General features: G+C 31.7%; 6 protein-coding genes and 4 long non-coding RNA genes across 12 annotated transcripts in view; 4 read left to right on the forward strand and 6 right to left on the reverse strand.

Moving 5' to 3' along the window:
- Positions 1–1,356: 1,356 nt before the first annotated feature.
- Positions 1,357–4,750, reverse strand: LOC146913163 (uncharacterized). 2 transcript variants are annotated; one of them, XR_015013321.1, is made up of 6 exons: positions 4,196–4,750; positions 3,508–3,567; positions 3,153–3,222; positions 2,630–2,760; positions 1,805–1,998; positions 1,357–1,715 (listed from the first exon to the last, which is right to left on the reverse strand). It is a non-coding gene; the product is annotated as an uncharacterized LOC146913163 (long non-coding RNA). The 2 variants fall into 2 exon arrangements; XR_015013320.1 differs by lacking the exon at positions 3,153–3,222.
- A 4,895-nt stretch (positions 4,751–9,645) lies between these two features.
- Positions 9,646–10,313, forward strand: LOC146913164 (uncharacterized). The gene is made up of 2 exons (XM_085720880.1): positions 9,646–9,795; positions 9,948–10,313. The coding sequence occupies exons 1-2, from the start codon at positions 9,646–9,648 to the stop codon at positions 10,311–10,313; spliced, it is 516 nt and encodes a 171-aa protein (XP_085577006.1).
- A 15,267-nt stretch (positions 10,314–25,580) lies between these two features.
- On the reverse strand, positions 25,581–26,998 carry LOC146913165 (uncharacterized). The gene is made up of 3 exons (XR_015016393.1): positions 26,345–26,998; positions 26,058–26,218; positions 25,581–25,795 (listed from the first exon to the last, which is right to left on the reverse strand). It is a non-coding gene; the product is annotated as an uncharacterized LOC146913165 (long non-coding RNA).
- Positions 26,999–30,900: 3,902 nt separating this feature from the next.
- Positions 30,901–32,252, reverse strand: LOC146913166 (putative F-box/FBD/LRR-repeat protein At1g78760). Its single transcript, XM_085720881.1, has 3 exons — positions 31,953–32,252; positions 31,308–31,922; positions 30,901–31,185 (listed from the first exon to the last, which is right to left on the reverse strand). The coding sequence occupies exons 1-3, from the start codon at positions 32,250–32,252 to the stop codon at positions 31,018–31,020; spliced, it is 1,083 nt and encodes a 360-aa protein (XP_085577007.1). The 3' UTR covers positions 30,901–31,017.
- A 1,030-nt stretch (positions 32,253–33,282) lies between these two features.
- LOC146913167 (uncharacterized) lies at positions 33,283–34,756 on the forward strand. Its single transcript, XM_085720882.1, has 3 exons — positions 33,283–34,001; positions 34,078–34,131; positions 34,705–34,756. The coding sequence occupies exons 1-3, from the start codon at positions 33,283–33,285 to the stop codon at positions 34,754–34,756; spliced, it is 825 nt and encodes a 274-aa protein (XP_085577008.1).
- A 3,457-nt stretch (positions 34,757–38,213) lies between these two features.
- On the reverse strand, positions 38,214–44,260 carry LOC146913168 (uncharacterized). Of its 2 annotated transcripts, none has more exons than XM_085716400.1 (14): positions 44,206–44,260; positions 43,871–44,043; positions 43,607–43,653; positions 42,285–42,484; positions 41,861–42,204; positions 41,458–41,743; positions 41,308–41,375; positions 40,556–40,807; positions 40,023–40,098; positions 39,809–39,885; positions 39,662–39,711; positions 39,486–39,570; positions 39,114–39,212; positions 38,214–38,733 (listed from the first exon to the last, which is right to left on the reverse strand). In XM_085716400.1, the coding sequence occupies exons 3-14, from the start codon at positions 43,630–43,632 to the stop codon at positions 38,482–38,484; spliced, it is 1,815 nt and encodes a 604-aa protein (XP_085572526.1). In that variant the 5' UTR covers positions 43,633–43,653; positions 43,871–44,043; positions 44,206–44,260; the 3' UTR covers positions 38,214–38,481. The 2 variants fall into 2 exon arrangements, with proteins under 2 accessions (XP_085572526.1, XP_085572525.1); XM_085716399.1 differs by having other exon boundaries at positions 42,285–42,552.
- Positions 44,261–48,340: 4,080 nt separating this feature from the next.
- LOC146913169 (uncharacterized) lies at positions 48,341–50,065 on the forward strand. The gene is made up of 2 exons (XR_015013324.1): positions 48,341–48,850; positions 49,635–50,065. It is a non-coding gene; the product is annotated as an uncharacterized LOC146913169 (long non-coding RNA).
- Positions 50,066–56,526: 6,461 nt separating this feature from the next.
- On the forward strand, positions 56,527–58,129 carry LOC146913170 (uncharacterized). Its single transcript, XM_085716402.1, has one exon. It carries the CDS (start codon positions 56,835–56,837, stop codon positions 57,615–57,617), a length of 783 nt encoding a protein of 260 aa, XP_085572528.1. The 5' UTR covers positions 56,527–56,834; the 3' UTR covers positions 57,618–58,129.
- Positions 58,130–66,394: 8,265 nt separating this feature from the next.
- On the reverse strand, positions 66,395–70,463 carry LOC146913171 (ubiquitin domain-containing protein DSK2b-like). Its single transcript, XM_085720883.1, has 2 exons — positions 70,426–70,463; positions 66,395–67,031 (listed from the first exon to the last, which is right to left on the reverse strand). Exons 1-2 carry the CDS (start codon positions 70,461–70,463, stop codon positions 66,395–66,397), a joined length of 675 nt encoding a protein of 224 aa, XP_085577009.1.
- Positions 70,464–71,695: 1,232 nt separating this feature from the next.
- Positions 71,696–72,089, reverse strand: part of LOC146913172 (uncharacterized) — a 3,375-nt gene continuing 2,981 nt past the window's right edge. The window contains exon 2 of the long non-coding RNA XR_015013326.1: positions 71,696–71,989. This is a non-coding gene — a long non-coding RNA (uncharacterized LOC146913172). The remainder of the gene's footprint in view (positions 71,990–72,089) is intronic.

Raw genomic sequence — 72,089 nt, forward strand, 5'->3', positions numbered from 1 at the left:
ATCCGGTTTATGTAGTTGGTTTATTCAAGTAGTTTGTTTCATGTAGTTTGTTTCATATATATGAATTAAAGTAGTAGCCTTGATTTTAAATTTGTATATGTTTGGTCTTTGTTGTTGTGTATTGCTTCTATTGAGTAAGTGGATGGAAATGGCTTTTTGTTTTTTTATTTTTGGAATTTGAAGTGACTTTATTCTGGTGAGGTGTTAAAGGAACTTGATTAAAGATGAGCAGAGGATATTTTCTATATCTTTTTGTACCTATGAGGTGATTTTATCAGCATTCTTCTATGTCAGAATTGAGTGCAATGGTCCTGATTTAGATTTAGGTCTAAGAATTTGTGTGAATGAGTTGATATCATATTAATTTCAATATCAAATTAATTCCTAATTTTTATACACTAAGAAAGAGTATTAATGGTTTGGTAAACAAGGTCCATGCGATGAATGCTACAAGTATAATTCCTGAGTTATTCGTCGAGAACTTGATCCTTGGAATACAACTATTTTGCAGACCGTCTATGAACTTACAAATTCTATATCCTGGGTTTACTAATGTGTTGTTTTCAACACGAAATTTACTAAAGTTGGAATGCTTTGAATGATTGTTTTGTAGTTTAAAAGAGCATAAAAACATAATGACAAAGTATGTGTTTGTAATTGAGCACCCTGATGTAATTTCCTTTGCTGAGATTGTTGTTACCATCCCAATTGTACTCTTATTTGCCCTTTTCTTTGGTCTTCATTTTGAGTATTTATTATACTTATGAATCCTAGCTTTTATTTTTCTTCAATGTTCATGAAAACACGGTAAATATAGGTGAATGGGGTAAATAAGACAAATGTATTGAACTATAAAATTACTAGAAGATATGAGGTGTCTTGAACTATATATAGCTTTTACTTTTTTTTTTTTTTTTGAAGAGATATAGATTTTACTTACACTACAAGAAAATATGTGATCTGCTACGCCCATTCTCACAGCTAATTCGCAGCTAATTCCTAGCAAACGAGTTTAGCTAGAGATATACTAAGGAATACCTATGGTTTTGGCCGTAGCATGGATTGAGAGACAAATTTGCTAGGGAAATATTTCTTAGTAAATCCGTAGAAAAAAGAATTAAAATCCTAGCAAAGATTTAGTTAATCTATAGCAAATAAGTATAGAAAACGTATATTCCATAGCAACATAACTATGACATATCTTAGCAATTTCGCAACAAATCCATAGCAACATGACTAAGACTTTTCATAGCAAAATTGCAACAAATCCATAGCAAAATGACTAAAACTTATCGCAACAAAACTACAACAAATCTATAGCTATATTTTAACTAATATGTAACTAAATCCTAGCAATTTGGAAGAACTCGATCAATTTTTTTATTTCTGCTGTTTTTTTTTACTATAATAAAATTTATAACTACATTAATTAAAATAATTTATTACTAAATAATCATGTATATACATAGCTAAACATAACAAGCCAAATTTGCAGAAAATGCAAAGCTAAAATATCACCCTGATTTTTAATAAATTAAAAAAAATAAAAAATCCAACATTCCAAGTAATAGATGATCCTCTTGCATCTATGAACGAATTAGGCTTCGTTGAATCCATATGTGAATTAAGCTCCTCTAGGATGCTGTGTTGGTAGTGTCCGACTTCTACTCATGGACCGATTCCAACTCTGATGGTCATTTAACAATCTCAACCTCCTGAAGCAACAAAAATAAAAAAATGAAATTTAGAAAGCACTATTAATTACCAACAAATAATCAGAGTTAGTGTAGCCATGGATTATTACCTATGGTGAGTTTCAGTTATACCCATCATATTCATGTCATAGTAAGATAAGTAAGATAAGTAAGATAATGACTGAAAGCACGAGCAAAAGTGAAAGCTTCTTCTAAAGACATCTTTGACAACTCTGAAGCTAACTGCTTCTCAATTAACTCAGACATGTTCCACTATACCTGCTTGCCTCATATTACATGCACTCTGCCAAAAACAAAAATAGAAACATCATTCACTATCACGCAATTTTCACCTCTGTAGCTTTTCTGCCAATACTTTGTTAGGCTACCATTTCAGAATTTTCACCGATCAAAAGAGTCTACGTAGCCTTACGTCTCAAACAATCCAGACACCAACACAACAAAAGTGGCTTACCAAGCTTTTAGGCTTTTATTTTGAAATTCTCTACACTCCAGGGAAAGACAATAATGTTGCACAGGCCCTTTTAGGCTTTGATTTTTAAACAGGCCCTTTTAGGCTTTGATTTTACTCAATAAATTCATGAAAGCAGTTAAGCTGCAAACTAGTAACATAAGTATGCAACTCAGTTATTTGACTTATGTCAGTGTTTAAATAACAAAGTAGGAAAATTGACAACAGAAATGAATATTAGCAACACTATAGCATAACAGAGAGAGTCATTGAACTGTATACTGATGACACTATAAAGTTCAAAGTCAAGAACAGAATTACCTTCTGAACCACATAATTACATTTACCGAAAACATCAGTCATTAGAGTAATGCATTAATTGTTGTACTTTAAAATCTTATGTATAATCTGTGTTTAGGTGACATTACTTTAATTTCACAGCTAATGACTAGTAATTACATACCTTTCTCGACGTTACTTTAGGTGACTAGGAATCAGCTTTGAATTCGGACAGGGTAACGTGACACATGTCACTGCTTTGAATTATAACCATAGCCTCCTTGATAAATTGCAAACATAAACCACAATCTTAAACTGCAAATAATACTCAAACAGGGTTAGTGTCCTATGACTTTATATCACTTGATTCAAAAAAGAAGATGAATGCATTTTTGTAAAATCGAAACACCAGATAAGATTATAAGCACAGGAATATCATCAGAACCATGTTAAAGACTACCATCTCCAGAATAATAAAGAAAAGCCACAGAGCACACTTCAAAAGGAAGATGAATGCATTATTGTCAAATCAAAACACCAAATAAGATAATGAGCACATGAATATCATCAAAACAATGTTAAATACTACAATCTCTAAAATAATAAATAGTAACAGAGCGCCCAAACAGATATATAGATTGATTTCTTCAAAAGTAAACAAACACTATGACGATGCAAGAAGCGTAACAAAATTGCGAGTTACATACCCCCACTGGATTTCCAGTTGGCTTTGCATCAACAGGTTTGGAATAAAGCCACTGAGGGGATAACGGTATGCTGACATCAACAAACAGTTACAATATACGCAAAAATGAGGAAAATCCAACTAAATTTAAGTTTCAACTTCATTTCTATAAAGCGTGTTGTTAATTGCAGATAGCAGAAAACATTGATTAGTTCAAATTCTGCTACGCAGTGCTATAGCGCCGCTGAATCTGCTATTTCACAGTAATTTGTACCAAATAGCGTGTCACAGATCAATAACTGATTGTTCAAATTCTACTATGCAATAGCCGCTATTTTTTAATAATAACATTGTTTCTATACACATAAACAAACTACCTTTCGAATCATTGAGTAGTGCCGCAATGCCTTTCTCCCTATGTCCTCCATATGCTTCATCTAACACAACCAAAAAGCAAGCAATTAGCTGTTTCGCGATTAAATGCTTAACGAAATCATCATTATCCTCCACTAATCACAAAAATCTACAGTTATAGTTTATCTAATTTGCGACTAGATCCTAGCAATTTGGAAGTTTTCGTCCAATTTTTTTATTTTTGCAGTTTTTTTTAACTATATTAATTTAACTAATTTATTACTAAATAATCATGTATGAGGTTCTACAAGATATTCTTAATATTAGAACAACAATTGAGCTTATACAATAAATTCTTCATAATAAGACCATAATTCAATTTGTGATGAAACCCAATTGCTCTAGCAATGTTATATTTGCCTTAGACAATAAAGCCCTCTTCATACTCCCTGTAACTCACTATCAATTATTAAGAGAGAAACTACAGTTGAAGGTATCAAAAAGGTAGCAATACATAGATCACAAATGATCCAATCTCTCTAGCAAAAATTTGTCTCAACACATAAAGAAAGATGTGGTCATAACTTAGTGGTTGGTGAAGATTTACAGTATCTTATTGTTAATGTTGTACGATATCTATATTCTACCAGTTCTAAGAGTACAGAAACTTGTGAAGAAAAGATGGTTATATTCCTATCCTAGGCTTCATACCTCAGAGATGTCTACTTCATTGCTAGCACCCCATATACAGTGTTTGATACATCCAACAGATGTTGCTCCATCTTTTCCTTCCATTCGAATATATCCACAAACCTCTCCTGCATGAAAAATAGTAAATCAATACACAAAGGCAGAAGACAGAAAAAATTGGAATAACATGTATACAAAATCAGGATCACCTAAAACATTATCAATGAGTTGTTAACGTTAAATTCATACCCAATTACTTCGCACTGCAGAAACATCATGCACAATGTTCAATTCATTCCCATAAAGTTCATTCATACATATAAATATTTCTACCAAGTATATCCCCTATTTCTAACTTCCCCTGTGGGACAAAATCTACACATTGACATTAACGGTCTTCATATTCCCTCAAAAATGACAATTTATGCATATTTAGAAATATATATTACATTGGGATAATAACCAGTTTCTTTTCCAAAAGATCTTTCAAAAGATTATGATTAAAAGCATTTATGCTTTCAAAGTATAAGGATCTTACTTGTAACAACATTCATTTAGGATCCGCCTCAATATATTACACAAAATTATGTCATATAATGGATTGGTTTATGGGTAGGATCATGTCCCAAAATTGGCCTACGCTAATGTTAGGACCCGATTCGGGTCACATACAACCCAACCTAAGCCGTCACTTTGTACACTCGTAATTCAAACATACTGCTACACTAAAAAAACCTTCACACACCTCAACTTAAAATCAAATCTAGAAATAAGTAATTAGGCAATGTGAAGAATGAGTTTGCATAAGCATATTATATTAACACAAAAATCTAAAATTAAACACAAGAAATTGCAAAATCAAACACAGAACAAGAACATTAATGCATGTATAATATACGTGGCACAACTCTAAGGGTAGACCAAGAATTTTACTTAATCGTTTGGCAAGTTAAAGAAGAAGTTGTCAAAATATCTTTTGTCTCTATGACTTTTGTTTCAAAAGCTTAAACATTAGGTGTCAAATAACTAAACTTAATGTATAAATAATTAAATTTAAACAAACAGTAATAGAAAAACTTTCTGATGTCATGGTATTGATATAAGGGAAAACACCTTGTGTAGATAAGGATTAAAATAAAATACTTTTAATGTATGATGACTAACGTACAATGAAGAGATGAAAACACATCATATGTCTAGGCTTTGGGTTTATGCATTGGCAATAGTAGAATGTTTAAGAAATAAGTAGAATGTTTTAGAAATAATAAAGTTAGTAGGCAATCTTTTCTTTGAGATTAAGTAATACAAAATATCATAGAAAAATCATGATTAAATCCTTCAAGGTTAAGTAACATGAATAGTAATTTAAAGGTGTTATGAATATGCCAACTTACAGTTAAAAGCCATGGCCTTACTCTGATTTAATCTCAAATTCTCAACAGGATGAAACTACATTCATGATGTTTCTTACATTTTCATTGAAATGGGCTTGAGCTCTATAACATGGTTATGTTATGTTTTGTATATGTGATCTTTAATTTGGTCCTTAACATTTGCTTTGACTCTTGAATGTTAGAAGACCTTTGTGTTATTTGTGAGGTGTGTATGAACTGTCCAAAAAATGACAAGATGTATTTAACTTTTAATGAACTGTCCGAAAAGTGAAGGGAACGAGTAGAATAGAGTGAGTGAGATGAAATAAAGACAATTTCAACTTCAATTGACACCTAATTGCTATTGCATTTGTAATACTAACTGACATCTTTGGAGGCCATGGTCCCCCTAGAGTCTATAGCTTTTTTAGTGTCTTTTAACACTTATTGAAATGTGAAACAATGCATCTACTAAGTCCTTTTGGCCCTTCGGAATATGTATTCTTTATGGAATTTGTTTACTATGTCATGTCCCTTATGGAGATTTTTTGGGCTTGTTAATGAATTGCTGAATTCATTTTGTATACCATGTAATCTTACTTCAGATTCGTTGGAATGCTTAAGGCCACCCAGTTGGGGAAGAAAGCCAAAGGTTTTGTCAATTACATTGGAGTCGTCGTTCGTCGGAAGGTTCCAATTAGTATGGAAAATTGGAGAAAAAAAGCCAAGGTTTTGTAAGTTACTTTAGGTTTGTCAACGTTCAATTATACGTACTGTGCACATACTTTGCATTTTTATGCAAGTGTACCTTAGATGTCATTTGTAATTAAGTTTTTTATCAACACATTATTGTTGTTTATGTCTATTAATGGATTACTAGTGTTTCTGATCTGTATATATATTTTTTTTTTTTGTCAAGTCAGTATCATATTATGAAGCTTTTGGTTGTAGATTTAATTTTTAAAATAAAAAAATTGGGACTTTTATTAGCGCTTTTCTCAAAGCGCTATTAAAGGGGATAGTTACGATAGCGCTTTCCGAAATACGCTAAGAAGCATCTGTTTAAAAATAGCACAAAAAATAGGCTATATTAGCATTTTTCTAAAAGCGCTGTTGAAACGCTGCTATTTAATAGCGGTTAGAAAGCGCTATTATAGGGGTTCTAACCTATAATAGCGGGAGCTTTCTTAGAGCTTTCTGACCTATCGTTCTATTGCAGTTGGTCCAGCTGGAATTAGCCTACTCCTGCTAGCTGATGCTAGTAGGATTTCTTTTTCTAGATAGGTTTTATGTTCTCCTTTTTTAATTTCTTTTCTCGTACCAAAAAAATATTATCAATATTATATTGGAAGGGGGTTGAGATTTTGGGTTGAATTTTTTATAATTTCAATTAGACCCTTAAACAAATTTTCACATATTAATGTTATATTGTTGGTGGTATTAAAAAAGATAAGAATTTATATTATATTTGTTAAATTATTGTTGTTATTCAAAAGGTTAAACATATGATTGAGTTTTGAAATTTATTGAGTTTTACCTGCTAAATTTAAGGAAAAAAGGGATATAAACATAGTGGACAAGTAATTTATATTTTTAGTTCAAATTCAAATGATAACAGTGACATTCGGCCTAAAAAATAGATAAAAGTGCGTTTAAAATAGTAAAACAGTCCAAATCAACTATTTTTTTTACGCACATTACTTTTCACATTTAAGAATTTTGAGAAGGAAAAAAGGCTTAGTAAGAAACAAAGAGAAACATTACAAAGAACCACCATTCACCCTCCTTCTTCCCCTCTTCTCTCCACTGAATTATATAACAAACAAGAAACTTGTGCTGCTCTCCAAGAAACTGTTGTTTTCGGAATTATAAAAAGTACCTTAAATAGAAAAATTCACCATTGAAGAGATTATCAGGTTGAGTCACGACCAAGTCGCTCTTTTAAGACATTCCGCGGCACTACCGAATTTGTACAACGCATACCGGATTTGTACAAGGCAGGCTATCAACCGCGTCGCCACCAGGATAAAATAGCCAGTTCACCTATTCGATCACGTATTGCACCGTAATCGAAAAATAACACCCTCGATATGGTATAAAATCACTCTTATACGATGGTATGAAGACCACTCAAAACCAAATGGACATGAGGAGTAGAAGAAAGACTCGTTAACACAAATATCCCAAACCCAGCCGGATGATGCTTTGGTGTCATTAATAAACTTCTTACAACAAGAGGATGAGAAACTATTTTCCTTAATTTTGTTGACTAATACCAACCCAATAAATGTACCCTTTTGTTCAAAGCATCCTCTTAGTCTAACAAATATAAAACATAAATGCAATCTACATCAGACCTATTATTTTTTTCTTTCAAATTGATGGAAGTATTACCTCTATCTCACTAAATGTTAAAAATCACATTTGTATTCAATCATATGAAATACAAGAGTAATTTTAGACAATCAATTTTGACAGAGTTGAATTGGGTTAACAGGTGTACATTCAAAAACAGTTTGGTGCAGGTTACTTCCGTTGGGCTCGGGTGTCTAAAAGCTACTTGTTGTTCGAAATTGATTGATGTATACAAACATGGAAGGAAGAAGATGCAATACAGTGTCATTGATGCAATAGCTAGTGATATTTGTGGTGTCTTTAGAAGGAAAAAAAATTGTTTAAATGTTGTCTTTGTAACTACTACAATTTTATGAAATATTGACGAGGAAATGGTTCCTTAGGAGATACCAGTTGGTTTTCAGATGTAGAAGGTTGAAGGAGGTGGTTGTAGGTGGAAGGGGATGATGTGGTTAATGGTGATGGTTATTGTTTTTTAGAGATGGTTGATGAAATAGAGGATAGTTAGTGAAAGTGGAAGTTTAACATGGTTTTGATGAGAATATATATCCCTCTCCCCTCTTTATTGTTCTTACTGCATTAGATATCTATGTGTTGTTTGTTTGATCATGCATAAGAAACTAAAAATTGATTGCAAATAATTGCATGATTGAACTATTTGTGAAAGCAAACTTCACATGACCTTGACTTGAACCACTAAAAAATAGATATGTTGTTATTTTACTTTACTCTTTTTTTTTTTTATACTTTTGGATTGTTTGGATTTTAATTATTTTATATTTTTTTTTTGAATTTTGTTGTAATTAAAAATAAACATATTAGAAAAAAGAACAAACATGATGAAGAACAATTTTTAGTATTATTTTTAATAAAAACACTAAGCATGTGATGATAAATTTTTTATGGTTATATTCTTTTTTTTTTTTTAAGTTGGACAAATTACAAGATGCAATTAGGGAAAACGTTCAAAAGTGCTTATAGAGACATTAACACACTAACATTCACACAGTCATTAATTTTCATTATATGGTATCCGTGAAAACATTTGTTTCAAGATGATTTATTTTGTCACATACAAATATAAATTTGTCTATAGTAAGTCATTAAATATTTCCCCATCAACAGAGTGAATATTTACATGTACACATACATGAAAGAAATATGCTCTCAAAGGCAATTCAAACCATTATAGGTTTCCTAGTTTGGTAGATCACTCAAGCAGAAATGTAAATTTTTAGGAATATTCTGTGAATTATAAATTTATTGATAGATAGATAGATAGTTAATCCCTTATTCCTAAAAGTTGTAACGTTGCAACAATTAAACCTACATATTTTCCCTCTAAACACGCCTCATTTAATGCTAATCATCTAACCCTAAAAATCTTCCCTCCTTGCAACCTTGCATTTCAAAATTTGGAATATTCTGCCTTGCTTCCAATACTATTGTTGTAACGTAATAACTGCTTTGTTATTTTTCAAGGCAATTTTTGTTGACCGTTTCATTAATATCCTTTTTCGAAGGTTATATTTACGGTGCATTGGATAGTTAACTAGCAGAAGTAATGTATTTTTATGGGGAGATTAAAATGTACCAATTAAATAACCATTAGCATCTATCAGTTTCCCATGCACTTAAAGCCATATAAAAGATAGTTGTTTCCTAAGGTTGCCAACATTTTCTATAAACCTTTCTGATCTCACCTATTCTCCTTTGTTGTGTGTCCTTCGACTGTCTTTGAGAATGGCTTCCGTTTTTACGCCAATATCTGCAGTTTCAGGTGGAAAGAAGGATCTTAAGCTGAAGGTCCGGATTGCACACATTTGGTGCATTCCTGACAAGGATCACCCCAACGAGATCAGTTGCATGAATCTTTTGTTGGTTGATGAGAAGGTATGTTTCCAATATAAGATATGTAGGTTTATATTATACATAATGGTTTGCACTATTTGTTCCTTATTATGACGTAAGTAATAATAATTACTGTTTTCCTGTATTTCGTTTTGGGGTTGGTTGCTTATACATATGTTTTGTGATTTTTGCAGAAGAATAAAATCCATGCAACTGTGAGAAAGGGTTTGGTGAACGCTGTGAAGTCCAAGGTGGAGGAGGGAGGCGCGTATGAGATTGAAAACCTGTTGGTTGGGTTCAATGAGGGTCCTTTCAAGCTAACTAGCCATAAGTACAAGATTGGCATGATGCACAATACTAGATGGACGAAAATTGCCAACAGCAGCTCCATCCCGTTTAACAGCTTTGATTTTGTACCATTTTCATCGGTCTTGGGGTCATCTGTTGAAGACAAGACAGTTGGTACTTCATTTTGTTCGTCTCTGATTGGGATTCATGAAAGTGAAGGAAAGATATGGAATAATGGAGTAATCCTGCCAGGCTGCCATATGATTGTGTAATTTATTGAGGCCTATGCATTTGTATAAGCAACAATTAACCAAGACTGTTCAAAAGCATATTACAATTTGTAATTTAGAATGGCTGCCAGATTGCACAGATACTTTGTTGCATAGGATTCCATTTCTAATCAAACAGATGATATGTAACATTCATTCATTTGCAAACACTGCACAAACATATTCCATAAAGTTTTTAAGGGTTGTGCATATATGTAACTGTTTTTATTTATATTGTTTTGTCCGTAATTGAAACTCACGACACAACGAGGTTCAAAACTCAAACTTGGATGAAAGTTAGGTTTTGCAGAATTAATAAAATAGGATCAAAATTTGTTTTGGTTACAAAAATAAGGTCAAAATTGCGGATTCAATAAAATAAGGGATCAAAACTAGAAAAAAAAAATTTGTGTTTAGCTAAATAAATTTGTCTTATTTTTGGCAGTCTAATTTTATTTATATATTATTAGTACCAATAATACATTATCTCGACAAAACTAGATTAAAAACATATTTGACATATAGTTCACCCATGCGGAGCACGGGTTCAAAAGTGCTTATAGAGACAATAACACACTAACATTCACACAGTCATTTTCATTATATGGTATCCGTGAAAACATTTGTTTCAAGATGATTTATTTTGTCACATACAAATATAAATTTGTCTATAGTAAGTCATTAAATATTTCCCCATCAACAGAGTGAATATTTACATGTACACATACATGAAAGAAATATGCTCTCAAAGGCAATTCAAACCATTATAGGTTTCCTAGTTTGGTAGATCACTCAAGCAGAAATGTAAATTTTTAGGAATATTCTGTGAATTATAAATTTATTGATAGATAGATAGATAGTTAATAGATAGATAAATTAGGTATAAACTGAAAAGGTAGGGTTTAGAATGATTTCAAGTGGAAACACATAATATATTTTGATGTAAACAAAAAATAGATCTAAAAATATTTCAGGATGATGATATGCATGAGTCTGAGTTTGAACTCGAAGATTCATCTAAGAATGCAATATTATTAAAACTCTTGGTAGTCATATGCAGTCAATGTATATATCAGGTTCATAGAAAAATGTAATCATATTCGGCTAAGCATTAATATAATACCCAATTTAAAGATAAAAAATTACTGCACCAATAAACTATTACAAGTATCTCTTACTAGTTACTCTATTAACTCATAAAAGCATTATCATTGCAGTTATGCTTAAATCGCACAATTGGTAAAAAGATAGGGGGCAAAAGTGCAATTAAACACAAGAATGTCCATCTAACCAGAAAGGGGGCAAAAAGATGGGGTGCAAAATCGCTAAAAAGAAAAGAGGGGGTGCAAAATCGCATAATTAGCCAAAGATATGGGGAAAAATGCAATTAAGCCTAAAATTTAAATAAAAAATTTAGTTGATAAGATCAAGGTAATGTATGAAGTTTGTTGAGATATTTATGCCAAATTAAATATTTGTTTTAGAAAATTAAAAAATAATAAAAACATTGAGAATAAATGTGAAAATGACACGTGGTATATGTCTAAATCAACAGTGATATGTCGTGATTACACAGAATCTACAACATATGACATTTTCAATCATACTCTGAAATAGAAAAGCTAAAAATAATTACATAAGATGCACAAGCAATTTTATACCTTTTCAAACTTTTTTCCATTAAAAAAATTATATTAAGTACACGTCAACCTAACCAGTTCAAAACAAGTTTGGTTTGCTTTGATTATGTCAATAAAAGTGTGGATTCCGTGTTGAACCCAACCCAAAATATGCTCAACTGGTTGAGTGATGGGTTAGGCCAAAATCGACCCAACCCACTTGTATATACCTCTAGTTTTAATGCTTTTTAAGCATAACTGCTATGATAATGCTTTTACGAGTGAGATGGGGAAGGTCCCCACAGTAAAAGCACCATGTTGTTCCGTTAACAACCTCGTTTTGTCAAAACTCATACAATCACTCTAGTATACAGGTTGCCCCTGTCCGACTGTCACAAGTGATATTTACCGTGCGATATGAAATATACTATTTGGTTCATCATATTACTTATCAGATCTCTATACGTACTTGTGGCTCCACTACAACTTTAACACTCTCCTCGTAAAAACCCATTTGCAATCTATCATTATTAGAATTCTATTTTAGACTCAAATACCTCATTACCTCATTGTTGGGAAGAACACGTCCTCGTATGCAAATTATACTTCTATTTTTGTTTTTTTTTTTTACTTTGTCAGCTTTATTTTCTATTATTTGGTTGATCATTTTAGGATAGGATATTATTGTATAGTGACTGTGATTATGATGTGAGCACAAATCAATTAGTTTGATTATGTGTTGATGCGTATTTTTAGGTGTGGCATACTTTTATATTGTAGTTTATTCCTAGTGCTGGGGTCTTATGGGTGACAAAATGGATAAACTGAATGGTTTTGGATGATAATTTATGCATCAAAGCAATCAATTAGTCCATTATTTATTTATTTTTTAAGAAAATTCAATCCAATCCAATCCATCTAACAAACATATAAACAATCAAATCCATCCATTATCATATTTCCAAAGAAGGGATATCCATCGATAATTTGTTTTCTTACATAATATTTTACGAAACTCTTTTTGGACATATTATGATATATTATTTTAAATAATATTTAAAATAATCATGGTAATTTACTTTTTAAATAAAATAATAATTTTGAATTATTTCTCTAACGAAAGTAATTATTGATGTTCTATTTTTCACTTTTTGTCGGAAAAATGACTTAGTGACCTTAGATTTTTTTTCATAGAAAGATGGGCCCAATAGGGGCGATCGACGGAGCTCCAACGACAGTGGTGGCTACCTTTTGATTTTATATTTTAAATTAGAAAAAAATTAATAATTATTATAATTTTTTTGTTAATTAACTTTTTCTTGTATTTTATAAAGTTGTGTTTATAATTCTCTTTTTTAACAAAAATAATTCTTTTTTTTTCTTCATTAAAATAAATTCTGCCATTTTATAATAAATATTTTTTAACATAATTTTTTAATCATAGAAAAATTTGAAAAAGAAGAGAAAAAATACATTATTATATTTTTTTATCATTAAAAACAATATATCTATTTTAATTTCAGAAAAAGTTATTCTTTTTAAAAAAATTAAAGTGATTCATTGATTTCGTCTAAAAGAAGAAAAAAATCCATTTGATAGTAAAAAATGGTTGGATGGATTGAGTAATTGTGACTGTAATTTTATAAAATATTGATAAGGAAATGGATTATAATGGTTAGTTTTAATCGGTAGTAGGTTGAAGTAGGTGGTTACCGGTCGAGAGAGTAAAGTACATTGTCATTTATTTTAGAAAATGGAGAGGATCTTATCTCATTGGTGGAAGGGAATGATGTGGTTAATGAAAAGAGGATAATTAGTGAAAGTGGAAGCTTAACATAGTTTTGAAGAGAGTATACCTCTCCCCTCTTTATTGGTCTTGCTGCATTTGATGTGTGTTGTCTGTTTGCTCATGCATAAAAAATTAAAAACCGATTGGAATATTTGTATGATTAAACTATTTTTAAAACAAACTCTATTTATATTTTTTTTTTTTAGAGATGAGTGATAATAAGAGGATGGTTGTTGAAAGTGTGGAAACTTATTGACATGGTTTTAAAATGAGGAATCGTTCTCTCCATTTCCCATGTTTATTGCTCCTTGCATTGGATGCCTATGTTTTGTTTGCTAGCGATCATGCAGAAGAAGCTAAAAACAAATGGCTGTGAATGCATGATTGAACTACATGTTTTGTGAAAGATTTGCGAACAGGTATGTTATGCACATGCATAAAATAGAGATGTTCTCAAATGCAATGTTACTATCTCAACAAACTCAATTTTATATGTTTCCTAATCTAGTAGATCACACAAGCGGAAAGGTAAGGTGTTTAGAATGATGCCAAAAGTAAATAAGGACTTTTTTTAGGGGAAAAGTAAATAAGGACTTGGTTATTAAAATAAATAATCGAGTATCTCTTTTTTTAGCAACATTTTATACAACACAACTGGTATATGATGTATTCCTCTTAATCATTTTGTTGTGATCCAATCTCTGCCCGGTGATAGTTATATTTATATCGAAGGATTAGTCTCTGTGGTTGTTTAACACAATATGCTTTTATTTATTGTATCTCAATCTACCTAACTAGAATTAATGATAGTGTTTTAATAAAAGAAACTCAATTTATTATTGAAATCGACACAACTAATTATTTTTTTAACAACCATACACAATACAAATGTAAAACTTAAAATGAGACAACGGCTGTGCTATATGGTGCGAACATATTTCGCACAAAACACGCGAAAGTAGTTTAACGTGCAAAACCATACTTCTTTTGGTAGAAGGTGCTAAACCACACTTCCTTAAAAAATGACCTTAGGCAAATTGAAGTGCACCTATATATTTGCTTTTAAGTTGAAGTGTATCTATTATTTGTTTCAGAGTCGTGCTAACCGGTGGTGCTCTGGAGCATTCGTTAAGGATACCAAGAAAGGAAATTATTACTAAATTTTTTTTTTTTGACTTTTTATAGATTGATTACATAATTTTCAATGCAATAATTACTTTATAATTATTTTTAGTATCATTAACCAGTTTCTGTCAAAAAAAAAAAGTATCATTAACCAGTTCCCCAAGACATCGGTTAACATTTCTCGTTGCTTTATTAATCAATAAATCAATTATCACTTTATTAAAATAAAAAAATATTTATAAATTTTATACCGTGCCGGTGTATATTTATTTTACACATGAATCAAATTTTTTGTGCATGTATAGAATTATTTTATACATGCATCAAGTGATAACATGTAAAACTAATTTTATGCATACAAATTAGTTACTCCTCCGTCCCAAAATGTAAGGAAATATTGGTCAACAAAAGTTAATATCTAGTTCAATTGAACCAGATAAATTAACTTTGAACCAGATACATTAACTTTTATTGACCAATTTTTGTTTACGTTTTGAGACGGAGGGAGTATTATGTTAGTTAATGTTTTGTGGTTTTGCTAAAAAAAATGTTAATTTTTTTTAAGGAAAAAAAAGTTAATGTTTTGTGGGATAGAATGTTCTTTTGACCTGGGCTTTGGCCCTCTTTTGTACCAAAAAAAAAAGAATGTTCTTTTGACCGATTATATTTCAACATTGGAATTTAATAATGTATTGATAGCCAAATTATCTTATGGGATCAAGGTGATAGAACCGAATATTTTGAACCTGCCAAGTCATTCGCTCAATTCCGACGAATTTTTCTCTCGCACCAAATCGCATTTTCCATGAGACAAAGGAAGTACATCGGATCAAGGAAGAGAATGTTAATGAAAGATCAAGGAAACACCAACTAAAATATCAATCTCAAAGTACCACATAATGGTTGAAACATGAACAAAGATATCAACATATATCCAAGCACACGATTAAGTTTTTTTTTTCTTTTTTTCTTTCTAGATTGCTGTTTGAAGAAATTGTGAATAATCATTCAATAAAAATTAGTCATATGAGTAAAATTGTCACTGAAGTAAAAATTACCTTGTGAAATTGCGAACTACATATGACTAATTTTTATTGGTACAACAATAACAACAATCAAACTTTACACTATTAATATAGATTGGTTACATGGATCAATTTACGCAACAATTTAAATCGAAAGGGATCAATAAAATTTGAATAAAATTTGTCACAATTCTTCAATGGAGAAGAGACTTCACCATAATTAATTAGTTAAAAATTGAAAGTTTAAGTTGTCTTTGTGGTTAATAGTCCTATGATCAGCTATAATTAAGGTTAGGGTTTTCATTTCTTCAACACAAAAAATACTCTTTGAAACATGAAAGTGATAAAACTAATAAACTATGATTTTCTCATATATATATATATATATATATATATATATATATATATATATATATATATATATATATATATATATATATATATTATTGTGCAAATCTGAAACTGAATCTGAATCGAACAGGTTTTCAATATGGAATAGTCAAATCGGTTGTTCAAACTTGTGAGTTTATTCTATATATGGATGTAAAAAACCAGTTTCAATATTTATTTATTTTACATGAGAGAAAGTGAAAAACCAAAAAAGTAAAGCCAAAGAAAAAAGAATCTACTTCCTAACAAGGTATACTCCTACAATTAACAATGCAGTAGAGTAGACAGACAAGGTAGGAGCTCATGCATCATCACAAGAGGTCAAATATAATTTAGCTTCTAACTTAATTGCTCTGGTTTGAACGTAATATGCGTTGAGTCGAATTGAACTACCGTACCAGCTTAAGCAAATCGTTTTTCTAAATGAAAGACAATTTCTAAATGTAATTGTGTATGATTAAAGTTTCCCATCAAATGAAGTTTCTATAACTCATACATATTTGTCATAAATAGTATCCTTAAAACAAACATAGAAATAACGAAAATGAAACACTAACCATGATTTAATGATTCACAGCGACATTATTGCTAAATATATATTTGTAATATATTATTGTTTTAGACTGGGCCTCATTCGACGTCGCCAGTCCAACTCAAGGTGGCCTAATAACATATAATCCTTGCCGGTCAAGATAGGACAAGGGACCTTCTGTGCACTTTACCACACATGATCCCCCGATCAATCTGGATCATCCACACGATCTCCAACGTATTGCGCTGGGTTGCACGTAGTCAGTTACGACTATGTCCACTATATAAATGCGGCTCAACACCACACCTTAGATACAATCATAAATTTTCACCCCTTTTTGCACACCTTTCTTCCTCATTTCTCTCGTTTGATCGAGTGTTAGAGTGATATCTGTTTTGCAGGTTCGTTTCCCCTCATCGGAACCGTAGCGAGAAACTACTTCCACCGCATTAAAAAACAGAATGAAATAAAATAGAATAGAGAAAAATAAATAAAACTAAAATATTCATTAATTAGTACACAATCATTTTACAGATATGGTAAGTTTTGCCATATAAACATAAACTAAAATAAAAGCTTGTTTAACTTCTATTTTCAATTTTTAATTTATTTTGAGTGGTATTTTTGTTGTTGTTGTTGTTGTTGTTATTGTATGATGGTTCTCAATTATTTTAAACAATATTTTGTAAGATCATGTTTTCTTTCTCTTCATTTACACACGTATGTAAAAAAATCGGTAGATCTAATAATCCATCTAGTTCTTTGAGGCATTTGAATCCTTAGTGTTTTTATTTTATTTTTATCTATATTTTTTAGTTTTTATTTTTTTAAATAAATGCATGCGCCCAATTGTATTTTGCAATGTTTTCTTGAATGAATAACGGAAGACCCGAGAAGGCAAAGCAACTTACTATTCCCCGACTCATTTTGGCGAAACTCCAACTGATTGTACCCTTGGCTGACAGTCACTGCTTTGTCTGTATTGGAATATATTGTTGGCTATCATTTTACGTATCAAACTCGATATGCAACGTAACGGTCGAGGTCGTGGAGTTGAACAAGTTGCTCAACAAGATATTTTAACTTCCGATAGTAGTGTTAGAGGCGGTTGTGGCCGTGGTAACAATCCATCGGTCGGTTTCTGGTGGTTCAACGGTAGGATGTAGTCACGGTGTTTCGATCATATACGTTGTTTGCAATGTTTGTTCCAAACATGATTCTAACTATCGTTCTTGGTAAATTACATTCTCCTATATAGGAATACCAATCACAATTGTTATACGATAAAAGAACGAGTTTAATTTATATTGCGTAAAAAAAAAAAGTTTTACTAATTAGTGCTTCAATTGTAAGTTAGTAAATGTAGTTTGATTGTTCTCTTCGTGAAATGCAGTGAGATAATTAATTAGTATTTGTAAAGATTATTATTCATAATAAGAATTGGCTTGATCGCACTAACTATAAAGCTCAGTTTAATATTCGGGAAAACATATATAAAATGAAGACATATATATGTGTGTGTAAAAGTTATGAGTATTGTCCTCGTGAGCTTAGCTCAGTTGGTAAAGACAATGCATTAATTAATATATGCAAGGTCCGGAGTTCAAACCCCGGCCACCTATATTAAGAAAATACAGTATAAATATGTTGTAGAATTGCAAAAATACAATATAAATATGTTTGTAGAATTGCAAAAAAATAAAAAAAGTTGGAATTTTTTGTACTACTAATATGCTTTGATCATCTTCCAAACTAATTTCTTTCTTTCTGAAAGAAGGTTTTCCAAACTAGTTGGTCTTCACGTTATTAATATGATAGAGAAAAAACAAACCAATTTTCAGAAAAAGTTAATTAATTAGATATAGTTTACTCCCTCTTTTGTTCAAAAAAAAAGTTTACTCCCTCCGTTCCAAATTATAAAAAAAAAAAAAATTCATACTTATTAAGAAAACCAAAACATAATACTTGTAGTGCAGTTTTTTTTTCTGAAAATAAGTTTCATAGGAAAATGTAAAAAGAATTTTTATATGGAAATGAGAGAAAATTAAATGTAATTTGCATTTAATTTCATGAGAAGAAGTAGAAGATTTTTGTTGGAAAAGATAATTTTTTGGTCTCATTATAAACAACTTTTTACTTTTTAAGTTTATTGAATAAAAGATGTATATGTTCTACATTATTGACCACATACATAATTTATTCAATGAAACTAAAAACTAAAAAGTTGTTTAGAATTGAGACAGAGGGGTAGTAGGATTAAAGTTTTTTTATTTTGTTTATAATTTGAGACTAAAAAAATGAGTTTTTTTTCTTATAATTTGGGATCGAAGGATTACATTGAAGAAAGTGGTGCACTTATTGCAGCTTCACATGTGCAATGTTGCATGAGTTAGAAAAGTTCTTTTATAAAACATTGATAAGGAAATTGCTGTTAATGGTTGGTTAGTTGCTACCAACTTAGTTTTCATTGCTAGTAGGTTGAAGGAGGTGTGGTTAATGGTGTGATGAAAAAAGGATGGTTCGTGAAAGTGGAAGCTTAGCATGATTTTGAAGAGAGTATATATCCCTCTCCCCTCATTAGATATCTATGTGTTATTTGATCATGTATAAGAAACTAAGAACCGATTGCAATAATTGCATGATTGAACTACTATTTGTGAAAACAAACTCTACGTGACCTTGACTGAACCACTTAAAAAAATAGATGTGTTGTTATTTTGTTTGACTTTTTTCGTATTTTTTGGATTTTAATTATTTGGGATCAATTATTTTTGTATTTTGTTGTAAGTATAGATAACCAATGCGAAAAAAGAACAATCACAATGAAGATCAATTTTTAATTTTTAATTTTTTTATTTAAATTTTTTAATGGCTTATTATTTGATACTTTTTTTCTGAATTAGTCCGACAAAAATACAACTGGAAAAAGCGTCAAGGTTCAAAGCATTCACAAATGTCCTTTACGTTATATGGTATCCATGAAAATGTTTGGTTCAAGATGATTCCTTTATTTAATCACATACAAATATAAACTTGAATAGACCAGCTTATTAAACGTTTCCCCATCACCATTGTAAATAGATATTATATACATGCACATGCATGAAATAAACATTCTCTTATAGACAATTAAACAATCCCAACAACTCAATTCAAATCATTTTATGTTCCATAGTCTGGTAGATCACACAAGCAGAAATGTAGTCTACTAGTTGCAATGAATTTACCTCAAACAAAGTTCCTTAAATATTTAAATACATAAACCCGAGTAAAGTCTAATAAAATAAAACAAAATAAAATAGGGATGATAATTTAGCAAGTCGTAGGAAAATAAATAAATCTTAAGCATTCTATCTGGCTAGGGAAAGATTTCTCTTGGTAGTGTCCTCTGCCCTTTTTTTCATTCAAGTACACCAATAAAAGTATAGACTTGTATTACCCCACAAATTCAGAAAATGAGCCTTACATGAACTCAAACAAGTACACATCAATTAACCAGAGAATCATTGAAGATACCGATAAGAAGCATGTAATTAGTGAGACTATACCAGAATTCTTCAACCTTTTTTTTGGTATCCCACATCCTTTAATACATATTGCCCATCATTGATTTGGTTATTGTTGTCGTTTTCATTGTTGAAGTACTCTTGCTTTGAATGGAGGAGCATCAGGTTGTGTTTAGATATCTAGCAGTGAATGGGATAAATGTTTCTCTCCTCGAAGAATCGTTGATGACTATTTTCAACTCGCTGTCATACACTTCTCTCGATCAATCACTGAAATCTATTCTCATCAACGACTGGTCATTAGATTCAAACGTTCCTCTCCCAATCCAACTTTAATCGTAAAACAACCGGAGATTTGGGAAGAATCCAATTCGTCTTCTGAATCTACTTTTTCACCTGAGTCCGTCGATGACTCCTTCTTCTTTCGCTTTAGTTACATGCTTTAGTTACATGTTCAATGTTTCCATTTCTTTTTGTTGTTGTTGCAGCTCTATACGTCTCTCTTGACACTTGTGGTCCACCACAATTATGACACCTGTAAAACCCATTTGCAATGTATAATTGTTATGGTTCTATTTTAGACTCCAATAGCTGATTGTTACTATTGTATATTGACTATGATTTGTATATACCAATTGTTTTAATTAACATGTTTTTGCAAGTATTTTTAAAAGTGGCAGAATTTTATATCTTGGTGTCTGCTTAGCTAGTGCTTGAGTCTTAGGGTGGCAATGGTTAGTATTGACATTTTCATTGTTGAAGTAATCTTCGAATGAAGGATATTCATGTTGTGTCTGTGTTTGGATAAACTAGTGAATCAAATAATATAGAATAAACAAATAGAACTAAAAAATGTATTTATTACTAACAAACGTTTTACATGTGTATAAACCAAAACTAAGAGTAATGCTTTATACAAACGGAAAATGTTTCCATAGAAACAAAAACCAATTTCACACGTTCAAACTTTTGATGACCATCATGAATTGCTGCTATGGTAATGCTCTCTCGACTCTCGAGTGGCCCGAGGAAGGTGTATGGGAAAACAACGCACACATGCCTTTCCCTAACCACTTGGTTTTGGCGGAACTACTCTTTCGAGTGATCTCCACCTGGTCGTTTGTATCTAGTGATGTCTTCTCTACCACTAAGTATATAGTGGATTATCATTCGTTGTATTAGATTTGGTAAGCCACGTGAAACTGCTGCTCCCACCACAATTGTAACACACTCATCTCGTAAAATCAATTTGTAATCTCAATTTGAAATGTTTTTTCAAACGGAATCGAGATTCTGGTCATCGTTCACATGAATGGTGAAAACATCCATTCTCTCATGCAGAAATACAAATAAAAATTAGCAGTTCAATGGTAAGATAGTAACTACAGTTTGATTATTCTCTTGGTAACAAGCAGCTTTACCACACTAGAACGCTGCAGACCTCCAATATTTCCTACTTGAACGGTCCATTTTAGTTTTCACAAAATCCCAAGTCTCAGCCACATTGTAAGTAACATCCCTTACACATTGTTTTCTGCTATTGCTCACTCAAAATCTGTCTTGAGTCTCGACTAACATGATAATGTTAGAATTCAAGTTTTCAACTAGTAAGTTATTGGGGTTAGTTGTATCTGCTTTTAAACTACTCCCTTCGTCCGATAAAAAGTGAGTTTTTTGCAAAAAAAAATTAGTCTCAACATTTCTCTTTCTTTCACTTATACATTTTTTTCTTAATATGTGTGAAACTAACTAACAAAATACTCACTTATTACGGGACTGAGGGATAAAGAATAATAAAATGTGATCCTCGTCACATTGATGAATCATACCCTATCCGTTGATTGCCAAGAAATCAACGTTGTGGATTACTCCATGACATTAATTCAGATAGTGCATGACCAATATCTACTATATATGGACTTAAAAAAACAAATAACGAGCAAAATTAAAATATTTCTAAATTTCTTTTCTACTTTTTTTGGTAGATAGACGAAATAACCATTATAAATTCACACATAAGAGAAGGTGTCAGGGTTTGAACCCCAGTCATAACGTCCGACCTAACAATTTTGACATTTATGTAAGTTGAGTTAGAAATCGGAGATATTTGTTTTTTTAAATTTTATATTAATAGTCTAATAAATATTCCTAATAAAAAGTATAGTAAATAAATATTTTAATTATTTAAAAGGTGATGGTGGCTGTCACGGAAGTCAACACCTAAGCTCCAACCACTTCTATGGTGGAGCACGACATCGCTCCGATAGAAATGGTAATTTTCTGATGACCTCGTGAGAAAGTTTTTGTGGACCCCACATAGGCGATTGTTGGAGCTTGGGCGATGGTGGCGATCGATGACTAACCAACGGAGTTTTTCTGTTTTATTTATAGGGGTGTTTTTAATTCACTTTTTTTAACAAAAATAATTCTGTTTTTTTTTTCTCTTATTAAAATAAATTTTACTATTTTATAATAAATTTGTTTTTAACATTTTTTTATCATCGGAAAAATTGGAAAAAGAGTAGAAAAATTAGATTATTCTATTTTTTATATTTAAAAATATTAATAATATATCTATTTTAATTAAAAAAAATTAGAGTGATTCATTGGATTTCGTCTTAAAGAAAAAAAATCATTAGATGTTAAAAAATGGTTGAGTAAAGTATGTGCTTGAAATAAGAAGATCGTTCTGAGTAAAGTTAAATTTGCCAACAGTAGCTAGTGATATTATTGTGGTGTTTTTAGAAGGAAAAAAAAAAGGTTTAAATGTTGTTTGTGTGGCTACAATTTTATGAAGTATTGACAAGGAAATGGTTCCAGTTGGTTTTCATATGTAGTAGGTTGAAGGAGGTAGTTGTAGGTGGAAGGGGCTGATGTGGTTAATAGCGATGGTTATTGTTTTTTAGAGATGGTTGATGAAATAAAGGATAGTTAGTGAAGAGAGTATATATCATTCTCCTCTCTTTATTGCATTAGATATCTATGTGTTGTTTGTTTGATCATGCATAAGAAGCTAAAAACCGATTGCAAATAATTGCATGATTGAACTATGTATGAAAGCAAACTTTACGTGATCTTGAGAGAAAAAATAACAAACACGATGAAGAACAATTTTTATTATTATTTTTAATAAAAACACTAAGCATGAGATGATAATTTTTTTATTGTTATATTCTTATTTTTTTTATTAAGTTGGACAAATTAAAAGATGCAATTAGAGAAAGCCTTTAAAGGTGCTTATAGAGACGTTAGCACACTCACATTCACACTGCAATTTTCATTATATGGTATCCGTGAAAACATTTGGTTTAAGATGATTTATTTTGCCACATACAAATATAAATTTGTTTATACTAAAGCGGTTAAATGTTTTTCCACATCCCCATTGTGAATAGATATTACATGTACATACATGAAAGAAATATGCTCTCAAAGGCAATGAAACTATCCCAACAAACTCAATTTCAAACCATTATATGTTTCCTAGTCTGGTAGATCACACAAACAGAAATGTAGTTTTTAGTGGTTCATACTATAGAAGACTTAATTTTTAGGAATATTTTGTGAATTATAAATTTATTGATAGATATATAGTTATTAGTTAAATTAGGTATAAACTGAAAAGGTAGGGTTTGAATGATTTCAAGTGGAAACACATAATATATTTTGATGTAAACAATAATAAATCTAAAAAATTTAGGATGTTGATATGTATGGGTTTGAGTTTGAACTTCAAGATTCATCCCTTCTTCGTATTGTATCGTTAGTGTGTATCTAGATTTTTTAATCATATGTACTAATCTTCGGTTTTGAGGAATGTCTTATCCATGACCTTTTAATTAATTTGGATTATATTCTTGTTAATTTTAGTATGTGAATGAGTACAGTTAATTTTACCGCAGAAAACCATTTTTCATTATAAATTTCTCGTTTGAAATATTTCTCTACTTAAAATTAATTATCATTTTAGAATATCAATATAGTATCAATAACTTTTTTGATTAATACATCTTTATTTACTGTATCTCAATTCATCCAACTAGAAGATTTCACATGCGTAAGTTTAAACAATTGAAAATGTTGGGGGAAAATTTATTAGCCAGGTTATAAGTCAATACCACCAGACTAACCTAAAGGGGTTTAACAAAGGTATCATTAATCACACTTGTTTCTATGTTTCTCCTAAATGAAACCTTCCGTTTCTTTTGACAAATGACTAGTCTCATGAATTGTGATAACATTGATGACTACTACTTCATCAATCTATAAACTTGATCAAGGAGCACAATGATAGATTTTTTTTTATCAATGTGAATTAAAGCCTCTATGAATTGTCATTGAAGCAAATAAAAAAAATTTGAGTAAATAAGTCAATACCATCATTGATTGATGGTATTTTCGGTTCAAAAGTTTGAGTAAATAAAAAAAATGATACAATCACGCCACATGCCAAATCACTTAACACTAAAGCAACTATAATTAACCTATACATAAAATAAAAAAAAAAAGGACAAAAGCAAATGATAAAAAATGATGATTAATTTTTTCAATAAAATTTGCATCAAAATTGAAGAAGTGTAGAAGTGAAACTTACCCTTGATAGAAGACAAATCAATGACTGCATGTGATTTCTACCAACAGAATCTCCAACAAAAGCCATAGATTTTCCTCTAACAATTTCAAGAAATTGAAAAGGATTGAAAATTGGTAGTTCACACTCAATTGGCTAATAAAAACATGTTTTGTTTCTATCGTCATCATCATCTTAGTATAATAAAAACAATTGAAAATGTTGGGGGACCATGGCATCCTTGCAGTTGCTCTGCCACTACATGGATGTAGTCATGGGCAAATATTTGGCACAGAACACCGAAACTAAATCTAAACCAAACTGGTTTTCAACTTGGAAAAATAAAACCATTTCTTTAAACCGGCGAACCACTTCTATACACCAAACCCGTCTCAATTTAATTGCTATTGTTTAACAGAAATGTTACAATATGCATTGATTCGAACCAAATTGTTATTCTATGAAAGAGAATTTCTGAATGTAGCATTGTGTATGAATATTGAATTTTCCTATCATAAGAAGTTTCTAAAACTTACATATATTTGACATATTCATAGTATCCATAAAACAATAGAAATAAAGAAGGCCAAATACTATGCTAGAATCTGAGAAGAAAGGTCACAAATCAAACCCTACTAGTTGCATTGAATTTACTCAAACAAATTTTCTTAAATATTTAAATATTTAAATAATATGTAAATCTCCTAACTATCATATGTAAAACAAAATAGGAATCCTCTCAACAAAAAAAAAAAGGAATGATAATTTAACAAGTCATACGAAAATAAATAAATCTTATAAAGCATTCTATCAAGCTAGGGAAATATTTCTCTTGGTAAAATTGTTATTATAATGCATCCATGCTCAATCCTCTTGTAAAAACAAGAGCACCACAAAATTCTCAGGATAGTATCCTCCACTCTGATTATCTGCAAATCCCAACATCTCTAACATCATTGAAAGTATGGACAAGTAAACAAATCAAGAAAATCAGAACAGATACTAATAGGAAGCAAGTAATTAGTGAGACTATTCTGAGGTTAATATAGAATTTGTTTCTCTACCCAAGTGACTTGTAATTTTCCACTGATAATAAGTTACAATAAGAGATACCGAAGGAAACAAAAACAAAGAAGGAAAAAACCAAACTAGAAAAAAATCATGTTTAACAAGTTTAACGTATACTTTTACCTTAATCGACGTATGAGGCCAACCTTTGCTGACGGTGAGTTTTGAAGCAAAAATTCCAATATTCCATCATGTATTGATGGCCTGTCCGTTTTTACTTTCAATGACTTCAAGTTGCACAAAAGGAACTCAGCCTTTAATTTATCGCGAACAAGGTAGAGAATCTAAGCAGTGTGAAACGACTATGAATCAGGATCAATTTAATGCAAGTGATATAAAAAGAAAGCATATACTAAGAAAATAACTGTTGAAATAAAAATTGAAACCAATCAAATAAAATTCTAAAGTACCTCAAGAGTATGTGAACAAATTGTCAATGATTCAATATTAGCAAGCTTAACCACCCAATTGTATAGAATTAATGAAGTTTGAGCAGATTTCTTCAAACTCCTATCATCAATATCAATACTTACATGTTTGACAGAAGAGAGATTGTTCTTGCTCCCACATAGTTGCTTAACCTTAGGAATACCCTTGTAAACAAAGGTGCAAAGATTTGGAGTATATAACTCGAAGTTGCAATATTCTATTATTAAATTGGCAAGTGTGACATTTGATATGCAAAGGTTTTGTTTACCAAGAACCTTACAATACCGTATGGTCAAACTATTCAACCTGTTAAATAATGAAAAAGGCTCGACACAGCCATCATCGCCCACACGAAAGGCTAAGTACTGTAAAGACAAGTTGGTTAAAGCTGGAAAATTCAGACAATTCGGAAATAATGTTTCTTGAGAATGAGAAAAAGAAAGGTTAAGAGATGTTAAAGTGTGACATGAAAAGAAGCTTGGCGGAAAGTGGTTGATATCACATTGGATGTCGATATGTAATCGCTTGACATTATGTGAAACAACGTATTCGAAAATCCTTTCGACATTACGTGAAACAACGTATTTGAAAGTCCTTATTTGGCTCTTTTTGTGCATGCCACACTCCCAATCACCCAAACATTGAAATTTGAAATCATGCAATATTGTTGATTCATCGCGTCGAGACAAAAATTGACCCACGAATTTGATGAAACATTTGAGATTCTTAAATTGTGATGAACTTACTATAAGGTTTGAAAGGCGCTTCCAGAGATTCTTCCATCTAGTGGATAAAATGCAAGTTTGAACCGCGTGCTTGGTTTTTAACAAGGAGAGTATGTGAAGTAAAACACAATCTGGTAAATCACTCAATCTGTCAATAGTTTCACCATCGTCATATTTTTCTCTTTTTACTTTCTTTTCTGTCTCAGAAGCAATTGTGCGGTAAAGTTTCATGTGCTTTTCAGTGGAGGGATTGTCGATTCTGATAGAAGACATTCTGCGGCAAGTTATGAAAATTAAAGCAAAGGAGAAAGAACTAGAGAGAATAAAACTAGAGAGAATCTCTACAATGATTTATATCGAAAATAAAAATATTAAAATAATTCTCCATCTTTATTTGTGATGCTATTGCTAATAGAAGTAGGGTTTTCCGGTTATAGAAAAGCAAATGAATTAGGGTCCTAGAAGTAGGGTTTTTCAGTTATAAAAAAAAGTAAAAGAAATTGGGTCCTAAACTAGGGTTTTTCAGTTATATAAAAAGGTAATTCTCTCCTATTCTATATCATCTTCTATACTATATATAAAGAAAATAAGTTTGTCCCCGTAAGTTTAGCTCAGTTAGTAAAGACAATTAATAATTAATATATGCAAGGTCCAGGTTCGAACCCTGGACACCACCAAAAAAAAAAAAAAGAAAATAAGTTTAAAATACATGAATTTAGACTGACTTTTTCATTACCTATTTTGTCCTTTATTTAAACTATTTTATCTACATTTTTTTTTTTGAACAAGTCAAAATGAGATATATATTAACAATAAAATAGTTTTGCTCCCTAACACAAGGAGTGCGTAAAGAAGCAAAACAGAGTTACATCAAACAGTCCTGAAGAGTATGGTAATAAATGAAAAATAAAACATCAGCCAATCCCCAAACATGCAAGGGGATTCTGCCACCACATATGATAACCAAAAGGAAAGCACACATTTTTAGCTTTCAACCACCGAAGAGAATACATCTTCACTTTAACCAATAGTTGCACGGTCGTATTGGCTTTGTTAGCAAAAAGTCTATGGTTCCTTTCAGTCCAAAGTACCCAAATACAACAAAGCCAAAGTAAATGTAAGAATGACCGACGCGGAGCATAAGCACCTGAAGAGTGAACAAATTTGTAATAATGATCTGTAACCTGCTGGGGATCCACCGAATACACACCAATCCAAGACTTAATAAGTTTCCATAGGTCGCCAAAAATAGTACAATGAATTATTAAATGATCTATAGTTTCATATTGGCCACATCATGTAACACATAATTGATTGTCAGTAGTAATAACACCTCGTCGCACCAAGTTATCCTTTGTCGGTCATCTATTGCGGAAGAGACGCCACATGCAAAGGAACACTTTTACGCCAGGGTGCATCTGAAGCGACGTCGTGAATGTGTATCTCGTGCCTCATAAGCATTTGATACACCGAATAACACCAATATCTGGTCGCCAAATCCAAACATCTGCCTCAAATTCCTGCAATGTAATGTTAGAAAGCAAGTTCCTAATCTCCTCCACTAGATCCTCCTCCCAAGCTAACAAACGACGCCTCCACCTTCAAGCCCCCCCAACTATATTAGAGGGATAAAAAATAATAAGAATCTCAAATTACAAGGTTAAAATATTTGCTTTTTACTTTACAGAGTCATATTTCAGACTTCGCATATATTAAAGAGTCAATTTCAATAATTAACCATGTTTTTTCATACAAGCCAATTTGGAATTGAACCCTAAACTAAACGATTGTATTACCCATGTATCTACCCCACACATGTACCACACTATGTTGGTAATAAATTCTAATTTTTATTTGACTTTTTTATTGATAAATTTACCCTTAACGATTCATATCTTTTTAAAATTCAAATCCACACTGTAATTAAAGGGAAATTCAAAATTAACTATAATTTTATTTTATTTTTGAGATACAACTGAGTTGAAGCTCAATTTGTCAAAAAAAAAAAGAAGAGTTGAAGCTCAAGAAAAGAAAAACTACAACGCTACAATGCAGGGAAAGATACACCCCAAATATATCGGCAAACACCTACACAAACTCAGTAGGTGGTTGGTGATACCAAAAAGAATCACGATTAGGAAAACAACCAATATTGGCCAACACATTTGCACATCTATTTGATTTATGATAGATATGATAAATCTTGGCATCTCAGTCCAAACTTATGAGTGGTCGATTTTTTTTAATAATACTCCATTTAAAAAAAAAAAAACCATTACCATTAGTTTCAAACTGGGCAGAAGCCCATATCGTCGGCCAAATACGTGCCGCCTCACCGCAAAAGAGTGCTCGTCATTTTATCGTGGACACGAGATCAATATCTAAGCACTTATCGCACCTTGCCTCTGGTTTTACGAAGTCAGCTACAGCCGAACTCCACTATATAAGTCTGCCTTCGCGCCACACCCAAGGTATGATCAAATTTTACCACTTTTCGCACACCTTTCTTTCCTCATCCTCTCACTGACTTGAGTATCGGAGTGCTAACCTATTTTTCAGGTTTCTTTCCCCTCACCAGAGAATCTCTTCTCCATACCGGAGAACAACTTCTACCGCATTGAAAATCATCTTACACAATTCTTTTACCGATTACTCACAACTCTAGTGCACTTCATATCATTGCCACTAGAAGGCAAAAAACCAAATTAGTAGAAAAAAATATGTTTAACAAGTTGAAAATACTTTTTGAATTACATCATTGAAACTTCAGTAAACATTATAACTCTTGCTAAATATGGTATATTAGTACTATATTATTATTTTTGAGAAAGGCAAAGGATTCAAATGCATGAAACAAGAGATCAGTTAAAATAAGAGAGAGTTCAAATTTTGTATGCAAACCACCGTTAGAATCTGAGAAGAATGATTACAAATCTGTCTATTTTTTTTCTTTCGAAAGATACAAATCTGTCCACTAGTTGCATTGAATTTACCACAAACAAATATCATTAAATATTTAAATAGGAATGATAATTTAGCAACTCGTAAGAAAATAAATAAATCATAATTAAGCATTTTATCTAGCTAAAAAAAAAAAATTTCTCTTGGCAAAAGGGTTGTTATTATAGTGCATCCATGCTTAGTTTGATCTCTGGGCAGTGTCCTATGCCCCTCTCTTTCTGCATGTACCAGCATCTATAACTTTTGTTGTCGTGTGAACATGGTTCTGGTTTAAACTGAAAAAATAACACCATTAAAAGTATGGACTAGTATACATCAAATCATGAAAATGTTGCTCATCAACCAGAGAATCATTGAAGATACTAAAAATTAGTGAGACTATTCCATAATTCTTCAACTTAAAATTTTATCAAATAAATTTGAGGAAAATATGCAATTGCACGTAAAATAATACTACTTACATTCCTGCCAAAAATTAAACTGCAACCTATTTTAGGGTACGACGTCATAGGAGAATTTATCATCATACATTACTTGGTCAATATTCAAGATATCAACCTTCATTGACTTAAAAATACAAAAACTCAGGTTTTAGGGGATGACATTGGAGAATTTATCGTAGTACATTGATATTACTCGGTCATTAGTCAAGATATCAACCTTTCATTAAAATAAAAGAAATCCGATTGTTGTACTTTCAATGACTTAAAAAAATAAAAGAAATCCAATTTCAGGGGACGACATAGGAGAATTTATCGTAATACATTGATATTACTCAGTCATTAGTCAAGATATCAACCTTCATTTACTTAAAAATAAAGGAAATCCGATTGTTGTTCTAGAGCATCCACTTAATTTGAGGTTCAATCCAATCAAGTTATAATAAGAGATACCAAGGGAAAAAAGAACAAAGAAGGTAAACACCAAATTAGTAGCAAAAAAATATGTTAACAAGTTGAACGTACTTTTTACTTTAATCGACGTATGAGGTCAACCTTTGCTGACGGTGAGTTTTGAAGCAAAAAGTCCAATATTCCATCATTTATTGATGACCTGTCCGTTTTTACTTTCAATGACTTCAAGTTACACAAGGAAAGAAACTCAACCTTCAATTTATCGCGAACATAGTAAAGAATCTATGCAATGAAATGACTATGAATCAGGATCAATTTAAAGCAAGTCATATAAAAAGAAAGCATATCCTAAGAAAACAACTGGTGAAATATAAATTGAAACCAATAAAAATGTCCTAAAGTACCTCAAGAGTATGTGAACAAATTGTCAATGATTCAATATTAGCAAGCTCAACCAACCAGTTGTGTAGAATTAATGAAGTTTGAGCAGATTTCATCAAACTACTATCATCAATATCAATATTTACATGCTTGACAGAAGAGAGATTGTTCTTGCTTCCACATAGTTGCTTAACGGTAGGAATACCCTTGTAAACAAAGGTGCAAAGACTTGGAGTATATAACTCGAAGTTGCAATATTCAATTATTAAATTGGCAAGTGTGACACTTGATATGCAGATGTTTTGTTTACCAAGAACCTTACAATACCGTATGGTCAAACTATTCAACCTGTTAAATAATGAAAAAGGCTCGACACGGCAATCATCGCCCACACGAAAGGCTAAGTACTGTAAAGACAAGTTGGTTAAAGCTGGAAAATTCAGAGAATTTGGAAATATTGTTTCTTGAGAATGAGAAAAAGAAAGGATAAGAGATGTTAAAGTGCGACATGAAAAGAAGCTTGGCGGAAAGTGGTTGATATCACATTGGACGTCGATATGTAATCGCTTGACATTATGTGAAACAACGTATTCGAAAATCCTTTTGACATTAGGTGAAACATCGTATTCGTAAATCCTCTTTGTGTACATGTCACACTCCCAAGCAACCAAACATTGAAATTTGAAATCATGCAAAACGGTTGATTCATCGCGTAGAGACAAAAATTGACCCACAAATTTGACGAAACATTTGAAATTCTTAAATTGCGAAGAACTTACTATAAGGTTTGAAAGGCGCTTCCAAAGATTCTTCCATCTAGTGGATAAAATGCAAGTTTGAACGGCGTGCTTGGTTTTGAACAAGGAGAGTATGTGAAGTAAAACACAATCGGGTAAATCACTCAATCTGTCTATAGTTTCACCATCATCATGTTTTTCTCTCTTTACTTTCTTCAGTGGTGAAGCCATTCTTATAGAAGCCATTCTGTGGCAAGTTATGAAAATTAAAGCAAAGGAGAAAGAAATACAATGATTTATAGGGTTTAGTAAAAACTTTGATCGTGTGAATAAAACTAGAGAGAATCTCTACCATAATTTAAAACTATAGAGAATCTCTACCATAATTTATATCGAAAATAAAAATATTAAAAATAGTTCTCTATCTTTATTTGTGATGCTAGTAGAAGTAGGGTTTTTCCTTTATTAAAAAAGAAAGAAAAAAAAGTAATAGGGTCTTAGTAGTAGATGTAGGATTTTGAGTTATAAATAAAAAGAAATAGGGTATACATAATTTTGGGCTGAATTTTTTTTCTTTCAATTTGATCACTTTTTTAAATTATCAATTAAAAAATTGGCTAAATCTCATTAAAATAGGAACAATGGACAACACTAGAAGGAACAATCCACAACAATATGAGCAATATTAGATATTACATTAAAACCATATCTAAAAAATATTGAGCTTTATTTTTAATGTTTATTCTTCCAGTTTTAGCCTTCATCTCATTATTATTTTCCATTTTATCATTCATTGTCAATAAAAACAGAAATAAATTATAAAAAGAAAGTAAATAGAAATAGAAAGACATGCACTCGTCTTTAACTAGTATAATATAAGGACAAAATCATTATTTTATGTTCTTTTCACATAATTCAGAACTAAATTATTCATGATTTTCTCAAATCCATAACTTTCTCAAATTATTTATAATAAAAATAAGTATATTTTAAGTTTTTTTTAGGGAAAGTCTATTTTTAGTTAAGAATCATACGAAAAACAACTATAAAATGCAAATAAGTTATATTTACTGGTGCAAGATTCAAAATTAAATTAAAAGTTCAATTTATACTTTATCCTAAAAAAAAGTTATAGTATATATTTAGTTTTTTTATATAATTTATTTTAATTTTTCTTCTTCTCTACCTAATCAAATGTTGTATTAATATTCCATTGTGTGTTCTTTGTGGAGAACATAATGAGACAATCTCACACCTCTTTATGGAGTGTTATTGGTCAAAGCAGATATGGTTTGCTTCCTATTTAGGTGTGGTATTTAATTCGCATGATTCCAGGTATGTTCCTTTTCATAAGTGGTTAGAGGAAAATATTATTGATGTCGATGAGGATATTATAGTCCATGTTCTGGCATTGTGTTATGAGATATGGTGTGCTAGAAATAAGAAATGTTTTGAGGGGGCTGATGTTGATGTGGCTGCCACTATTCAAAAGGCACAAAGATCTATTGTGAATTTTAAGAGTGCTAGTATGGTGTTGGTGGAGACACTAAGTGGAGGTCCAACTTTGCCAATATCTGATGTTCATTGGACACCTCCTTTTAGTGGTTTCTATAAGCTTAATGTTGACGCAGCAGGTCCGATAGAGGGTGATAAGTGGGGTATTGGTGTTGTGGTGAGAGATAACGAAGGTGTTGTCGTAAGTGCTAGTTCTTGGCAAGTATTTTCATTACCAGATTCAGAGGTTGCAGAAGCCTTAGCTATGCGGAAGGGTTTGGAATTTGCAAAAAACATGTCTTTTCTGAATCTTATAGCAGAATCAGATGCTTCTAATGTGGTTTCAGAGTTGAATGCTCACCAACAATCTCCCAACTATGTTGGCTCTATTATTCGAGATTGCATTAGTTTTAAGGGTAGTTTTCGTAGTTTAAATTTTTTGCATATTAGGCGTGAAGCCAACCAAGCTGCTCATTGTTTAGCTAAATATGCTCTTAAGAATCTAGATTCTATATGGGTCGAAGAAACTTCGCCTTGTATTTCTGTTGTCTTGGCATTTGATTTATTGCCAGACTTTCGTTAATGAAATTGTCTTTAACGTCAAAAAAAAAATGTTGTATTAATATTAATTTTAATTTTGAATCAAATTTCCAGAATATAAATTTGAATCAAATTAAATATGATCTAATTCCAATTTAAATTTTAGTTCAAATCTAAAATAATTCTTAAACCAATATTAACAAATCAAATCTAAATAAATATAAAATTCTAATGTGTTATGTTTATGGATAAATTTACCATTAATAATTCTTTTTTTTTTTTTGACAAAATAATTCATATATTTTTCAAATTTAAATCCATACCGTAATTAAAGGGAACAACAAAATTAAATATATAATTTTATTTTATTTTTGAGGTACAACACGGTAGAAGCCCAAGAAAGAAAAACTACAATGTTACAAGGCAAGGAAAGATACACCTCTATATATGCTTACGAGGAGTACCATTATCCTTAGCACTCAGAGCAGCACATCATACTTCTTGTGCGCCTCACCACAGAGAGCTTTCCTCATCTCATCGTGGTCGTTGGATCAATATCCTGAATGATCACAATTTACCACTTTTCGCACACCTTACCTTCCTCGTCCTCTCGCTTACTTGAGTATGATAATGCTAACCTATTTTGCAGGTTTCTTTCCTCTCACGGTGCTGGAGAATCTCTTCCTATTATCGGAGAATAGCTTCTACCGCTTCGGAAACCATCTGGTATGAGCATTTTCACTATTTTAGTCTACTCCATATCATTGGCACTAAAAGAATGGTAATCGTTTCACCGATTCCTTTAAATTGCCTTGAATTCACCACTGTTAGCATTTTCTTTTACACTTTATGATGGTCGGAACCCTCTCAAAATGCTCTAAGAACGCCTCCGCGGACACTTCCAGCACCGCCAAAAGACTCTGTTCCGTAGTAAAAATCCTACAGGATCGTGTTTGTAACACCCATACTAGATTTATCTAGAATATCTAGCACGTGCGTTAAACTTAGTACTAGATACATTAAAATTACAACATAATTTCCTTTTTGAATGAATACATTTATAATACAAGTTCGTACATCCAATAAAATATGAAATTTAATACATATATGCCTCTGGCGCAACACTGAGAAATATTTGAGACTGGTACAAATCGTGTACATAAGGTAAATCATCCGGCTTCCTTCTGTTGGTCTCCAACACGAACTCTTCCACTTGCGTCAACCTGCTTGTCTGAAGAAAAAAAATAAAAGGGATTGGGGTGAGACAGGATATCTTAGTGAGTTCCACTTATCCTAAGTTGTAGGCAATCTCGGGGATCCTGTGATTGCCATCTCTCTCTACATAGCCCTAGATTAGGGTTTTCTATCTGCTTTGCATAACATAGCAACCAGGGGAAACTAGAATCGCTATCTGTATCTATTAGGATTTCCTGCTATATCATATTTGTATCTTATAATCATATATATATATATATATATATATATATATATATATATATATATATATATATATATATCTTACTATGTTAGAAGTTAGCGTGTAACACACAATAATTATCTTGGTTCATTTTACGGTATGCATCCGAGTGGAGTAACCCCAGAGTACATACCACTGTTGATCGATGAAAACTCCTATCTGAGTCTAATCACCGAACTCCTCTTGTCGTCGTGCGGGTCATCCTTGCGGAAAGTGTCCCATCCTACTGGCGTGAACCTCCTGTGTCCCACTGACGTGGACAACAAGAGACACGACTTAACATTTTAAATAAATCTGAACTTATATGTGACCCTTCAATGTCCCACTGATGTCAACATTGAAAGACACATTGGTATATAATATAATATTTTAATTAATTATCTTGTATGATATGTAAGCCTTCAGTGTCCCGCATATTTACTTAATTATCCTTAACTTATGTGTGAACCCTTCATGTCCCACTACATTTATTGAATTCTAATGACCCAAGACATGATCTGAATCGACCTTCTCTGATACCAAGTTTAACACGCATGCTAAATATTCTAGACAATTTAGTATGGGTGTTACAGTGTTAATCATGTTCTGTCTCCTATGCTTGAAGGCAACACGAACACTGTTCTTTCTCTGGTTCAGGGAGAGCGGTGCGTCACCATTCTTTCTCCATGGCACCAAGGCAATACTCTTCCCCTTCCCCATAGTCAACAAATCCATTTGTCGTCAACTATTTGACCTCCTCTATTTTCACCGCCTTTTGCTCCATAGAACATGCAAAATCATAATCAACAGGCGGTGGAGTCGCTCGACGCTCCTAAGTCGAATGATATGCTCAAGAATATCTTCAACCTACAATAGCAGCAAAATGTACAAGTTGCACGAGTAGAGGTGAATCAAGACAACATCTCTACCAAAATCGCGACTCAGATCGATGTTTCTCAACAAAGTTAGCAAACTGCCATTGTGCTGAACGGGGTAGCTGATGTTGCATTTAGACAGGAAGTACATCTGGATCCATTCTAGAAAGTTCATTCTCACCGCCACAGCGGAGGCTCTCACGACTCCGGTGGTTATAGCTGCACCCATACTTCCCCTCCTTGTAGTCGTCTAAGGTCTTCCTCTTCACTTCATCACCATAATAAGCACTAGGACACTTTCCTCGAGAAAATCTGTTCCCGCCACTAAATGGGACCATTTAGAAGGAAAATTGATGATTGGGACATTCCTAGATCCCTAGAGATGCCCCCAAAGCTAGTGTATTATGACATAACCTGGAACCCTAAGGAGCATGTCAAACATGTGGACAATTCCCTCGACTACCACCAAGTCAGGGGAGTCGTGAAGTGTAAGTTTTCCCTCCTCACATTGAAAGAGGCAACAATGACCTAGTTCAAAGGGGCTAGAGGACAATTCCATTGATTAACGTATGACCTTATGTGAGGATTTCACGTCACGCTTCATTGCCAAGAGGCGTCAGCCAAAAATCATGGCCTCCATCAACTCTATAGTTCAAGCGAAGAATGAGATCCTTTACGAATATATTGAAAGATTCCCTATAACATTTCCAAATCACAATTTAGCTTTCTTTCATTCAATACTATAATTCAACCTTTTTTTCATGTTAGCATGAGGGGTGCTAGCAACACTATATTGTTAACACACCTCAACACTCACTCTTTCGTTGGATGAAATAATGTGAATCTCACACTTTGAAAATAGATCCCACATGAAGTGGTAGGGTCCACATTGATTTCATCCAATAAAAAAAAATAGATGTTAGACATGTACAATTTTTTTCTCTATAAAGGCTCCCAAAATACCATTCACTAATTTACAAACTAGAAACTTCTTTATTTTTAACCTCTACAAAAAAAAAAAAAAAAAAGACTGTCCTATTTCTTATTTTATGATTCATGACGACATGGAAAAATCACAAGTTTGCAATAATTGCTATGGTTCAATATATTATAATATGTTTGGTAAACTTTATCGCTGGTTTCTTCATTGGTTTGGTGGTCTTTAAGTCATAATTTGACCTCCCGAACCATGGATCGAAACTGGCAAAGGAGAAGAGGAAAAAAAGAAGAAAAAGAGGTATTCTAAAATACCTTTTTATATTTTATATTTTGGGTTCTCCTTTTTAAATCAATGATGAAACCATAACTTTATTTATATATACCTTTTTATATTTTATTTTGGGTTCTCCTTTTTAAATCAATGATGAAACCATAACTTTATTTATATATATTTTTTATTCTCTAATGAAAAAAATCTTAGATTCTTTTTAATTTCTACAAAAAATTATTCTTATACCTATTTAACATTTTCAAAATCATTCTGACAACTCAAAATGTTAATTATGGCGTTCCATATATGAATGTGTATGATCTTAACCAAACTGTACATGCAATATCATAGTACCATTTATAAAAATTATAAATTTCTAGGCCAATGTAAAAAAAAGATATACACAAAGCTAACTTCAGTCATCCTTGGAGGAGAAATCTTGAAGTTTAGAGATCACATGCACATTAAATTTGGCATCCCTTATTGTAAAAGGACGTTCAACTCTCCAATGCTAGCTGGATGAATACTTCTTCAGATGAATTAACTAATCCATGTCTTAGAAGTTCATAAAAAAAAAATGTGAACTAGCTAATATTACCTACAACACAACTAACATGTCTATGTCAACTTGGCATGGATTGACTATGAGATTCTGCAAAAAAAATATCAATAACCCTAAGACTGACAATGAATCGGTCCAACTCAAAATTAGTTCAAGCCTCAATTCAACAATTGATTTTTTTGAACTTGATTCTTGAGCTAAATGATCTAAAGTTAAGATGAAAATTGAGCTTGTTAAATTATTGAGTTGAACTCGAGCTATGTATGGTTCAACTCGTTTGGTTCATGAACTAGCTCAAAGTAAACCATCAAAGGGTTGATGGATTAACAAACTTTTTGAATTACATCATTTGAAACCGAAACTTCAGTTATCTCCGATGATTTAGAAAACATCATTCGGTACATAGGCGCCCCATGCTCTAAAACATGTTTTTCCCAATCTGACCTAACTCCAAATGGGTTTTCATCAAGCCAATCACTTTGGCCATTCTCCAAAACAAGCTTACATTTGCAATATCTCAAAAATTGTTCTTTCATTCTTATTGCTACCTCTTCCACATCAGATTGCAAAAAGACCTGATCAATGTTGAGAATCTAATCAAGCTCAATATAATTAAACTCAAGAATATTCAAAGAATACAAGTTGGAGTAACTCATCTTTCGACGCAACAAAGTAGCACTAAACAAGTAGTGACACAATGAATATAAATACCGAAAACCAGTGTTGTCAATTGAAATCGTAGAAAATAATTGTATTTTCAAATTGCTCTACATTATAGTTCTATAACGACACTATAGCCACTATTTGACAATACTTTGTACTAAATACCGTATCACAGAACAATAACAGTTTATTCAATTCCGCTACGCTATAGAGTTATAGTGCTGCAATAGCTGCAATTTGACAACACTGCTGACAACAACTAAAAGTGAAGAACTTCTTCAGAGTCTATTACCTTTCCACCAGATGCGAGAAGATCCACCACTGCTTCAATTAAGGATCTCTGCAGCATTCTCCATCTATGTTCAGGTTTATTGAAATCAGGGTTTGGACACTGCAAAAAAATAAAGGCAAAATGAAGATTAGGCTTTAGTAAATGACGGAGAAAGGAAAATATATACATGAAAAGATGTTTATTATAGTAAACTCAATCTGGATTGTTTATTCAATAAAATTCAATTTCTCTTAAATAGATTTGATCCATCTTTACCACGGGAGTAAGATGCTGAAATGGTGGCAGTGACATCAACGGAGATGTATGCATGGCAGTACTAATGGCAGAGAAGAGAACGATAAAAGTCAGAATGTAATGAATATTAAGTTTGACCTGTATTGATACAAGAACCAACTCTCCCGGGTAAGAAGAAACGATTGAACGAAATGTTGATGTTGCATTAGTAGCAATGAAGTGCCTAAAATAGATAAAGGAAGAAAGAAAAGCTTAGAAAGCTCAACAAAATAATGAATAAAAACTAAAAATGTAGCATGTATCTGTAACATTACCCATTCTTTATGCCAAACCGTTGAGTCGAATCCAGACAGCGCAAAACAAGCTAAAAAAGATTTTAATGGTTAAAATAAAAGAAAAAATAGATAATGAAAAAGAGTAGCAAAAAAGGCTAGGAACAAGGTAGGTAACAAGTATAGAACCTTTTCATTCATCTCCAAACCAAGAAAGTTCAAATCTTTCCTCCTTTTTGCCATTTCGAGAAGAAAAAGTCCATTGCCTGTCATGAAAAGCTCAAATGTTAAGAGGAACAAGTAACATAAGGACTGTTTTGAAAGAAAATGTATTCTATAGTGTTTCAGAATTACGAGATGTGCACATAATAAACATTATTATATATATAGAAAACAGAAGTACCACTTCCAATGTCAACGACAAGAGATTGAGTTGCGTCATAGTAAACGTTATTCCAGTTGATTTCAAAAGGGTATGCCTGCAAAATATGACTACCATAAGATTGAAGCAGTTTCAATTGCATAGATCAAGATTGAATACATCAGCACAATTAACTAAAATACTAACATCAACAATTTACCAAAAAAGTTAGCCATCTGCGAAAATTCTACTGGCTTAAATCATACAGTTCAAGCACAAGAAGCATGTAAGATAGTTTATGCAAAATTCAAGATTTCCGGTATTGTCAATCGCAGATATTAAAAAATAGCTGTCTGTTAAAATTTCGCTGCGCTGCATTGTATATCGTTGCTATATCTGCTATTTGACAAAGTTTCGTACTAAAAAGTGTATCGCAGAAAGTAGGGATTTGCCCGAATTCTGCTACGCTAAAGAGTTGTAACGTCACTATGGCCGCTATTTGACAACATTGATGTTTTCATAACAGATTGAATCATTATCCAGAAATATGGAGTAGAATAGTAATATAAACATACTCTATCAAGAGCCAAAACACCAGGGAGCTTTCTTCCTTTGAGAAATTCCCATACTACTGAAGCATTCTCAACCATATTTATAGAAGACGATGAACTTGTTTCTTGTCTCACAAGCTTGCATGCTGTAGTCCCAACAACAGTTGTTTCACAGTTTCCTTGGCTTAATTTAACAAGAATTTTTGTCAATTTAGATGCTCCATTTGTGTGCTCACTCCGAACAGCAAATTTCACTGGACCAATCCAAATTATTTTCTGTATTTGATTCAAAGAATAAAGTTAGATGGTTCATTTTCATTTGACTTTGTGAAATGGAAGGATAAACCATTATCTTAAAATGAAAATATTACTACGAATCAATTACAAATATCAGTGTTCAAATTCTGGTACACTAGTACTATAGCGGCTATAGCCACTATTTGACAACACGTTGACTTTGTACTGAACGACACGTTACAGAACAATAATCTGTTCAAATTTCGACGACATTGGCTACATGCACAAATTCAAAGTAAAATCTCGATACGACTTTGACAACCATTTAGATGGTTGAAGCAGTTCAAATGTGTGGCTAATGAAGTTTAAAATCTCGGTTAATTGTATTCAAATGATAGTTAATGAGTTGCAACACATCGTTATATTCATTAACCATTCACCGAACCTAATTAACCACATATTTGAACTCTTGCCGCCAAAATTTATAATCAAATTTGTGCATCAAAATAGCACAACTTATAAATAAATTACTACTGTACCTTACAAATTTTAAGCATTGAACCAATTTCATCCAATGTTACAGGTCCCAGGTCAACAGGCATCCAACCTAGATCAAAGTTAAAAATCGATCAAATTTTATTATCGGCTCAAGTTGATTGAAGCATTTATGAATTTGAAGAAAATCTCACCATCCAAAAGTCCATGAGAAGGAAAAACATGCAATTGTTTTGGATCAATTTTATTCCTGCACCAAAAATCTTTTGGATACAATATTGTAACATTGTTATTGCGAGCAAGTCTCACTATATCTTGAGCTTCACTAAATGCCTTACGGTCCACCAAATCAATAGGAACTTGTACTCCTAATGCATGCATTATTTGAAATGACATCATTCCAACAAAAACAAAACCCTGACATCTGGAGGCTAAAAACCGAAAGGAAGCTGCTTTCTCTGCGAGATTACCGCCTCCAATCTGAATTGTATGAGAAATAAACGGTGAATAACTCTATCGATATGAGAACTTGAGGCTATCTTGAAGAGATATTTTGTCATAGTCAAAACTAATGCTATAACAGCAGAAGAGGCATACAAGTGCTACATATGGTTTCTTATTGGCTTCTGCTAAATTCTTCACGAGATGAAGCTTCTCTTCGAAATGAAAACCAGCTAGACAAGCATAGCAGAAACGAGTAACGCCGACAGTTGATGCTAGAACTTTATGAGAGTTTGAGAAGGAGTCGTTGACAAAGATATCAACTCCTGAAGATAATTCTCTAGCATACTTCAAACAGTTAGCAACTTCGTCTTTGATATTATAAAGATTCTCAAGAAGATAGATATTCTCTTTCTCGAAGCCTTTAATCTCTGATAGCTTGTCATACAAAAAGCCTTGAAGTGGAATAACTTGTATTTGAAGGATTTCTGATAAGAATCCTATAGGATAGAGATAATCACTTGTTTAATATGGAAGCTCAAACAACTTGTTAATTTCAAGAAAGCCCTTACGAATGTACCTGCAACTGCAACCGATTTTGTGCAAAGTTCTGAAGGGTTTGTCCAATCACTGACCAGGATGACCTTTGCTCCGGCTTCATGTAAATATTTAATTGTTAACAGTGCATTGAAATCTGATTGATTCTTCTGGTTACACTCTTGCTTGAGCAATATGTTAGAATCAAATCGAACCATGACGACTTTTCCAAATAGCTCCTCCCTAGGAAATTCTCTAAGAGTTTGTATATGAGGAATACCATTCAACTTTCCTCCATTATCAATGTAAATCTAACAGTAAAACCATAATACTTAGAGCCAGAACAAAAATATACAGCAAATAAGACATCATTTCATTAAGAATACATCGATTATGTTCAGCCGATAACGACGATCATTGCGATAACATATATTCTTACTGATTATACTATACAAAAATATTATTTGAGCATCAATTTAGGACACCTAAATTCGACGACTTTTTAAATGGTTAACGCAATCCCCACATGGTTAATAATGTTTCAGCACAAGGTTTGTTGACCTATGCTTTTTCCGCACATCATGCCTAAGTCCAAAGGCCTTGCAGACAAGGGTGTGTGTTAGGTATACATCTAGCATCTTAATATTTCAGGAAACTTTTAGTCTTTGTATCAAAGCGGATATGACCGAAAATATCGGTTTGTTCATATTCCGCCACGTTATAGTGCTATAACTGCTAGTTGACATTAATTTGTACTAAATCTTGTGTCGCAGAATAATAGTGGTTTGTTAAATACTGTTATGCGATAGCGCGGCTATTTGACAACACTGAGGCCAGGAGTTACATCCTTATCACCCTAACCCTTCAAAATTTAATTAAATCTCAACACAAGGTATGATGACCTTGTTTACGAAAAGAAAGTGTATGCATCCAAGTGAGAGTAACAACAATATTTCTTCCTATCCTTAAAGGTAAAATATCATAAACAAGGAACCTAAGTTGCTAAGAAATGTGACAGAGCTGTCAGATTTCTTTCATAACAATTGTATACTATAAGGCACTAAAGAGAAATCCATGATGACAGATAGAGTATGTGCCTAATATCCTTACATGATGCATTTTCGTTCTTTCTTCGCTCTCTCTTCCTCTCATTTTCATTCTAATAAACATTTTTGTTCAGATAGAGTACATGTTTTCGTTTATCAGAGCAAAGAAATCAACCCTTCACACGCATCTTTGTTATGTTGGATTTCAGAAAATAGAAAACCAAGTATTATCGCATTTATTATAAAGCACTTAATCATACAATGATAAAATATCATAACATAAGATTGTGGCACAAAAAAGGCCTATAAACTATATTACCTTATGGTTGAATGAGTTGACAACATGACCTGCTAACTCTCCATTTCCTGTAAAAAATAACATCAATTAAAACACAAAAATAGAGAACAGATAAAGAATAAAAAAAGGTAAAAAAATCATTATAGTCCCTGAATGAATGTGTAAGACACTTGGCAATGTGTTAGCAATTTCAATACATTCAAGAACAATAATGACTGCGCAATACACATTCAGGGACCAAAATGACTATTAAACCAAAAAGCAACATAAGTAAAGTAAAATAACCTTGCATAGCCAATAGAGCACCATTATATTTCTGAAATTTGACAACTTTTGGAACATAAGAACATGTTTTATGTTTAAGCAACTTGGGGCTGTCATAGCAACATGAAATGTTTAAGAAGACTTGTTCATGGAGAATCTTCATAAGGTGAGCCATCCAATTCACTAGATTGAAACTGCCAATGAAAATTGAGCTAAGAAGAATTTAGATAAAGAATCAGCAATATTTGTCAAATAGGTTATTAGGACTGTTCAAAAAACAAAACAAAAAAACGCACCGAATTTGAACTATAACTAACATTGAAGTATGTGGGAACATGAAGAAACAAGAGATGTACCTTAAAATTTGGAACGCATTTGTGTCTTGTTCACTGCAACACAGAACAAGGTGAAGTAGAAAGATTATGAATTTATGATAAAACCACGTGTATTGTGTAGGTTGTGTTTGTTTAAAGAGAAGCTGGAAAGAGTGAAGTGGAGAAGAGAGAAAGAGAGGAATATGGAGACTTGCAATTACTTCTTTATCCTTGTATTTATTTATCTCAACAAAAACTTACAATCACTTTGGAAGAGCATTTGGATGATACGGTAAAGATCTTTTCCAATTTAATTAGAGATTTTTTGGTTTGAATCTTGCTTTGAAAATGCGGTGGTGACATCGATTACGGTCATACTTGACTCGAGGATACTCAATTTACACAACAACAAAAAAAATGTACAGCCAAGTCTTTTTTAATTTCTTCCCCGTTTGAACACATATACCGACCTCACTAATTTTCGTTATGGGATTTGTGGAACACACAAGATAAACTTTTCTATCCAATTGTTGTTTTTTTACCTATGTAGGAGTCAAACAGGGGCGTTCTGTGGCCCGGCGACCCCGAGCACTCGCCCGGGCTCCGACCAATTTTTTTTGCAATTTCTTATCTAAATCCCTATGAATTTATTATATAAACCCATAAATTGGGCATTTCTTTAGATTTTTTGATTATTTGCTTGCAATTTCTTATGTAAACCCCTATAAATGTGTTGCAAATTTTTTTTGCCCGAGCTTTACAATAATCCTGGCTCCGCCACTGGAGTCAGAGTTTGAGTTCATGACCACTTGTTTAAAATGTTCAAATATCTTATCACTTGAACTAAGATGAACATTTTAATCCCTAAAACAATTCATTTTTACATTTTTATTATCATTCAAAAACAATATTTCGAATTATAAAAAATAATTTAAAATAAAACATAATGAATTTAATATTCTAAAAATTGAAAAAGGAAACAATGTCATTAATTTGAAATGACCAAAACATAGTACATTTTCTTAAATACTTTTCTTATGGTTCTTAACTAAAAATATTTTTTCGTTATAATAAACTTTGAAAAAAAAAATATGAATTTGAGTAAATAATAACTTATTTAGTTAATAACCATACGAAACCTAAAAAAAATGAACTTAAGTTTCTTCTTTTTATAGTACTAGGGTATTTATAATATATTTTTTTAAGAATTTGAGTGTGGCTGACAAAATGTGGTGGTGAAGATAGCCTGTTCCAGAAAAAAGATGTTCAAACTAAATATAATGGTCCAACGAACGTCTAAGCCCATTTTGGGAATAGCACACGTCACACAAAACTTTAAATATCACATCTTTGTGTCATTTTCATCTTAAGTTAATCAAATTCATCACATTTCAAACGCATTCAACTACACAAGATGCTATTACACATTTGTTCAAATCTTTATTAGTTTATTTGTGTTTTTCAATGGAATTGGTATTGTTCAGATTTTAGAATCTGAAATGTGTTTTTCACCATATGGAAGCTCATGTCAACCATATTAAGAGAAATAAGATGTCCATGATGATTGCCTCAATTAGGCATGAGCGCTAGAGACACAGCCTGAGCATGTCCTTGTGTCACAACCTGAGCTTGTGCATGAGGCAGAAAAAAAAATGTTCCAATTGACTTGTCTGAGTTAAAATTTTGAGTTATCGTTTTTTATGGATCAAAGTGGTATTGGTGATCATTTTTACAATTGACTCTAAATGTATTTAAACTTTATATATTAAAATCATAAAACCAAATTCTTACCATTGAGCTATCACCTCAAGTGTTAACTTTTCAATTTATCATATTGATGGGATCCATGAATTCTTATGCTCATTTCATTTACTTTTTTAGCAGCCTATGCTCATTTCATATTACTAGCGTCTTGGTAAATTCATGTAATTCTTTCCTCTTTTTTTTCTCGGTTCAAATATAATTAAAAAAGTTAAATTAATTCATTTTTATATTTTTTTGTACATAAAACAATTTATCAACTTTTTTTGTGAAAGAGAAAATTAAAAATACATAAAAATGATATACTAAAAGCAAAATTCATCTAAGGTTCAAGTTGACATCGATGTTGTCATAGATTCAAATTCTTTACGTCATAATAGACCAAAGTTGATATGGATGACATCAAAGTTACAAGAGTTTAGGCAAGTTCGATCCTAGAAGGATCATTAGAGTTAAGGAAAGTCTTAGTTTAAAGAACTCTAACAAAAATATTTATATATCATCAAGATTTTTTTTTTCTTTTACGTTGACAAGGTCTTCACATTATGAATGATGAGATTCATACTCAAGTCTTTATGGGATCTGAATCTAAATGGATTTTTATACATTTGTCATTGAAAAAGAATAACATAACCTGATCCTAGAAGATGACCAAACTTTTCACTTGAATACATTGTGACTTGAGTTATAGTCTAGAATTTCATAATTAGTTTTTTTTTTGAAATAATTTCATAATTAGTATTTAGTACGTTATACGTATATAAATTTCATTTAAAATAAAATTGGGTGGTTCTCTCTAAATTTACATGAGGTGCGTCTGTGGGAATGAGCCGGGGTGAGCCGGGGTGAGCCGAGCTTTGCTTAAATAGGCTAGGCCTAGTTGAAAAAAGTAAGGCCTAAGCCTTGGCCTTTGACCTGTCAAAGGCTTTATTTTAAGTCTGGTCTGGCCTTTTTAAAAGTCTGTCCTGACTTATTAGCCTATTTAAAAGCCTAGTTTGTGTTACAAATTTCAAACAGAGTCTGTTCATCAATTATTTTTTTTTCCTTTCAATTTGTGCAACGTACTTAATGTAGAGATAAAACATTAATTAGATACAGATTAAACTAATGAAACACAATTGTAAAATTTATAGATGGATAGAAACTCAAGAATAATCATGTCTTATAACAGCAAAGATTTCAATTTCAAACTTAATCTAATAACTATATTGACCTTAGGCATATTAATAGTAAGCCTTAATAGTTCACACAAATATATATAAATATATCAATAGCAATGTCATACAAAATAATAATTGTGGTATGAGAATTTGAAGGATCAGTAATTCTTTTTGATATATATATATATATGGAAAAAGGGCCGACCTGGTAGGCTTGATATGCTTTTTTATAAGCCTAAGCATGGCCTAATTAAATTAATAGGCTTTTTAAAAAGCTCAAGCTTAACCCATTTATTAAGCAAGTTAGGCCGAGCCGAGCTTTTAGTAGGCCGAGCCATAGGCCCCTGATGAGCGGTCTGACCTATTCCCACCCCTATGCGTCTCCCTTAATTTAAATTTATTTTTAAAAGAATAATCTTATAGTCTTCTCTACACTTGAAACCAAAAATATTAATCTATATGTTCCAAAATATCCAACCTATGAATCTAGATCTAAGGGAAAAATATTCATCAATACTTTGCCACAATAAACCATACTAAGCTGTCGAGACTATGACCATATAAACTATGTTAAATGCCACCTTTTTATTATCCTTTTGAGCCTATCCTCAAAATACCTTTAAATCAAGTACATAACTCGTTCATGCATTGATGTTCCCCAATTAGCTAGAATTTCCATCATGCCTTACGTGTAAGGTACTCCCTCCGTCCCAATTTAATTGACCTACTTTGGTTTTTCACACAGATTAAGAAAAGTGTATAAATAAAGGGGAAAGTGGAATATATTGTATTGAGAATGATAAAAGTGGAGTATTATTTAGTGTTATATTGTATTGGGAATGATGAAAGTTGTATTGAAAATTGAAATGGGTCAGTTATTTTGGGACACTTTTTTTTAGAAAATGGGTCAGTTATTCCGGGACGGAGGGAGTACTAAATATATTGGGTAAATACAGACTTTGGTCCCTTAACTTATTTTTGCGTTTCATTTTGGTCCCTTAACTTTAAACTGTCTCAATTTGGTCCCATAAATCTTCTGCCGTTTACCATTTTGGTCCTTTCCGTTTGTTTTTAACTTTAAATGTCTTAGGTGAATCAACTTTATTGGTGATCCACCATAAACCTTATTAAATCTTTCATTTTTAACTGTTTGATCTTTGTTTTAAATGGAGACCGTTGGATCATGGAAGGGTCTATTGTAGCTTATAATAAACCACAAACACTTAATTTTTTCCTCCATCTTCTTCCCTATGTTCTTCATCCCCAAATAAAACTCATCTCTATTCATCTTCCATTCCAACAACAGCATCAGCGATTTCTTCATGTCAGAAAAACAAACAACATAAATTAAACCCTCCTTCAACATCATCTTTTTCCATTGATTACACCATCAGCACAATATCACTAGCCTCTTCCATTTTCATGGCTTCTTTTCTCAAAAACCTTCTCAGACGACATTGTTTCAATTCCCCCAAATTAAATTTCGCCTTCAGACTCATTTCATCCTTACCCCAAAATATCCAACGTAAAAATTCTCAAATCCAATAAACCAAAAAAACCTCTCAACACTCTCTTCTCTAAACTAATGTCAGGTAAACCCATAAACCAACAACAACTCTAATTAAACCCCGCTTTTGTCTTGGTGGGTGATCCGGCTGAGTGGCTTTTTTTGTGCTGCTGCTGGTTCTGTTTTGGTGTTGTTAGTGGGTTGGTTTTAGGTGTGGTGTGCTTCTGCTGCTGTGGGTCAGTTTGGTGTGTGGTGGCAGGTGGATATGGATTCAATAACTTTGGGGCGGGAAAGTCATGTGACTTTCGCCCAATTCCGTCCGTCCGATCAATGTCTTGTCTCCGATCATGCCACGTGTCCCATATTTATTTGTAAAAGTTAATTGTTCAAAAAAAAATAAAAAGAAAGATGAATTTGAGTGGTTGCCGTCGTCCACTGCCTTATGAATCTCTTTCCATAGCCGCCGCGCCGGTGAGTCCACAGCCTCTGTCACGTCCATGTTTCTGATTCAAACCATCTAAACAAAATCGTACATCCTTCGTCGACTGATACCCACTCAACACAAACATCTGGATCATGAGTTGCAAAACCTCCATGACCAATTGCTTCATCTCCTCTGCACTAACCACATGCTTCCCTTTGTTAACAGAAAAGGTTGAAGGTAACACACAGATCGACGACAGGTGGAGGGTCAACGGCGGCGCTTGGTTTGTCGGTGGGTCGGACAAAATTGGTTGATGGCAGTAACTTCAAGGGATAAAGGCTTCTTGGATCTGATACAGTTTTTTTGTTTAGAAAAAAAGGGGTGGTAGGAGTATCGACGGCGGAGTTCAGATCGACGGCAGGGCAGAGAAATTTTGGCTGACGGTGGCGACTTCAAATCTCAAACTTTACTGTACATGTCTTTTTTTTCGAAAACAAAAAAATAAAGATATAGGACACGTGGCAGAATCTGATGCAAAATATTGATCAGACGGACGAGATTAGGTGAAAGTCACATGACTTTTCCCGCGCTAAAGTCAGTGAATCCGGGTCCGTGGCAGGTTGGGTGCTGCAGATTTTGGTGCTTTAGCTGGTGCTGCTATTGCTGTTAACTCTGGTTTTTCGGTTCCTTGTCCTTTTGTTTCTGATTTGTAAGGGATTTTTTGGAAATTCAACAAAATGAATAGAAGAATGAGAAAGAATTCGAAAGAAAAGATAAGAAGAATTTGAAGATCTTTGAAATTTTTTAAAATTTGTGTGTTGTGAAATTGTGTGCAATTTTGTATATGTGGGTCATTGTAGTGTTTTTTGAAAGGAAGAAGAGATGAAGATTTCTATGATATTGTTGTTGGTGATGTTGTTTAATTGATTATGAGTTGTTCATTTTTTCTGGATTTTTTTTAATGAATGTTGGTGAAGATGATATGAAGTTGAAGATTTCTATGATATTTTTTTTAATGAATCTGCAATATATTTTATTTGTTGTGTTGAATCTGGGTATTATTTTTGGTTAAATGTTGAATTTTTTTATTATTTTTGTTCCTGGTATATTGTATGGAGAAGTGGTGGAAGGAAGAAGATGAAGCTTGGGAAAAAAATTAGATGTTGTTGGTTCAGTATGGTGTACAATGGACCTGCAATCGAATGGTTGAAACAATATCAAAAATATATAACATTAAAAAACAAACGGAAAGGACTAAACTGGTAAACGACAGAAAATTTATGGGACCAAATTGAGACAGTTTAAAGTTAAGGGACCAAAATGAAACTCAAAAATAAGTTAAGGGACCAAAGTCTGTATTTACCCAAATATATTCTATCAGACATCACACACTCTTGTTTTCAGAAACCATGTCCCACTATGCTTTAGTAGCAGGCAATCCAATTTCATTTAAGATATAAAAACAAATGATGTTTTTGGCTAATTTTTATTTATTTATAAAAAAAAAGCACTTTTATATTATTATCTCACCTAATACTTTTTAAGATAATAAATCTAAAGACTGATTTCTTGAGCCATTAGGATATGAGTAGAGTAACAAAGCTCTTAAAAAAATTAACACCAATGCATTTTTAAGATTCAAATTCAAACTTGAGATGAATGTTTAATCTGGAGTCGAATCATGTAGTTTCATTTGAGATTTTAGATAAATAGAGTATTTTGATAAATTAGCATTTGTCGTGTGTCTAACTTTGAAGTTCAAAATCCTAGTTAATTATGTATCTAGAACTAAGTGCATTCTTAACTTCTTGCATCCTAACACATGTTATTGTTTCTAAGTTAAAGTTTTATAAAGTATAAAGTGCGGAGATAAAACAATATATGAGTGAGATTATCTCTGATCCAATGTTTTAAGGTTTTATCTTTTTTTTTGTGGTGGTAGGGGTTCGAACCCCGGACCTTGCATATTTTATGCATCGTCCATACCAACTGAGCTAAGCTCACGAGAACGTTTTAAGGTTTTATCTGAAGATATGATGTGCAATCTTACTTGTAGGTTTCTTCTAAGCTAATTGTGATAATCCAACCTCTCTCTCATGGTCCAAAATTATATTAGAGCACTAGTTCGTCTTGATGAGAGAGTGGGAGATATTCTTTGCGTTGGATTACTTGACAGAGAGATGTTGTGATGCGTCAAATGTGAGGTTAAGTCTCACTTTGGATAAATTCAATGCTTTAATATTTTGGTTGAAGATATGATGGTTCAACTCATTTATGTGATTACTCTTCACTCAATGTAATAATCCAACCTAATGAAACTTTTCATCATGGTTCAACATGTTGCAACTAAATGATTTCTTGTATCATATTTATTATTTCTGAATCAAATAGCAAAATGGTCATGAAAAGTATACCTAAAACACTAAACTATGTTAATGAATTAGACGATATTTTCTCAAAATGTAGATATATTCCTTCTTTCCACTTTATTTTAATTTTGAAAAATGTTAAATCGCAAGCGTTCCTCAGAGTCTAGATAAAGCATATTGACGTAATGTTTGACTTCATATTTATCATGTTGTTCTGACTTAAGTGAAATAGTTGATATTGAGCAATATATAAATGAAAGTACCTACAAATTCAGTGTCTTAATTTTTTGGTTTGAAGATATGATGTCACTTGTGTGGTTGTTCTCCTTCATGACCCAACAGTAAACTACAATTTATAAACAATTTCTTCTATTCTATTACTTTTGAATCAAATAGCAAATTAGTCATGAAAAGTATCGTGCGTTAATGAATTATGCGATATTTTCTCAAAATGTAGCCATATTTATATCTTTCCATTCTATTTTCAATTTGGCGAATGTTATAAGGCAAACTAATACAGTTGTTCATAGTTTAGTTAGAGTATCTCTATATAACGCTTGACTTCATATTTATCATGTTTCTCTTATATTTTTGTTAGCATTTTTATAATGAAATTAAATAGTCTTTCATCTTTAAAAAAAAAAAAAATAATGATTCTTCTTTCATTAATTTTTTTTTTTTGACTGAATGGCCCTTTAATATATAAAATAATTCTTTTATATACATCTACCCAATAGCTTTAATTGAATAATTTTGAACACACTGTAGAATGAAATTCCAAACCATTTGATTGATTATGCAACTGATGCATGATTGCCAATCTGTTATAAGGTCCCACTTTCTTTCCTTCCAAATTCATCTTCCCATGACACAAGACAATTAGAGCTTTCAGATTGGTATCAGAGATTTTACTAGTACCAACCACTTTTGCTTATTATTTGTGTCTAAACAAACAATCCCAAAATGCATCTGTAAAAATTAAAATAAAAAACCTAAATAACAAGTACAGCAATATACTACTCCCTCATCCCATAATAACTTTCATATGAATAAAATAATTAATGTCTCAAAATAATTGTTATTTTCAGTTTTTTAATTTAATACTAGTTACATATTCTAATTGATTATACCTTCTAATTATTTATATGTGTTACTTTCAGTTTATTGTTGTTCACATTATATTTATAATAATGGGAATCAACCAATGATTAATATGCTTCATGAAAATAATTTGATAATTTGCGTTAAACTGAAGGAATATAAAATAAGAGTAAAGTCTTCTTAAAATTAAAAATAAAATTTAATAAATCAAAGTCTTATTTTTTTAGAGGAAAATTAAAATCTTATTCGCACTTTTAATTTGTACTCAAAATAACTTCTAACAAAAGATATATAAATTGTCTCTCAAAATAATCTTTAATAAAAATTTAAACATCTAAATTAGTCATTTACAAACGAACTAATTTGTAATAAGTTTTTCTAAATATGATAGATGATTAACTCCAAGACCAGAATGTATTTAATTGTGAGTGAAAATTTTCTCCATTTATAAAATATGTCATTTCAAGAGAGATATACTTATTGAATATAGTAATATTATTTTAAAAAATAATATTATGGTGTCTGATTTTTGTGTAGAGAGAATTTCCAATTCATGGTATATGGTGTCTGATTTTTGTGTGTCAAATAATATCTCTCACCATTTATATATGCTTATGAGTGTGTGTAGATGTATGGGAAGAAGCAGGGAAGGGACAGTGAAAAGATCTGAGGATGGGGCCATTGGTCCCTATTTGTAGCACATGATAACTAAATGTTATTGGCTTTTCTATTTGTATCTTTTCTTTTCTTCACATGGCAACTGGCCTTGACATTGAAGTGAAACCTATTTTATAACTTTAATTAAAGAAATTGGAAGAGAAAGAATTGACAAGTATGAGGTGGTTTTTTTGTTTTAGTCTCGAACATAATGGACCCTGTATGGTTGGGAGATTGACTTGGAAATCGGAACTGATATAGATCTCACAATGAACATCTATTTTCCAGCACAATGCTCCACTATGTAATTTAATTTGTAGTATGATTTTCTGTGTCTTTTTGTTTCCTAATTATTTCTATAGGATCAATTATTATCTTTATCTTTATATATCTAAATGTTAAACAGTCTTGAAAGCAACCCTAATTAACCCTAATCCCGCCCTTTTTGATTAGCTTAAAAAAGCTTTGTGAAAAAATTCCTTGGTGGGAGTTGAACCACGTTATTGATGGTCATCTTTCATTGTTTTTGCCATTACGCCACACATGTTTTTGTTAAATTTATTTCGCTTTCAAATTCTAAAACCGCCTCCCACTGCCTATCCCACCTTTTCCACTTCCCATAAACTGTTATTTTCTCTCCCTTTTATCATGAGCATCATTTTTTGTTCTCAAATAATTATTTTGGTGTGTTAATTGTTGTTAGAAATCTGGTTGCACCCCCCATTTCTTATCCCACCTTTTCCACTTCTCATTAACTGCTTCTTATCCCACTTTTTCCACTTCTCATAAACTGTCATTTTCTTTCCCTTCAGTTACGCGTATCGTTTTTTGTTCTTAAATATTTGTTCAAACAATTATTTTGATGAATTGAAATTAAATAGTTATTTTGGTGTATTAATTGTTGTTAGAACTTTGATTGCACGGGTTGAATGACTTATATTGAAATACATAATTTGAAGTGATCTGAAGATTCATCATGATTTTTAGATTCTTTTCCTATTCTCTAAATTCCGTGAATTGATTTTTTTTCCTCTTTTTCTTTTATTGTTTCTTTCTATGCATGTAAAATTGTTCACAATAACAATGACCATAGTTAAATATGTTACTGAATTTCAAATGCATAAGAATTAACAAAAAACCCGTGCATCGCACGGGTTAAGGTCTAGTTACTACTTATTTTTGTCCAAACCCTTTAGTTCTCAATAGAAAGAGGCATCCATAATCGAAACTAGAGGTAAGTAAAGTCGACTAAGATTCAAGCCCAGTTAACTATTATAACCGTTAAGAGTTCCACATCGGATAGGAGATACCCGACAATGTGTTGAATTTCAACAATAACTACTACGTATAATAGTATTAACTTTTTGTTACAACCACATACTTCTAACAATTTATAATGGATATGCCAATAATTACTTGATCAATTTTCTGTTAGCATCTTGATTTTAGTTTAACATCATCGATTCTCATACATAAATTTTCCACTTGCGTGAATGAGGCACTTCATTGGATCAATGGGCAATTATGGAATACGGAACTTCTTTTCTCACCACTACATGTGTTAACTTGGAAAAATTACAAGTTTTTTATCCTCTATATAAGTAAACCTAAAAAAAAAAATCCCCGATCTAAAATAAACTTTCAAACGGGTGCAGTTTTTAAGAAATTAAGGGGGTAAAATAGCTTTCCAAAGTTAACCGAAATGGAATATCTATTCCATAAGAGATTTTCTTTCTTCACCTCTAGACTTCTCGCGCGCCCTACAATATTTTTGATTTTATAATCTGAACCGGGTGAGAAGGATAGAAAAATAAACTCTCATTTCATACAACCAACCGGGGGTCATCTAGGGCTAGGTCTAAAATCCAACAAGACTGACTTGCTACACCCCTTAATGAGCAAATCCAAAAGATTCCAGTATAAGGTTACATGTCTCATGTCAAGAATATTTCAGATCATTCCTATGTTATCAAATCACAACATGACGGCAATGTTCTCAAGATATCTCAATAGAGCATCGCTATTATGTTGAACTAATTTATCATTTACATTATAGTGGACATGTATAGCTTTAAAAATTTGATGATAGATTGAGTGAGACAAGTACTAATTATTCATTTGTATGACATGTTTGATTGAGTGCAATCAATTTGTTCTCTACATTTGTAAAATGTCATGCATGTGAGTTTTCTTTAATTCCTTTAGTGTTAGATTGTGAGAGTCGACAATTCTAAAAGTAGTTCGAGATGTTACACTAGTGATATTTTGTACGTAAATATAAGTTACATTATCAAATAGGAGAAGTTGAGCATTCCATGATTTAAAATTACAAAATCACGTAGAAGTTGAATATAATTTATGCAATACACTTTTTACTACGAAATGTAGAATAATGAAAATCAAGAATCACACAACAAAGGAAAATCATTAAATTAAAATCATAAAGAAAAAAGTGAAAGTATTCATTAAATTAAAATCATAAAGAAAGAAATCAACACTTTTTACTACAAAAGTATTAAATTAAAATCATAAAGAATATTCATTTAATTGGATATATTTGAATTTAATGATTTTAACAATTTGTCTTAAGATGCCCTAAAAAAATGTCTTATGATACTTAAGTTTTAAAAAAATATTCTCAACTTACTCAACAAGATTGTATATTCGTAAAGAAGGACAATTGTTCTTCTAACCAACTAACCCAACAAATAACCAATACAACATACATAAACACGACAAACATATAGTGTGACATAAGTGATAGATATTTGAGTTCCTTAATTATTTGACTTAGGGTTTGATCTCTAACTGATGTGTACGAAGAAACGTTTGTTGGAAGGGGTTAACCTCTTAAATGAATCTCAATTATCTCAAGACAATTAGTCTATACAATTTCGTGCGGAAGATACATTTGGTTTACAAAAAAACGCGGAAGAATGATTTTCTAGATATCAAAATATTGATGTCAAAAATAACGTATTTTTTTGTGTATTTTTAAAATACATGTAAATTGTAGATGATAAGAGAAAAAAGAGAGAGTGAGAGATCTCACTAAAAAAAGTGAAAAGAGAGAGAGAAATATAAACATATTTAGCATCCCTAATGTTTGTATTTTGATTTTTTTTGAAGGAATGTTTGTATTTTGATGTTCAAACAGTCAAACTATATTGGTGACACTATAGTATCTATTTCATTTCATCCCAAGTCAAATAAGTTACAAACATTTCATTGTTTATTTTTTCTACATATTCTATTCTTGGGAATTGGTGCGATTTATATATTTCATTCTTAGTAGTTAATTTTATTTTTATATAATATATATATTTGTCTTTGTAGTCAATTTGATTTTTCTTAACTACTGGTTTGGTTGTTGAATAAGTCTTCACAATTTAAACACTTATCTCACTGCCAACCCCCAAACAAACCAACTTTGAAACTTTTCCAAAAGCATTCACCATATTCATTTCCAAACCAAGCTTTGAAACTTTCTCCATATGCCATAATCTTTTTCTCTCAATCTCATCATCCTTTTCAAATTTTTCTTCCAACTCTTTATTTCACCTTTGATTATAAATTTTAATAAACTAAATTGACTTACTTTTTGGCCACCAACTTTTGAGTATTAGTTTTTAAACCCTCTATTGTTCATTTTCAATTGGTCATTTATTTAATCTCTTTTTTGGTTGAATGAAATGGTTGTTGAAATTTTTTCAGAAAATTGTAGTGTTATTACAATGAGTCCTAGAATTTCATTCTCACATGATTTCTCTCAACAAGGTGTAATACCAATTGAAAAACACCCTCTAAGATCAAATTCATCTAATATGAATTCAAGCATTGATTTTGATTTTTGTGTCAATGAAACTTCAGAGCTTGAATCATCTTCAGCTGATGAACTTTTTTCACATGGTATTATTCTTCCAACTGAGCTCAAGAAGAAGAAAAAAAATGTTCCTTTGAAGCAAACGACAATTCAAGTTCAACCAACACCACCTCAAAATTTTGCATTACCACCACTTTATGCAAATGGAAGCAAAAATTCCAAGAAAATGATCACAAAAGATGTGAAAGAGTTGAATAATATTGATGAAGTGGATGAGAAGCATAGTTCAAATTCTAAGTCATTTTGGGGATTTAAGAGAAGTAGTAGTTGTGGAAGTGGATATGGTAGAAGTTTATGTCCTTTGCCACTTCTTTCTAAAAGCAATTCAACAGGTTCATCAACAAGTGTTAAGAGGATGCTATCAAAGGAAGGTTCTAATGTTAAGCAAAATTCAAAGAAAAATTCTTCTATTACAAGGTCCTCTAATTCCTTTGGTTCAAACAATCATCAAAAGGCTCCAATAAAGAGGTGTCATAGTGGAGCTTATGCTAATAATGTTAGGGTTAGTCCTGTTTTGAATGTTCCTTATTCAAACCTTTTTGGTTTTGGTTCAATCTTCTCCAACAATAGAGATAAGAGTAAGAAGAAGTAACCAATCGTGGTTGACAATGGCTCAGATGATTAGACCTTCCACTTATATCGACCATGACTTGAAGTCTAGTTCGAAATTCCGTAGTTAGTAGGTTATAAGTAAATTTCATTGTAAATTTTCAATTAGGCTTGTCGTAAGTAATTTTACTAATTTGCGAAAAAATAGTTGTTCTCTATTTTAAATTGTACTAGTTTTGCAAATTGGTAGGGTCTATATTTTTATTTTTTTATATTTCCATGGTTTGCCTTGTGATAAGGAAAATTAGGTGTTGCTTGTATAAGTTAAAGTTTTGAAAGGTAAATTGTTTGCATCAAGAAGACAAAGTGATAAGAAAAAGATGTTTGTGAATGAGATGGACAAATAATGATGTAATTCAAGCACATGATTTAGGGGGCACAAAATGTCAGGTAAAATTAATGTTGCTTTCATGGGTTGTCCTTTGTTATTGTTTTTTCCTTTTACTTTTGTTCTTTGGTCACACAAAGTGTAATTACATTTATTTTGCTTTCTAATTTTCTCTCTTTTCTTTCTTTGTACTTTTTTCTTGTGTTTTCTCCTATTGTGTATATGAACAAGAGATTAAATTAAACATAAATATTAGTTGTGGAGTTATGATTGAGAAGTGATTTGGTTCTAGTTATGATAAATTTTTAAACTTAGATTTAGAGTTCATCTGAAGTAATATATAAAATTGTTTTACAAATCGAACTTAAACAAATAGTTCAACTTGTTAAATCGAGAATCGATTAGTTTGTCTAATGGTTTGATCTTAATTTTATATTAGTCTGGTTGTACTGTGATCTGATTAACCAGTTCTTATGTTCTCCATCTCAACTAAAAAGTATTTTCTTTTAATTTTATTTATTTGTTATTTAGATACGTCGTGATTAAATCAATTGAACCATAACTCAAACGTCTTACTGGTTCAATTTTTGATGGCTTTAATTTTAAAAAACATTGATATACGGTATAGATAAGATATAAATATTCAATACCATATTAGATATCACTGTATCGAGTACACCAATGCAATGGTGATACTTCTTTATTGAATTTTTATTTTTTATTTTTTATATGAAAGTGGTTCATGTTGACTTGAAGGCTACATAACTATTATTTTATGATCGATAGTCCATGGTTTTTTTTTCTTTCAAGAAGCACATGTGGAGTAGACTTTTCCACTACTCACATGACTTGAAAACAAAAGTTGAAATTGATATCTCCAAGCCAATGCAAAGATGTGTAATTGGATATCATATCAATGATGTTCTTGAGGCTACTACAAATAAACCAAGTGCATCATTATAAAAGAAAAAAAAAACAAAAACAAAAAAATTAAGGCTGTAAATGGTTAGAAAATGAAGTTATTTTTAACTTGAAGGACATAAAATCAAAAGAGATAACTTTTACATTAAAAGTATTATAATTTTTACATTGAAAAATATTTCTTTCAATCTCAATTATAAACAACATTTAATTTTTTAGATTTATTGAATATATAACAATGTATTTTGTCTATATTACATAGCAAATACATTAGTTATTCAATTAATCACTATTTTGAATTGTGTTTTCAAAATTATTGTTTTCATATAAACTTGAAAAACTATATCTTCAAAAACACTTGTTAGCATATCTATCTTAAAAAAAAAATACAGTAAACTACTTTCCATCGACTTTCTCACCACAGGATGAAATCCATTTTCTACAAAATCCACCGTTATATATTGAAAGCATTTGAAGGGTATATGCTAGGGAAATGTAAATATATGGGAAGTCAAAGTCAATAGTCATACGTACCCATATTTGAATCTGACATAATCAATAGTCAAAGAGAGAAAAACTATAGTAGTACACATAATACATGGTCTATCAATAGTCAAATATTCTGTTAAACAATGCAATAGCCAATATTGTCGTTGTTCAAAAGCCAGGTAGGCATGTTCGATGCAGCAAACCTCCACGTGTTTTACTTTTTGACCAAACCGATTTTTTTTCACGTTCTTCATATATTTGTACGTAAAAAAAAAATTAAGAGGATTAAAACGAAAAGTTAATAATATTTATAGGGAACAAAAATATATTTAGTCTGAAAAAAAAAATATAGATATTGTGGTTGGTGATTGTCCTTTCTTTAGGGACTTTCAATGGAGGTTGGATTCCTCACCTATTAAGGTTGGTGGTTTGTGCTTGTACTCGGCATGAGAGATTTCCTCGTATGCTTTTGTGGCTTCTAGGGCCTAATATTGAGTGCTACAAGATCATATTTAAAGAGAAAGTGGGATGAGTGGTATGAACTCTGATTTTGACAATGTTATGGATGGTCTTTGTGGTGCGATTCTAGATTGTTACTATAGCAGTTTTAGTAGCAAGGACTTCGTCTCTCCTAAAGCACAACATGTAAACATGTTTTGGTGAGTGCTTTTTTTTTTATTAAAATTGTTCAAGATATGAAAGTGAAGTTTGACATGACCACAAGACAGAAAGTATTTCTTGGGTGTTGGCAAGAAGAACATGCTCAAGATTTTCTTCTAGCTATCCATATTCATGCTCAGGATATTCTTCAATATCGCTTAATGATTCCTTTATTTTTTATTGATGAGACGTGCCATGTTTTCCATAAGGCGTGTCTAGATACTTTTGGAGGGCATGTAGTTCATTATAAGAAGCTTACTACTTCAAATACATGCATAACTTTGTTAGGGATGTCCTTTTTGATATATTCATGCGGGCATGAGTATTTGTGAAGAAGGAGGCACCTGTGAACTTCTTCTTTAACCAACTTGATGAAAGATCGACCTTTAGGTCAATAGATGTTATGATGTACAGGTGGGTAGGAGGAAAACATATATGTGTGGATTTGACTGGTGTTTCACCACTTGTGAGATTGGGAACTAGGGATTTCATGTTGTCTAAACATGAGAAATCGAGTTCCGACAATCAACATGCTTTTATAACATTTATGTCTGACAATTTTGGCTTCCTAGCACTAAAGATCGTTGACCTTCTACATAAAGTTCAAAGAGTCATGCATAGCAACACTATGTCTCCTAGATTAATGAATGTTGTATTTATAAGAATTATCTTTGCAATTCAAAAAGGCTTAGCGGTGGATCTTATTGCTCGCTTGCCTTCTACTCATGTCTAAATTTTTTGTATATATATATATATATATATATATATATATATATATATATATATATATAATAAAGGATATTATAGATATGAAGACATTTGCAACTGCAGCGTTTGTTTGCATGTAAGTTATTATTTGAATACATGCATTTTAATTTTATCGTTCACACTATATAATAAACTCTTTTGTTCCTTATATAAAAAAAAAAAAACAAAACAAAACTTTAGATTCCAAAATTTTGAGGTTCAGCTCCTTATTCACCCTGCACTTGTTAAGGGACGGGTCTGATCAAGGGTGTGATCAATGGAAGCTAGTCAGTCAAGATCGAAGAGATTCCTTGATGTCTTGAATCAACGTATCATACTTATGAAATCTAGAGGTTGTCTCTTTAAGAGTTTGAACACATTGGAGGGATTCCATGTAGAAAACTTCTTGAAATTTCATCTCCTTAGCAAATATCCAATTTCCTTTTCTACGTCGCTATTGAACCCGCTCATATCATCGTTGGTTTAGCGGCGCAGCTTGTTGTTCTTTTGCCTTCCACTTATCATGTGTAACTTTTTTGTATATATATATATATATATATATATATATATATATATATATATATATATAAAAACAAAGGAATATAGATATGGAGACATGGCAAAAGAGGAAAACATCTTAAACGATTGGATATGTTCAGAGTGAAGGGGAATTTGCAACTGCAGCGTTTGTTTGCATGTAAGTTGTTATTTGAACACATGCATTTTAATTTTATCGTTTACAATATATAACAAACACTTTTGGTCCTTATATTAAAATAAAAAATAAAAAAACTTGAGACTCCAAAATTTTGAGGTTCAGCTCCTTCATTCACCCTGCACTTGTTAAGGGACAGGTCTGAGTAGTAACAAGAACTAAACTTTGCATCATTAGATAAACATATAATAGAAGGTTGATATTGGAGTAACTCTAAAGTCTAAAGAAGTACACACACGCACGCAAGCACACAACCTTAAATTAAAGTTGATCGGATCATTGAAGTTTGTTGGCAATGTTAACTTGTTATTACATGAAAATTAATGAAATTAAAAACAAAGACGGAAACAACTATTCCGTAATCTCATTGTCAAACTATTAAGTATTATATTATGTTGGACACAAACAAGAAGGAAATATATAGCTGAATAGTGGAAAGATTATGGAAGTAGCGTCTTCCATTGTATGGTTTTATCTTTAAAGGGCGAGGAAAGAATTCTAATATGTGGGTCCCACACGAAAAAAATTTTCCTCATCAAGGGTGGACGTTAAAGAGATCGTTACAAAAAGAGTATATATGACACTCCTCTCCTAGTAAAAGAGTGTTCGTAACACTTCTTCCTATCGATTATGGGAGGAATGTGCTACTTGTGGTGAAAAGTCTAAAACTAGTGTATACACTGTCGTCTCAAATGAGGGTGTAACGACTCAATTTCAACCAGGTTTTAGACAAAAAATGTTTGAACTGATGAAATCTACATCAGTTCGATTTGGTTTGATTTTTACTATTTTTCAAAATAAAGTCGAACTAAAATAACTAGTTTCGTTCAGTTTGATTCAGTTGATCGGTTTGTTTGATAATACAATTAAGAAAATCTATATTTTGATTCCAAGGATTTTTTCCAAAATAATTGTTTTGTGTTTCTTATCACATTTATTTCAATGGTGATAATAATATTGGAACTTGTGTTGGGGGTCTGCTGCAATAACTTGCCCAAAAAGATGATGAAGATTAATATGTTGAAGTGTGTACATAAATTCCAAAGATTGTTGGGAAGATGCTGCTGCACTTGAAACCTGAAAAGTTTAATGGTTATGCATGTAAAACTCAAAGCGCATGGGGTTGCCACACTAACCTTTAGGTTCAATTCCCCCCACCAATAATTGTATATTGGATGCAATAGGAATGACCGATGAATCCCCTTCAGGATACTATGAGTTCCTTGACGTGTATTGCACAACCACACCAAGCATATCTCCTAACAGTATTTTACAGATTTATGGTTCCAGCAATTCACTCATGCATTAGAGAATTGATGGATGATTTAGAATAAGAGAATGATGGAGAATTATGTTGTTAATGTAACAAAATTTTGTCCAAAATTGTGTTGTTATTGTTGTGTCAAACAAATGCCCAAATACCAAGTATTTATAGTGCATTATATGACCCTTCACATGAGAGAAAACACCCCTTTGACTTGAATCAATGTTATGGTTCATTAAGCACCCTTTTGCCAAAGGTTGTGATCATACACACTTGAATCAATGATAAGGTTCATTAAGCACCCCTTTGCCAAAGGTATAATCATATACACTTGAATCAATGCAAAGGTTCCTTCAGCACCTATTTGTCAAAGGTTCCAATGTATATGAAAGATTCCCATGAAGAGTTACAACTCTTAGTGAAGAGTTACAACTTTTAGTTCTAAAGTGATTCCATTATTTTGGAAATCACCAACAAATAAGATTTTTCTTATACTCATAAAAAGGAGTTTTCAAATGGTTGATTAAATATAAAAATTAAGGCTAACCTACCCCAGAGGTCCATTAAGTTATTTAAATGTAACAAATTGGTCTTTTAAGTTTTTTCGTACCACTTAGGTCCTTTAAGTTAATTAATTGTAACAAGTTGGTCCTTTAAGTTTTTTCCGTACCAATTAGGTCCTTTAAGTTATTTAACCATAGCAATTTAGGAGATTTCAGATCTTAAAAATGTAAGTTATTTGGGGCCTAAAAGTTACAATTAAATAACTTAAAGGACCTAAGTGTTACGAAATATATTTAAAAGACTGATTTGTTACAATTAAATAACTTAATGGATGTAAGTGGTACGAAAGGAGTTTAAAGGACCAATATGTTATATTAGATAACATTAAGGACCTCCGATGTAATTTAATCAAAACTTAACTAAGAGAGAAACAATAATAGAAGAGATGGAGAAACATAAAAAAAAACTAACTAAGAGATTGACGAAGAACTTGAGCAGAACAAACGAATAACTTGTACCGAAGAGATAAATAAAATATGTGAAAGTGATTACGAGCGATGAGATGATGGGAGAAAGTAAATGAAAATGAATTAACTAATGAGTATTTTATGTTGGGTTTTAATGTGGGTCTAGCCTCAATTTTGTGTGAGGAGGGATGATATTAGTAAAATGACGGGTGTGGTTAGCATTGGTTTGGTAAGTTGGATCTCAAAATCAAAACCAAAAACTAAACTAAACCAAACTAAATCAGTTTAGGTTGGTTTGATTTTGAACTGAACGTAGTTGATCAGATACTTTCTCTTTTATTTGGTTTGAATTTTTGTTTTCATCGATTTTTTTCGAATCAACTACACCCTTAGTTTCAAAGGTCAAGTGGACTAAATTTCTAAAATCTTTGTATTCTCCTTGATCTAGGTTCAACGATTTGTTGCACCATTTATTTTCATAAAGCCTTATATATAATTTTTCATATTGTAAAAGATTTAACAATATAAGTTTGTTTTAAGCTTTTGTTCAATTAAAAAAAATTATTTTAAATCTCTAAACTTGTTGCGGCTGACTCTGTACTATAGAAATGAGTACTCATGTCATCCATGTCACAAAGACATATAAATACATTCACTTTTATGAAATGAAAATATTAAAGTCAAATATTAATATGTGTCCAAAGACACATGTTAATGAATTCAATAAAGAAATAGTTATCTCAAAACTTGCACATTTAACTTTTAAAAGTTAAAATATCATTCTTATCAATGCAAAATTAGATCACAAGTTAGCAAGATCCATAAAAAAAATACAAGAGTATCCTCTAAAACATTACTACTATATTTATTGTAGTTTGAATGACAAATTTGAATCATAATCTAACAACAAAAAGAACACACATTTTCTATTCCACCTCAAACAACACAATTAGCCTTTCACAAACACCACTATTACTCTTTTCATTTCCAACTTGCAATGTCAATGTATACTTACCACAAAAATAACACACATTTTCTATTCTACCATCTTCTATGACCCAAAAAAACTTCTTCTCCCAAATCTTCTATCCACACCCCTACCCAGTATCTCTTTCTTCCAAAACTTTGTTCTCATCAGTGGTGACCAACCTGAATACATTCATCCTTACCTCATCAAATCATCGAACTCACCACTATTTAGTTCAAGATCATGAGTTGGTTACAGATGTTGTTGTTGTTGTTTAGCATATTGCCACCAACTTGAATCATAGTTGTTTCCACTAAACTTTGTCGATTCTCTATTATAGAACTTATAGTTGATGGAGGATGGAGAAGAAACTAAATACTGAAAATATTGATCTAAGAAAAACATGTTATAACAATAAATAAATGACCGTATGAATTTTACCTTATACTAAGGTAAATCAGTATTAATCAAACATATATATCCAATGCTCATATTCTATTGATGCTATTCATTTTTGACCAATTCTCAATTTCAAACAAAAATAAGACAATGTAAAACTTATATTGGTTCGTGATCTAAGTGTCTATAATTTCGGCAACATTATTATTACTATTATTAGTACTACTACTACTAGCGAAAAAACGGTCACTCGTGCCTGTCTTTCCGCTCTTTTTATTGCATTAACGTTTCATAATTATGAACAAATTTTTTTTTATGAAATTTTTATTTTGATTAAAACTAAAAATATAAATGTTTGTTGTTTTTTTTAATAACACAAACAACGATATTTATTATAGAAAAAATTGTTTAAGGGTATAATTGGAATTATGAAAAAGTAAGTATAAATATACTCATTCAGTTTGTTATACTTTTTAAATGATAAAGGAAAAAAAACAGATATACATATATTCATATCGTGTTTGTTACATTTGTTTTAATATTTAAATTTATTCTTATCTATTTGTTACATGTGTTATTTGTATTGAAAATTAAGGGTATTTTTGGAAAGAAAAATTCAGCTCAAAAGTGCTGAAAGGGGTAATTTTCTTTATATATAGTATAAATTATTATTATTATTATTATTATTATTATTATTATTATTATTATTATTATTATTATTATTATTATTATTATTATTATTATTGCGATTTCAACTTCATAAAACAGTCGTTTCTACAATCTTTAAAAAATTATATATATATATAATTAAAAAATATCATATAAATAAATAAAAACATTTACAACCAGTCAATCAACAAAGCCGTAAGGATTAAAACTAAAAATTCAAATAAAGAATAGATAATGTGCCTCACAATAAAATACAATAAAATAAATACAATAGTATTAGTCATTAAAAAAAGAGTGTATTTTTTTTTTACTTCATTCAATAACATTAAGAGAATCTACTTGAATACCTCGACATAACTATAGAATCCATAAACAAATACATGTGAAGTGTAATATACAGCTCCACCCATGTCTCAAAACAAATAAGAAATAAAATAAAATTGATAACAAAATATTCATTACAACTAATAAAATAGAAGGGAAACAAGCATGTGTGACTTGACCGGAGAGAGCATCATGAAAGGAATTTTCCACATCATCTGCTACTAATTGGAGTTCCTCCAAAGACGTTGAATTGCGGCATGAACATCCCCTGAAGTGGAAATAAGAGCTTTTATGTTTTCTTGTGTGTCAAAGAATCCCATCACTTGTAGCTGTGAAAGTTGGGTGGCAATGAGGTAGAAGATCTTGTTGGGAAGACAATGGTTCCTGCAATGTCTCAGGTTGTGAAGACAAAGAAAGGAAATCTGGATTTTGAATCTCTTCTCGGAGAAAACTTAAATCAGCCTTGCCATTTTGTTCACCATTACGACCATTAAACTCTGGGTGGGAAGGTATAAATTCTTGTAGGGCAGGTTGATCTTGCACTAATTGGGTCGATAAACTAGCATTTGGCATAACATGTCCACCCAACAGACTATCAACATTGGAATAATCAATTCTTTCTAAGACAATAGGTTCGCGCTGTATATAATCATCCTCATAAGTAGTTGATCTTCTTATGTTACTCAAGTCACCTTCAATTCCTATAAAAGACCAAGGATTGGGAAGTGGAGTAGTATTTGGTAAGGAAGAACCAGCATTTGTTTCACTACTAGTTGACCGATCCCTGGCTTGGCTGTCATAGATTCCTGCAGCGACATTTTCTTCTACAATGTCTTCATAAATGTACCTCAACGAGTTGAATCCCCCAGGAATAGATTCAACGCTACTCAGTTTGAGGTTAGCTAGTCTCTTATTTCGTGCACGATCCCTGGGATCCTTGCATCTTCAAGAATCAGGTCGGGGAAGATACAAAATACTGGAAATATTGATCCAAGAAAAACACGTTATAACAATAAATAAACAACCGCATGAAGTTTACCTTACAATAAGGTAAATCAATATTAATCAAACATATATATCAAATGCTCGCATTAAATTGATGCTATTCCTTTTTGACCTATTCTCAGTTTCAAACAAAAATAAAAAAGTGTACAACTTCTATTGGTTTGTGATTTAAGTGTCTGTAATATTGACAACATTATTATTATTATTATTATTATTATTATTATTATTATTATTATTATTATTATTATTATTATTATTGTTGTTGTTGTTGTTGTTGTTGTTGTGATTTCAACTTCATAAAACAGTCATTTCATTTCTAAGATTCTTTAAAAAAATTGTATATATAATTAAAAAATATCAAATAAAGAAAATATATAAAACATTTACAACCAGTCAATAAACTAATTCGTTAGGATTAAAACTAAAAATTCAAATAAACAATAGATAATGTGCCTTAAAAAAAATACAATAAAACAAATACAATAGTATTAGTAATTATGTAAAAATATATTATCACCGCCTAAAAAAAGAGTGTATATGTTTATCATAACAATTACCTTGTTCAATGCCTCTCAAATCAGTTAGATTTAATCAAAGAAATTACACTCGTCAAAGATTTCTGCAGAGCAGCACGGATGAAACATTTGATCATGTCATAAATGATGATCCGTAAGCCAAGTTTTTTTACCTTGCACGTCGATCTAGAGAAGAAAACATCACAAGATTTAACGGAAGAATGGAAACAACAAAAAATAGATGAAAATAAGACAAAACACGTTGGTAATTACCGATGATTTTTTATGTATATAATACTGCTTTGAGTATTATGGAATTTCCACTGATGTATCCTGATCTCTGACATTAGATCATAATCAATCCAATCATACACACAATTTGAGATTGAGAGAGGCAGGGAGGGAGAGAGAGGGAGAGAGAGAGAGAGAGAGAGAGAGAGAGAGAGAGAGAGAGAGAGATGTTGTTTTGGGGCTTCCGCCGTTGGTCCTTGTCAGGTGAATGCAACCACTAATTTATAAGAAATTCAATAGAGGAGGATTGATGCCACTGGATCGCACTTTAGTGACATAATGACACATGACATAGACCAATCCAATTGTGCCACGTGACAATAATTTTTTTTAAACATAAAAGGATGTGACACACACACATATGGAGAACAGATCAATTGGTACATGTGTCATGATTGGATTGACCAATATCATGTAACATTCGCGACATATTGTCACTTAAGTGCAACCCTATTTGATCACTCATGTGAAGCTCCTAACTTTGAATTTTCTTATTCAAAATTATGAGGTGGTTTCACATTGCACTGCATTAATTATTGCAATATCTTTTTCTTTTTTATAGATCAAAACTAGGGGTGTTCGCGGTTTGGTTCGGTTTTGAGGCTAAAAGTCATCCAAACCGCAAGATAAAAAAGCATGTGGTTTGGTTTGGTTCGGTTGCCTTTTAAAATAAAATTCGAACCAAACCAAACCAAACCAATACAATTTGGGTTGGATCGGTTTGTGCGGGTTTTTGAGACAATACCACTTTTTGTTTCCAACATTAAAATCGAGTTAAAAAGGTAAAACACAACATATTTCCAGCAATGTTTTCGACAATGTTTTTAATTTCATTCCACATTACAATTTCATTTTCACCAAACAACATAAACCAAATTAAAAACATTGACAAAAAGTAATTCTATTGCGTAAGAAATGTAAAAGACTAAGATTTTATCATTCTCTAAAAGTTCAAGTAGCACATAAATACATTTTTAAAATAAAAAGCAAAGACGAAACTTAACAAGATAAAAAATATGTCCTTTTATAAAAGTTTCCATTGAGTTTCTATGAGTATTGGTCTAGGTGACATAAATTTAATTAGTATTTTTCTTATGTTGCAGTTTGGTTTGGTTTGGTTCGGTTTGTAAAATGAAAACTGCAAACCAAACCAAACCAAACCATGCGGTTGAGGAAAAAAGTGATCCGAATACATCCAAATCAAATGCAATTTTTTGCGGTTTCGGTTTGGGTTGGTTCGGTTTGCAGTTTTTCTATTGGATTAGTTCGGTTTTGAACACCCATAATCAAAACGATATATTAAAATCAAACAGATCAGTATAACAGATATTCAAAACCAAATACAATGACACTGTTCATACAATTTGTAATGAAGAAAAAGTTTGTCCTTCATCTATGAAAAAAAAAGTTTGTGGTTCATCTTGGCAAGAAAATGTTTCCACAGTATGACTTTTATTTTTTGTCAAGTAGTCTAGTGGTTGGAGGTCACACATTTTAAATGTAGAGAAGTGGGGTGTCTGGGGTTCGAACCCCAACCCCTACATATATTATGCAATGTCTATATCAATTGAGCTAAACTGACGAGGACTCCACGGTATGGCTAAATATAAGAGAAAGCAAAAAGAAAGACTAAATTCATCTCGGTAATAAGAGAAAAAAGATAAGCATTGTTTTTTTTTTAACCTTATCATTGTAATTTATACAACTCTTCATTTACATATACATCAGAGTACATCAAAGGCAACCTATAGCTTATTAGCATCTTCAACAATACATAGCAGTGCGCTAAAAATAAATCTGCATAATCACCTAAAAATGTATTCAGTAAAAATGGTCAATTGAGAAAACGTCTTGTTTATAAATCAGCATTATGAGAAACATACTTGTAAGAAGAAGAATTTCATGAACTGTCAGAGGCTAGAATTATTCAAGCCAATTAACATCACACCATATACTTGAATAATTAGTCCCTAAAAATATTAAGATATCAGCAAAAGTCCGAAAATGAAATTAGAAGTGTGAACAAAAATCACAAATCTTATTGTAACTATGCATACCTTATTGAACACATTATGTCTAGTTCTTAAACGCAGTGGTTACTCATTACTTACTCATATTCATGAAACTTATTCCAAAACTATAGTTTCTTTAGATATTGAGAAACAAAAAATTTCTTCTAAAAAAAGAGCAAAAAGTACTTGCAACCTAAATTAGCAGATTTAACTCTTCCCATACCATTAGTTCACTGCCCTTAATTACTTGAATGAAAGATTAAAACAGATCTATGCTTATTAGTGCAACCAAATTTCAACAAAATAATGCAACTGTCATGACAAGGTAAGTTGCAGTTTTGATAGCTTCGTTGGTATAGACTCGTTGAACTCAACACCATTAGCACTTTGATTTTTTAGTGTCACAATGGCGAAGTCAAAAACAAAATGAAAAGAAGGATTTCGCGATTTTGTTTAAGAAACAAAAACATTTGCATCTTTATTCGTTGTAAATTAAACTCAATAACCAACAAACCTTTTAAACACAATAACCTCTCGATTGTTGCTTGCCATGATAAAATTCTGCAAACACTGCATATACACGAAAGCAAAATGACATCGGTCTTGTTCTCTAATGCATTTTCTGTAACACCCCTACTAGACGTATCTAGAAAGTCCAGCATGTGAGTTAATTTAGTATTGGATACATTAAAAATTTACAAGAATAAAACTTCGAATGAATAACTTTACAACAATATGCGTTCGTACTATAAAATCATAACTCATCTTTGCTAAGGTATAATAAATACTTCCTTTAAAATCCACAACATCCGACAGCGGTACGAACGAACACTTGTCGCATCATCCATTCGGCTACTAGCTTGCTAATCCACCTGATATCTGAAACAAATAAGGATTGGGATGAGACATAATGTCTCAGTGAGTTCCACCTAATCCTAGGCTATAGGCAACCACGGGGGAAACCTACGGTCACCACGTGTCTATTTTTACAACCTGATGGTTGATTATACGTGTGTGGGGATTTGCATACTTAGACGGTTGTGCATCCTAGGACCGTCATAAACCATCTTACTTGTTGTAGGCTTACTATTATCATATGTGTCATGGCGGTCAAGGGATCCTAGGACCGCAACTCAAGATACGTTAAACGTATCAAGACTTATCTTAACATATTCATGACACAATCCTAAACCGGACGATTAGGGGAACCTAAGATCGTCATCGGCATAACCTTCTTTACTTGATCTATTTCATACCTTATACTTGTCTAATAGCATCTCGTGCTATTGCTCATAACATAATTGTAATAACCCTGCTTAAAAACACTCTCAATTTTATGTTAGTTATTTTTATCTTTGAGACTTAAGTGGGGGCAAATTGGTAATCTTGCCTTACAAGATATTTTAAAAGACAAATACCATTTTTTTTCCTCATTATTTTTTTCTTCTCATTTTCCTTATCTCTCTAGAATCTTGTCTTCTCATCCCTTTTTTCTTTCTAACTCCCTCGGTCATCTCTTCATTCACCCCAATCTTATCAATTTCATCTAACACTCAAATAATCAACATATAATGGTGTTTATATGATCTTTGAATACTCTAGATGAGAAGCATGCTGAATTTTTCTCCTTCTTTTCCACTTTGTCACGACCCAAAAACAATCATCGTGACCGGCGCACGAACTAGATCATTCTAGCCCGGCAAGCCTATTAAACAAATTTGACAACTATAATAAATAAATAAAAATTCTAATTTGAATTTCATTTCAAAGAAATGTTCACTGAATTTCGACAGAGTTTCCTCTGTATTTTCAACATTTCCAAGATGTAAATCCTGTTTTAAAAAAAAACCTGTTCTAACATATTCTTCATATATATAAAGTTTGACATTAGTCTATAATCATTTTCTATGTCATCAAGATGCGTCAACATTAACGTTAATCAATTCCATAATCTAAACAAATGGCAATATCCATATAATAGAATGGAACCTCATGAATTCCATTAACAATAGCAAGGACAAAGTGAGTCCTTTCTCCCCATAGCATCAGAGGAATCAATGCTCTGCTCGGCACCAATTCTAAAATTCATTTCAGCAACAATAAACAATCATATAACAAATCAAATATAATCATAATCATCACAATCATATCAATCACAACCAGATATCCAAAATGTCG

The sequence above is a fragment of the Medicago sativa genome, chromosome 6 (assembly GCF_051527215.1).
Source record: "Medicago sativa cultivar Bolivia chromosome 6, Bolivia_mono, whole genome shotgun sequence".
In the NCBI taxonomy this organism is placed as follows: domain Eukaryota; kingdom Viridiplantae; phylum Streptophyta; class Magnoliopsida; order Fabales; family Fabaceae; genus Medicago; species Medicago sativa.

Coding starts and splice junctions, on each gene's coding strand:
- LOC146913170 (XM_085716402.1), top strand. CDS start 56,835: ATGGTTGTTGAAATTTTTTCAGAAAATTGTAGTGTTATTACAATGAGT.
- LOC146913166 (XM_085720881.1), bottom strand. CDS start 32,252: ATGGCTTCACCACTGAAGAAAGTAAAGAGAGAAAAACATGATGATGGT. Junction 31,923..31,952: donor ATTTCAAATTTCAATGTTTG/GTTGCTTGGGAG, acceptor ATGTACACAAAG/AGGATTTACGAATACGATGT. Junction 31,186..31,307: donor TTTGTTCACATACTCTTGAG/GTACTTTAGGAC, acceptor TTCATTGCATAG/ATTCTTTACTATGTTCGCGA.
- LOC146913164 (XM_085720880.1), top strand. CDS start 9,646: ATGGCTTCCGTTTTTACGCCAATATCTGCAGTTTCAGGTGGAAAGAAG. Junction 9,796..9,947: donor TTTTGTTGGTTGATGAGAAG/GTATGTTTCCAA, acceptor TGATTTTTGCAG/AAGAATAAAATCCATGCAAC.
- LOC146913167 (XM_085720882.1), top strand. CDS start 33,283: ATGGAGTGTTATTGGTCAAAGCAGATATGGTTTGCTTCCTATTTAGGT. Junction 34,002..34,077: donor GCTGCTCATTGTTTAGCTAA/ATATGCTCTTAA, acceptor TTGGCATTTGAT/TTATTGCCAGACTTTCGTTA. Junction 34,132..34,704: donor AACGTCAAAAAAAAAATGTT/GTATTAATATTA, acceptor CCTATTTTGCAG/GTTTCTTTCCTCTCACGGTG.
- LOC146913171 (XM_085720883.1), bottom strand. CDS start 70,463: ATGGCAAGCAACAATCGAGAGGTTATTGTGTTTAAAAG. Junction 67,032..70,425: donor GAGGTTATTGTGTTTAAAAG/GTTTGTTGGTTA, acceptor TGATTCTTGAAG/ATGCAAGGATCCCAGGGATC.
- LOC146913168 (XM_085716399.1), bottom strand. CDS start 44,024: ATGGCTCACCTTATGAAGATTCTCCATGAACAAGTCTTCTTAAACATT. Junction 42,205..42,284: donor AAAATCGGTTGCAGTTGCAG/GTACATTCGTAA, acceptor TCTATCCTATAG/GATTCTTATCAGAAATCCTT. Junction 39,712..39,808: donor GTTTGGAGATGAATGAAAAG/GTTCTATACTTG, acceptor AATCTTTTTTAG/CTTGTTTTGCGCTGTCTGGA.